A 60,948-nucleotide genomic window follows, 5' to 3' on the forward strand; every position below is an offset into this window, starting at 1 on the left:
AAGCTGGTGCTTAAGAACCCTGACAAAGTGATGTCATCAGTTGGGGACGCCCCTGAGGTTCCCGCTGTAGTATCTTCAAAAGAGGGCCCGGTGGCGCGCGCCCGTGCCTAGGAAGGCCCGGAGTTGGCGTGGGTGGTGGTGGCGTCCCAGCCGCAACAAGGAACCTTGAGGTACGCGGCAGTAGAGGCTAGCCCCCGCCGCGAGCAGGCCCGGAGAGGGGAGCAGAGTAACACAAGATGTGAATAGACGCGGTCGCAGCCGTCTGCGACTGACGGTCATAACAGAAGTAAGCCAGTACATGAACCCAAACGTTTTAAAACCCAGTTACACTTGTTGTGGATTTGTAGATGAGACTGAGCCTCTCCTCTTACTAGGACTGTTTACTCCTTTCCTGAATCCAGCTAGTGCCTCTGAAGAGGGCTACAATAGTTCCCATCATCTACCAGGACAGATGTCAACATTTTCAACTTTCTGCAAACCCCATTTGGACTACACTAGAGGCATTCTGCCCCTGACTCCATCCAAGGTGTGCACGGTGCACGGTGTTTGCTGAAATCCCCCCCCCCCCCCCCCCCCCCCCCCCAGCTGTCCTAAGGGAGCCAGTGGAAGCTAGCACAACTCAGCATATTGAAATCTATTGTGTTCGAATTTACTGCTCAACCCAGAAAATGAGAACTAATACGTCTCTTTGTTTTTGGGATGCAGCAGCCTGTTCCTACTGTAAATAGTGCTAGACCAGTTGGGACCCACATCCTGCTAAGTATGTCTGCACTTACAAGGGATCAAACGATGAGATCTGCACCTGTGCGCACAACAGGACAGGGTCCTTTGCTCAGAGATCATTTCATCCACCGATAGATCACCAAGTAAAGAACCTAAAGTCAATCTGGATGTTCCCCCTGGTGTCCTGCTTACAGTCAGAGAATGCGGACTCCTCTCCCGTAATTGTACAGAAGATACCAATTGGCATCTATTTTTATGAACAAAGAATGTGGTTGATTTGTATGACCACAGCTCTGGGCCTGCTCAGTATTGATGAGCTTTACTCATCTCCAAATTCTGGATGCAGTTCAAAAGAGTGTGCTGGCTAGCCAAGGCTCCACTGAGGGGCACGAGTCTCTCCAATAATGTTATAGGGAAGGAAACCAACAAAACATTTCTGTAGTGCCTCCAAATAAACAGAACCACAATAGAGAGCTTCACTCGACAGAAAAAGGAGAATTAATTTGCCCTTAGTTCTTGAGCAGATGACAAGTGGAAGCTGTTCAAACATTTCTGGCCCTCACACTCTACTGTGGCAGTTCATAGCTATTAACCCCACTCTCAACTGCTCCTCTAGAATGATATTGGCAGCAAGTGAATAATCTTTGACACAGGGACGTGTCAGTGGTTTCACTGCTGGAGCAGGCAACGTAAAGGGCTCGGTGGCATCTCCTCTCACATGGGTGTCTATATGAGTTGCCCACATGGGGCCACCACATGGGACCACCATGAGGTTAAGGACCCCTTGTGGCCCAACCATGGGCTTGACATGCAGCATCAGCTGCACTAGTGATAGGTCTGCCACTGCACTGACTGTGTTTCCTTTTGCTTCTGCTAAGTGAGTTACCACTCTCTCTCTCGTTCTCTGTCTCTCTCTGTGCTTTAGACAACTCACGTCTGGGATAGGTAATGAGAAAGCCGAACAAAGGGTGTCCGAGCATATTTCATCCTTTCCAAGTCCCTGCTACCTTATGGCAGAGATTCTAAGTAATCATAATCATTCTCTTTCAGCATCACACAGTAAAAGTCTTGCAAGATTCTCAAGTTCTTAAAAATTAGCATGGCACATACACAGTTTACCAAATGGTGTGAGACCTTCCTCCATTTTACCTACCTTGCTGCTCCTGAATTGTCTGAATCTGATTGACTGCCAGACATAGGAAAAATGGCTATTCCCTGTTCTAATGTGGAATTAGGGTAAGCTAAAGGCATTCGTAAGGTTACAGGTTCCTGCTGTTACTTCGTACACTTCACAGGAACCAATCAGGTTGAAAGGTTTCCATGATCTAACGCCAGCTCCAGATGTTGGCTAGGCCTGCAACCATACGCGCTCTGTCGGTCCTGGCTCCAGCCCCGCCTTCCCATGCCTGAGAGTGATCCAGCTCCAGGTGTTCCATCGGACAGGAGCTAAGCTGGTTGCAAAGTTATTTGGAGGTTAAGCCTGGGCAACACTTTACCCTGTCTGTGGCCCCTGCTACCATGCTGGTGCACACGGATGCAGAAAAAGCCAGGGCCCTGCAAACTCGCCACGCAGCAGCTCAGCCACAAAGGCAGGGATTTTGCTCCTGGCACAGCTTAGGCTGATCAGAGAGACTTAGCTGCCATGCTTTCTTCTCTCAAGAGAGCCTGGGTGTTATGTTCAGTCTGAAGAGGCCTCAGTGGGCTGCAGCAGACACGAGCCACCCCAGCTGCGGGGAGACGTGTTTCTTTTCTGCCTCTTTCAATGGGACTTTTAGTTTGGCACATTCGCTCCCGTTGGGGGACTTGCACACAAAACTGAAGGGACGTTAGCTGGCGTTATCAGCTGTATGACATTTTCTTTCAGAAGGTCAGGCCAGTTTTGCTTTTCTTTTCTTTTTTTTTTTTGTTCTTGCGAGTGCTGTAGTAGTTTATCATCTCAAGTGGAAAAAAAAAAAAAAAAATGGGACAGGGACAAGAAATAAGGCTTGGAGGAGGCCTTCGAGAAGAGGACAGGAGGATGAAAGTCGTCGCAGTGCCTTTGTGTCCAAAAGCTGAATGACATGACAGCTGATGACCGAGGGGAGCTACTGAAAGTCCCCTCCGTTTCACAGTGCTCTGAGCAGGCCCCTTCCTCACTGTAACCGCCCCCAGTTTCACCACATTGCTGTCTAGCCAGGGTCATCTCTGTGTGATAAGGGCAGGCAGGAAAAGCGCTTAACTATCTTTTCTTTTTTTCTTCATGGTCTTTTTTTTTTTTTTTCATTTTGCAAATATTCCATTCTCCTTTTGTGTCATTTCAGACGTGCGACAGCATAAAAGGAACGACGAGTGCCAGTGCTATTGTCCTACCGTGTTAAAGTCACAGCAGATCCCTAGCGTGAAAGCCAGGGCGCAATGCGTCCGGCTGGCTTGTGAATTGGCTGGGTGGGACAGGGTGCTGAATCTGCAAATTCCCCCCTCTTTAAAGAGACCCATGGCAGTTTGGCATCAGCAGGAACACCAGGCCCCGCAGGGGCGGAGAGACGCACTGTCCCGTGTGGGGTGAGAGGTGGCAAGGTGTCGGGCACCTTGGCAGGGCGGCGTGGGCAGCTTGCGAGGCAGTTACCCTTCCTGCACCAGGACTGATCTAGGCTGTTCCATTTTCACAGTAGGGGTGCAAAGCTTGTGCTTTGTTTTGTTCATTCATTTTCTTAAATGCTTCTTTAGTTTCATTTATTAGAAACAAAATAAGCACTAAAGAAAAAAGGAAACTCCACCCCCCCCCCAAAAAAACAAAAAACCAAGGGCAAGGAAGAACCCTCTCCCCCCCTTCCCCAACCCATGCCTCTGACTTTTAAATAATGAACTCGCCTCCATTGAGTCTTCTCCTATACCCCCCCCACCACTTTGTCCTAATACCTTGGCTGCATTCCTGTAAAATAAAAATATACCTCCGGCCACCGTTCTCAGTATTAAACACTACTTTTTTTTTTTGCAAGAGACCGCTGTCTGAAGGAATAAAATGTAAAAAGCAAAGGAAAACATTGCCTTTAAAGTCCTCAAATTTTAATACGGTCACGTGCAAAAAATGAATCCTAACAATTAGGCCGATGCAATACGGTGTGCTCAGCCCAGTGCACAGCTTGACACACAGTTGGACGCGTGCTTTGGATGTGCAAGAATAACTCCCAATGCAATAATGGGATTAGTGCATCCAAATTGCACGTCCAAACCAGCACATAACTAATAGCGCTCAGCACATGTAAATGCCATGTAGACGAGGCAATTAACTATTACCCCGATGCAAAAAAAAATCACCGTGCGCTCGATGCGAAGGTTTTAATATGCAGAACTTAATACCAACCCTGGAATTGGCATTAAGCCTCAACAAAAAAGAAAAAAATACTGCTTTTATGTGGTTCCTCCGACTTAATATCGATTAGAGATGTGCATTCGTAAGGGCAAGGCTATCGGCGCCATTTGGAGTCATAGCAGGCCCGACAGCACGACAGCATGGCGGCCCGGCGGCATCGCTCGCGGGGACCCCGCTGGATCACCAGGGACTTTTAGTAAGTCTTGGGGAGGGATCGGGATGTGGGGGGGGGGGGTGTTTAAGAAATTAAAATTTAAGCGTTGGGGTGGGTTTTTTTTCCCGATTGGCATTTTTTTTCCTGATTCGTGGGTTTTTTTTTTTAATTCGTTTTTCCGGGTTCGGGTTCCAGTTTCGTTTTTGGCAAAAAATGATCCGTGGGAAAACGGGTTTGCCCACGAAGCGCCCGAATCGAAACCCGACCCGAGCCAGAAGAACGAAGCTCATCTCTAATATCGATACGATACTAAGTAGGAGTGACCACAGAAAGTAGCATCATGAAAAAAAAAAAAAAAAAGTCTTGACGGCAGTCGGGTTAGGGAAAAGGGATGCTCAATTTACCAGCGTCCATTTTCCTAATCCGCAAAGCCATGTTTCCTAGGCACCCAATGCCAAGGACGTGCTAGGGTTGCACGATGTATCCCTAGTGCTTCCTTTTTAGCGCAGCACCTCATTAACATATTGCATCGCATGCCCAGGAGAGGTGGATGGGTGCTCAATACGAGTGCCCGTTTTCTATGTGCGCCCTGGCCCCTATATGTGTGCAATGCTGGGTTCCACATCTGGAATTGCTGTTCAGGAACAGACCCTTGGGAACAATACCTTGAAATCCTCAGCTCAGTGAGCAGCAGCAGTCAGAAAAAAAAAAAAAGCAAATAGAACGTTGGGAATTATTCAAAAAGGAATGGAGAATAAGGCAGAGAATATAACCCTGCTTCTGTTCTGCAACCACACCTCAAGCATACTGTGCAGTTCTGGTCAGCCCATCTCCAAAAAGATACAGCAGAATTAGAAAAGATACAAAGGAAGGCAACAGAAAATGATAAAGGGGATGGAGCAGCTCCCTTGGGAAGAAAGGCTAAAGAGGTTAGGGCTCTTCAGCTTGGAGAAGAGACGACTGATGGGATATGATAGAGATTTATAAAATCATGAGTAGGGTGAAACTAGTCACTGAGGAAGTTGCTCACTCTTCTGAATGGTATTAGGACTAGAGACACCCAAAAAACTAACAGGTAGCAGGCTGAAAACAAATTTAAGAAAGCTTTCTTCCAACAACACACAATTAAGCTGTGAAATGTATCGCAGATGATGTGGTGAAGGCTAATAGTGCAGCCTGGCCTACAAAAGGTTTAGACTAGTTTCTGGAAGGGAGGTTCATTAACAGCAATTTGCCAGGTGGGGTTTGTCACCTCTTACTTCTCCCCCTTTAGGATATTCCGGGTAATTGCAAGGGGCAGATACACAATGCAGAGCTCGAAGGCCCCATGGTTTGATATTACGGTAACCTGTGTTCAGTGTTTCTGCTACTTGCCTCTTTGCTTTAACAATGCAGTTTTCCAGCCTCGGAAGCAGGAAGGAGAGGTAATTAAAATTGGTTCTATGAAACCCGTAAAGATCGAAGTCACTGTGTTGATTTCATCCACAAGGTTGGCATATTGACAATTTTTGCCGACCCAGCTTCAGTCAAGAGCCCGCGACTCTGTAAGGGAGAAGGGCACAATGGGGCATGGAAGGCAAGGTAGGCAGTCCTAGGGGAGGGGCCTGGGGGGGGGGGTGGGGGGCGGTGTATGGTAGAAAAGGAGAAACCAGCGCGGCTTCATCCCCTCCCACCCTCTCATTCAGGATGGGGTAGCTAGAGTTGAGGGCCAGAACGTTTGGTCCTGTCGCAGCCCTTGGCGTTGCGTGGTGACTGGCGGAAGCGAACACCCCCCCCCCCCCCCCCCCCCCGCATTTAGGAGGATCGACCAGGCGGATCGGACTGGGCAAGCGGCCTAGCAGATCCGGCGCAGTCCCTCGACGCTTCAACGGCCAAGAGGGAGGAAGAGGGGAATGCTGAGGCGCTTAGACCAAACGACCCGCCTTCCACGGTCGGGTCGCCAGCAATGATGCCATGGCTTTAACGGCCAGGTATTATGTGACATCAAAATGGCACCTTCTCACTCAGAGCTGGCCAGCACCATTGGATGGCTGTAGAAGAAAATGGTGCTGGCTGACCCTGAGAAAGCAACATTTTGTCATCACACAAAGGCTCTGATCCCGGAGCTTTCTTCATAGAGATAACCTCGGGGCAGGAAGCAAGTGGGCATGCCTCCTGCCCCTCTGGAATGCCACTGATGGGGTAAGCGGGGCCAGGTGGTTCCCAGCCCCAGGACTTTTTTGGGGAGGGTGAGGGGGCATTGAGGGGCATGGGGAGGCCCCATTTCATGTTTTATTTTTTTTGTTTTAACATTTATCTTATTTTTTGCAGAGGAACAGAAATGAAATAAACATTAAATAAAATGACACCCAGGAACCATGCTCCCCCCCCCCCCCAAAAAAAATGAAAAAAAAAATCCCAAAACAAAACTTTTGAGGCTGTGCACTCCTAGTATAACTGGCCTTAAGAAGGAATGAATTACTAGCCAGGCAATCATGGGGAAAACAACCACTTATCCCTGAGAGTAAAGAACAAGGAATAGATTTTGCAGGTAGTTCCTGGTATTCTGGATTGGTCACTGACAGAGTCAGGATGCTGGGCTCAGTGGACCCTTGGTTGTACCCAGCATGGCCAGTCTCACGTTCTTATGTTCAAGCAATGATCCTTACTGGGGTTTAACACCGTGGGAAGAGACAGCAAAGGTACATTAAGCCCAGTGGAAAGGTTTGGAAAGAGTTTCTATTTTTTTTCTAGCCTCTATCCTCTTCCTCTTTCTCCTAACTCTCTCATTCCTGGGGTGACTCTATAAGGTCAGGCCAAAAGGGACAGGCGGATCCAGCCATGGTTTATTACCAGTTCCATCCATGGAGATGTTGTAATGGGTTCAGGAATGAGGTATTTGCCTTGCAGTCTGGCTCACACAAACAAAACTAAGAAAAATAACGACACTTTACCACAGTATATGTGAAAGCATGAAAAATACAGATGCAGTTCTGATTTCCCTACAAAGAAAGCAGGACTGGCTTAGCCTCTCTCCTCTTTGCCTCTGAAAAGGCAAAATGGTTCTTGTTTTTCACTGCTTGGCGCACAGTAGATCTAACCACTTTGAATTAAAGGGTTTGACCTACGCATGTTGTGTAGAGGCAGTTGCAAGGAGAAAGGGAGGAAGGGGCAGTGTAGGGGAACAGGTTCACTTCTCGCCCTGTGTCTTTCTTTAAATCCCTCTAACAAGAGGAGTTGATTTGTGCACTGCAGTCTCTGCTAGTTGCATTGTACAAATCAACTCCTTTTCATCACTTATAAAGTAAAAGATTCTTTACCGATGTCAATTTTACAATGGATACCACTGAATGTGTCTGTAACCTCAACCCCCCCTCCTGAAAAGTCCCTTTTCGCGTGCGATACCTTGATACGGGCGGTGACAGGGCAGAGTCGGGACCAGAAGAGGAGGAGTCGGGGCGGTCGCGGCGGTAACTTTGCTGGCGACGAAAAGGTAAGACCCCTTATCGCCGCCAGTAGCGCGCCCAACAGCGCCATCTTTCACGGTGGCGCTATTGGGCGCGAAAGCCGGCAGCGAAAGCACGGCGGTGGTGCGATGGCTGCCGGCTTTTGCAAGCCCGCCCCCGTTACCGCGGGATTCAGAAATTTGCGCGACATTGGAAAATCCAGGCCTAAGAGGCCGATGCAATACAGCGCGCTCAGGCGCTAATTAATCCCCTTCTGCAATAAGGGGATTAATTAGCGCCACTGCAACACACCTCCAACACAGAGTGAGTCTAATAGCGCTCATCACATGCAAATACGTGGGATTGAAGCTATTAGCATTCACTCCAGTTGCAAAAAAAAACAAAACGTGCGTCTAGGAGCAGGCGTTAATTGCTGAGCGCTCCTTAAACCAGTACAGAAAAAGCAGAAAAAAACTGTTTTTCTGTACTGCCTCCTACTTAATATCATTGCGTCCGTTTCCTGAACCTCCTGGCTGTGCGGCGTTTAGAAAAACCGATGCCGATAAACTCGGCGTTGGTTTTCCTAACGCCTCCTTACTAACGCGACCTCCTAATTTAAATATTGCATGGCGCCCCCTTTGGGGGCACCTGGGGAGCTTTAAGAAAGGGGGCGCTGACTGTTCGGCGCCCCCTTTCTGCGCATATTTATTGCATCGGCCCCTGAGAGCTGTTTCACATAGCTCTCGTGTGGCCCACTCATGTGCAAACCTGGCTGTTTTTTGCACACACGAGGGTAATGTGTTAGGCAGGCAGCTGCTTGAATTTCTTGAGACCCACAGTCAACAGTGATAAACCTTGCCCAATATCTTACTGGGAGGTTAGAGTATCAAGATCCCAGACCGGATTAGGTAGGAAAATCTATAAAAAAAAAAAAAAAAAAAATGTCTGACATGAGTAACTATTGATTGTATTGGGATTTAAGATATTTATATCCCCATTTTTGTGTGAGTGGGGTGGAGGGGGGAGGGAATATTGCTCTAATCTGCTGCAGGATTACAGTTTACGTGCTAGAAGACACCTGGATTTTCAACCCCTCTCAGTTTGCCCAAAAGCCCACACAACTTTATGCATCAGGAAAAGTTGCTCAGTGGGAGCCTCAAACCTCTTGTATTTCAGAGTTAAAAGTATTCTTTTTTTTCCAAAGCAATCTATGCGATCCTTCACTTTAAAAATGTTGTATGATTTTAACCCATATTCTATCTTTAACATTTCAGTTGGATAAATAATCCAACACTGGTATTTTGTTTTATTACCATAAGCATCCAGTTTTTAAATTACAGTAAGAATGTCTAAGAATCTACTTAATTATAAGTTGACAGAATCGTTTTAGCCAATCAGCTTGCTCTCTGGTTTAAAATCCCAAGCTTGCTTTTATTTTTATTTTTTTCACAGATGGCGGCTCGTGAATTCAGTATTTTTGATGTAATATTACTTCACTTAAAATGTTAAAAAAAACCCCCAAAAAACACGGAATACTTACAATAAAGAATTCTGCAATCCCATGTCTGTCTATCTATCATCCCTCCTAAAATGAAACTTTAAACTCTTTCTGGTTTGCACATTCCCTTCTGACCTGTAGCTGCATGAAACCAGATTTCAAGGAACAGACTGGTGTATAAAACAGGATGATAAGTATCCTAACTACAATCCATTAAAGGAGCACAAGCTGTTAGCCTTGCACAGATGAAAGCGCATCTGTAAATCCATATGATCATCTAATTTGCTGGCTTCATCAGATAATTACTCAATGAGAAGCTGAATGACAGCATGAACCGCACTCTGCCACTCTCCCACTGCACACAGTTGCTGGTCCTTTGCAGTTCTCCTTTGCGATCAAGGCACAGAATAGTCTCGTACACAGTGACTGCTGGACATACAACCAGCCTAAACTTCGTTTAGGTTGTACCAATGTTTCTTGACCCAGATAACAACCATTTTTTCTCTTCTGAATTCTTGGGAGACAAACAAACAGTGACGCCTGTTTCAACAGTTAAGAATCAGGACTACAGAAAGCCTGCATATGTGACTTCTGTTCCCCATGGAACTGCCTCATTATGCTATGCACGTGAATCGGGCTCCTTCCATAAGCAAGTCGCACCTCGAGTGAAAGCGACTACTTGTTTTAGTGGGTTTTACTTCACTCTCAGGCCCATGCAGTATTGGCATGCATTGAACAGGTGCTCATGATTAAGTGCCTACTCCCTTAACGCGCCTCCATTCCCTTGATCCACCCCTCCTGGGCACCTGATTTAATTTAATTTAATTTAATTTTAAAGCATCCCTTTTTCTAACCTGACTGCCGGCACTCTTTTTTGTTTTTTACATTTTTTTTAGGGGACATTTCTAATAGTCTGCTTTTCTGTACACTTTTTGGGCTCCTCCAAAATTAACGCCTAATTTTGGCAAGTATAAATGTGCGCCTTGGACGCACATTTGTTTTTGCATTAGGGGGAATAGATAATAGCTTCATCAACATGCATTTACATGTGATGAGAGCTAGTACCTATGCATGTGATTGGACACGCCCTTTGGACGCGCATCCATTATGGGCACGCATCCAAAACACACGTCCAATCGTGTGTTGAGCTATGCGCTGCAACCAGCACACAGTATTGTATCGGCCTGTCTGTCTGTCAGGACCTTATACGGCTCTCTTTCGTAGGATTTGCAAATAATTTTTGAAAGATAAACGTAAGCAAATTCAGATAATGTATTCAAAATGATTATTTACGTGTTTAAATTTGGCATATATAGAATAGCGAGTACTATACTGCTCCTTGTAACTCCCACTGCTCTTTAAGGAAACTTACACCCTGCTTTTGTCACAATGCTGGCTCCACCCCCTCCATCAGGGACCCCATACACACCATATACTGAAGTATTTCAACTTACATTCTGGTGATGTCACAATGTTAACTCCTCCCATTCAGAGTCCTCACAGCATATTCTGTACTGTCTGAGCTTACATCCTGATGGAGTCACAATGCTAGCTCCTCCCACTCAGTAAGGGTCCTCATCCACATCATATATTGTACTGTCTGAGCTTATTGGAGTATCAATAAAAATACTGAATCGTCCATTGACAGCCTGGCCGAGAAGCCAGGCTTTCATCTGCTTCCTGAACTGGAGGTGGCCCTGATTTTGGCAGAGCTTTTCTGAAAGAGAGTTCTCATGGATGGGTGCAGCCCCCAAGAAGGCCCATTGACTGGTATCAGATCATTTGATTTCTTTTGGAAAGAGTGTGATTAAGAAGGTTCCTTGGAAGAATCTTAAAGGCCTGGCTAGTCTTTATCATCATGGAAGTGAAAACGTCTCCAATTATCTTGTTGTTTTTTTATCCTGAGCAGGTAAACACTCAAGGAAAGAAATAGTTCATCTTGACAGCATATAGATGCAACGTTCATTTATCTAGGTAAACTTTAACTGAGAAGTCGTGCCTGGTCACAGTAGACCATGCCATGATAACCTCACTGCATAATGCACTGACAATGAAAGACCTACACCAGAGGTGGCCAATCCTGGTTCTCGAAAGCAACAAACAGGCCAGGTTTTCAGGATATCCACAACGAATATGCATGAGATAGATTTGCATCCAATGGAGGCAGAGCATGCAAATCTATCTCATGAATTTTCATGAAGGCCAGGCCTGTTTGTGGTTCTCAAGGACCGGCGATGGCAACCCCCTGGTCTACACCAGCTAATTCAGAAAGCCATAATATAAATCTTAGAGGGTCACAAGCGAAGGGATTACATTATCACACCCAGTCTTGAAAAACTTTGCTGCCTGCTGGTACTTCACAGGGATAAATTTGCAACCCTGACACTGAGCTTCAAAGTCGTAAGATGAACCAGACCTAGCTACCCTAAAGACAACTTATTTTTCTATATAGTAGCCACACCTGTAAAGTCCTTCCATGGAGCCTCCTTAATCACACTCTTGTCAAAAGAAATCAAAAGATTCAACACCTGCCAACGAGCCTTAGGAGAAGCAACACCTACCCTCCCTCTCAGAATAGCTGCCAAAGCCAGAACTATCTCAAATTCAGAAAGCAGGTGAACGTCTGTTTTTTCTGCCAGGTCTTTAATGGGCAAGGCCTTGAATTGACTAGCTACCTCACAATAGGGCAGATGCAATAAAGCGCGCCTAGCTTACACATGGTTTGACATGTGCTTTGAACATGCTAGACTAGCACTTGATGCACTAAGGAGAGTAGTCCTGGAAGCGGTGTAAAGTCAATCTGCGAGTCAAGAGCTCATGATAAATTAAAAAATACAGTCCTCTGTGGTTCCTCTTACTTAGTATCATTGTGACACTTAAATTTACTGCTTGTGGTGTTGAAAAATAAATGTATATTGGCTTGATTTAAAAAAAAAAAAAAATCTTCTGGATGTAAAATTTAGATGCCCATAGCAAGGGGTGCTTAGCTATGGGCGTCTTCAGCAACCTCAGTAAAATGGCCAGAAGTGAGATAAAAAAGGACACTCGTATTGAGCATCCATTGCAATTGTGAGTGCCCGATGCTTTTGAGTGTTAGGGATGCACAAATCTCCCCTAGTGCATCTTTTTTTACTCAGCCCCCTTCATTTAAATACTGCATCGGGCATCCAGGGGTTGCGGCTGCGTGTGCATTAGGAAACAGGCGCTCAATACGAGCGCCTGCTTTCAACACGCATCTTATTGCATCGGCCCCCGCGCCCCCCACCCCCAGTGTATATTTGTTGGTGTGTATCTATATAACAATGTCCTTGTAAGTTTTTAAAATTTATCTTAGATAACATCTGTAAGATCCGTGTTATGCTCAGGCTTGTGAACCCTTGGGCCGACGGGACGATGGTATACCTTAGGAGGTGGATCCTTAGGGTCTCCCGTTGGGTGGTGAGGCGAGACAGAAGATGTGACCGGCTGACCCTCGGCACTGGAGACTGAGGCAACTGTGGTAGAGGCGAAGAGTCGAGACGTCGGAGAAGTCAACTGGGTCTTCGCCACTGGAAGCCCGCGGTCCCCCCGGGAGGAGCCCATAGGGACCCGGGCCGCTGGGACTTAGGTGCACCCTTGGAGACGGTGGTCCAGAAGAAGTCCAAGGGCTTACCAGTCCGGGGTCACACACCAAGGGATCGCTGCTTGCCAGTCTGAAGTCACACACCAGGAATCACCGTTTGCCAATCCGGAGTCAGGAACCAAGGAATCAAGGAGACAAGACAGGAACCAGGAAGCAAGGATCCGAAGCACAAGAAGACTCACCGAAGCAAGCAGACTTGAACGACGAAGGACGTTGCCAAGTCAAAGAATGTGCAGAGGAAGTCTCCTTATATACTTCCTCTGCTCTGGCTCATAGGGATTAGCTGTGGTCAATTAAAGGGGCGAGGTCCCTTTAAATCTCGGAAGGAGGCGTGGCCTCGTGCCTAAGATGGTGGCGGCCATCTTGGATCTTGGACCGTGGAGGAGAACTGCTTGATGCCGCGAGGGAGGAGCAGGGACGGCTCTCGACCCGGCGGCCAACCTGGAGGCCCATGCCGGCATGCGGGAACAACGGGCACCGGACTGCAGACGTCTCCCCTGATGCTGCCGCGGTGGGTCGCCGTCGCGGTCAGGTAGGGGGGTGTGTGACCGCGGTCGTCCACGGCCGCGGAACACAACAGTCCATGAATCCTTCATGTTTATCTTAGCAATATTTACTAAGGGAGTGCACAAACATTTTGTTTACTTTCTAGTTATTTTCATTTCATTAAAATGAAAAAAAAACCCCAACAAAAAAATTAACTTAAAAAAACAAAACAAAACAAAAGGGGAAAATAAAACAAAATATGGACCCATCCTGGGTCAACCCACTAATTTCCCCTACTCTTCAAACTCTCTTGCCATATTTTTTGTCTTCACTGCAGAACCGTTGGTATGCCTAGAAATGATCCTGGCGGAGCAAAGATGGTGCCTTTCTTAATTTCTTCTGTACAGCTGATGCTGGCTGTTATGCCTGTCGGTCACAGACGGCTGCGACCGTGAGTACTCACTGCTTGTTCCACATTTCTACCCTCTCCGAGTCTCCTCGCTGCACGGGCCTGCCTGCATCGCCGCGTTCCTCGGGCCACCTCGCGGAGGCATGGACGCCATTACTTCCTGCTCCGATGTCGGGTCCTCCTAGGCGCGCGCGTCACAAGCCCCGCCTTTGAAGCTGCTTCGGCGGGAACCTCGGGGGTGTCCCCGTTTGATGATGTATTTAAGCTCCTGCTACGTCCCCAGCAAGCTGACTTGGCAACAGGTTCCATACGAGTCCTTGCCTGCCTCTTGTTCCTGAGACGCCGTTCCTGCTCGCAACGTGGACCTTGTCTGACACCTGCTCCTCAGGGGTCAGATAAGGTCCCTACTGGCTACCTGCTCTATCTCTCGGCTCTCCCTGGGAACTACTGCAGTGTCTTGTGAGTCCTCAGTTGGCCTTCCCCGCTTCTCGGGGTTGCGCCATATTGTTTTAAAGACTGTTCACACTCCCCACGCCTCGCTCACCAATCCTGAGATCACCCTGAGCTTCCCCGCTCCTCGAGGCTTGCTCCTGGGTACTCTACCATTGAAAGCAGGCGGGTCCTCCTCTCTACGTCTCAGCCAGCCACCTCCGGTCACCAGGTACCTGTCTATATCAGCTACTGCACTTCGGCTTGGGCTTCCCAGCATTGCGGGTTTGCCTCCACTCTCTTGTCTACGCCCACTACGCTGCAGCTCCACCTCTCGGGGCAGTCCTACCGGAGTACCTCCTGCTTGGCTGTCCCGGCGCCGACCATCCCGTGGTCTGCCTGGCGCCCTCTCTCTCCTCAGACTCTCCATGTACTGTTTACAGTCTACTACCCTACGGGGGTCGTCGCCTGGTCCCTGGGGATCCCCCGTGACTGTGCACAGAGCCTTCCTGTACTCCAACACCTCACCTCCTGACGGTGCGGACCTGTGGGGCTCCTCCCCTCAGGCTGTAACAACTCGCACCTCGTGCCAAGGGTCCACACACACACACACACCAATCATAACACTGGCCTGGGTCTGGGCTGGCGGCACCATTTCTAAGCAGACCACTGGACTGCTCCTGCCTCATGAAGAAAGGAAATTGGTGCTAAGAGGGTTTGTAGAGACTTTTTTTTAGTTGGTGGCAGTGGTGAAATAATAAAAAAATAAAAAAAAAAGAAATTTTGTTAGTTTTTTTGCATTTTTTTAAAAAAAGAAATGCAAACAAAATGGGAAATGTCATTAATATTTTCCAGTTTGTTTCAAATGAATGCACACCTCTCATATTTGCTTATTTAAGTTGGCTTTCGCATAATTCATGGTTTTGTACAGGATTCCTTGGACCTTCATGTTTATCATACCAGTATTTGCTTAAGTTATGCTATTACCTCGTCTACTTATCTTCGGGGATTTTTGTTTCAGAAAGGCAGGTAATAAATCCCTGTATGTAAATAAATCTACCTAAACTTAGTGTAGGCAAGGTGTCTCACCGACTGAAGACAAATCCTGTGGCAGTAAACTCAGCACCAGGCGCCTCACTTCAGCATTTTTGGCCAGTGTCCCTATGCTCCCAGGACATGGGTGACTTCGAATTCAAAAAAGCTTTGCTGGCATGACAATTTGCTCGCGTGTTGCCACCCTAATATGCAGAGTAGTTTTCAGCCTTGACTTTTCCTGCTTATCAGAGGTATTTATTTAATCTGAAACCATTTCAGGACAACTTACAGCCTCTGCTCTAGGCAAAGCTTGTAAAGTCAAAGCAAATAACGCCAAGCAGCAGCGTTAACACCCAAGGGCGAAAGTGCTCAGCCTTAACTTTAATTTGATGGTTTTAATCTTAGTGCTGTCAGATTCTGAAGAGGTCTGGGCAGCTTCGGGGTGAGAGGTGCATCTGCTGTACATTTCCAACGTGGTGCTTGATTGAAACACATCACGGACTGCAGCTACAAAAGACATCAAAAACAAAGCCAGGCTTTTCTGAGGTTCTTGTAAAGACGGTCAGATAAACTGCACTTGTGGTTTTTCAGATGACGATCTTAATTTAGGAAACTGAGAATGAGGAGGTTAGGTAGGAGAGGAAAGGAAACAAGATATATATATATTTTTTTTTTGTTTGTTTGTTTTTTTGGTGTAAACGCATTTGGGAACGCATTTATGGAATCCGGAGCTCTGTTAGGTAGCATATATAATGTATCCCATTTAGAATTTAATAATTGGTAATTATTCCTTTCTATGCACTATCCCATAGCTAGGATAATCAACTAGCTTCTAGTGCCATTTGATGGGACAGGGGTTCTCAACCCAGTTCCTCGGCATACACCTAGTCAGCCTAATAAAACTATCTCATGCATACTCGTTATGGATATCCTGAAAACTCTACTGATTAGATGTGTCCAGAGGACTGGGTTGAGAATTTATTTATTTATTTATTTAACCGTTTTATATACCGAATTTCTTGTAACAGGATTACAAATCAAAACGCTTTACATAATAACAATAACAGTGCCTCAAATAGTGCAATTACATAAAACAGAGGAATACAGAACTAGGATCATGCTCCTTGCTAGAGGGAACTGGTAAGTTGGTTCTGAAGTTTTATTTATTTAAAATTGTTTATATACCGCTTTTACAATTTGAGGATTAATCAAAACGGTTAACAATAAACATACATAAGAGTAAAACTAAAATAAGATGAAAAAAATTAATAAAATAAAATAAATACATAAAATACATAAAAATTGGACCAAACACTAAAAAGACATATATGACGCTTCAAAAAAAAAAAAGCATATGGTTCTTGTAAATGAAAAGTAAGGGGTGTAATTATGGGTGATCTGAGTTTAAGGATTAATCAATGTACTATAAGCTTTTTGAAATAGGTAAGTTTTCAATGTTTTCTTAAATTGTTGTGTAGACGGTGTCCCGTCTTACAGCTTTCTGGGACTTGATGAATGTAAAACTCTTTGGAATGGGAAGTGTAAAAAACAGGATGGACTCTGCTGTGCATTATGACCTGGGGGCCAGGTACTTACTCCACCCCTGGATAAACTACCCCCCCGCCTCTATAATGTGGTCTCCTGCCCTGGGGATTTTCCCCTGCCTTTCCTGGCAGTCTGAATGAATTCCCTGCCCCGGGTCCTTATCTGCCCCCAGCTTTGCTTTGAATCTCGCTTCCAGGAAGCAGGCAGTCACGGGGAAGGACGCAACAACCACGTTTGGATTTTTTTTTTTTTTTCTGTCCAGCATAGGCGGGAGGAGAGCATTAATAAAACAATCATGAAGGGCTTTGTGTCGGGCCCCTAGTTTCCACCACCCCCGGAGGGAAACACAGAGCGCAATAATAATAATAATGCCTGATGGTAAAGCTGCAGTAAACTCTGCCTCCGTCTCCCGCCGAAGGAGACTCCCCGCCCCCACGCCCCACGCGACTTGCTAAAGGGCCCCGAAGTGGAAGGCGCGGGCGCGCGGCTCGGGAGCACGAGGCGCCGCCCGCTCTCCTCTTCCCGCCTCGGCCGAGCGGCGCGAGCCTGCGCCTTCCTTTCCGCCCCCTGGCAGCAGAAGGGGGGATGGGCAGGGCCGCCTCCGCGCTGCTCGCGGCAGGTGAGTAGTGAGGGGGGACCGCGGGCGCTCTCTCTCTGCTTAACCTCGGAGGGGCTGGGAGCCCGGTAGGCGATGAAGGGGACGCAGCCTCCGGCCAAGCTGAGGGAGGAGGCAGCGCGGAAAGTTGTTTTTTTTTTTTGTGTGGGGAAGGGGACACCGAGGGGTGGAAGGTCCCGAATCTCGCCTGCCCGCACTTTACCGAGAGGCGAACTGCAGGTACTGAGAAGCACACGACAGCGAGCCTGGAGGAAAAAGTGCTCCGGCGTCTGGGGGTTGAACAGATTGCAAAATAAAAAAAAAAGTAACTGTACCTTGTGTATTCTTCCTTTACTTCATTTATTCTCCGCCTTCCAGACGCTTCAAGGTGCATCACATTCAGGTAGTGCAGGTACTGAATTTCCCCATCCACGGAGTGGGCGATAACATAAAAACCGGTTTGTTAAACATCAATTTATAGACCGTCTTTCCGGGAACGTGATGAAGGCAGGGACCAATACGTAAAATAGGAAACGTCTCCCGGTCCAACAAAGTATAATTATGAAACCAGGAATAAAATAGAATCGGTGCATGCAATAGACTTGTATTGCAGAAAGATGCTGTTTGCTAGTTGGATTTTGGTCCAGGCACTGAAAGCCTCTCTCTCTCTCTCTCTCTCTCTCTCTAGGTAAAGCTGGCACTTAGGATATTTCAAGAGTGAGACTCCCGCGCTCCCGAAGAGCGCCTCCGTCCTCCCCCTGCCCCAGCCATGCCGATCATCTCCGGGGGCAGCGAGCTGAGCTACGCGTCCAGCAGCTCCCTGGACCTGCACCCACCCCCCCCCCGCAGGCCCCCGCCCCGTCCCCGCAGGCCCCCGCCCAGGGGCCGCGCCACCCGCGCGGCCGCAGGGTCCGCGGCCCCGGGGAGGCCCGCCCGGCCCACCCCCGGCGGGAGCTGCTCATCAACGTGGGGGGCATGCGCTACCTGCTGCCCCGCGGCACGCTGGACGACTTCCCCCTGACCAGGCTGGGCAAGCTCCGGCTCTGCAGCAGCCACGAGGAGATCGCCCAGCTCTGCGACGACTACGACGAGGGCACCCGCGAGTTCTTCTTCGACCGCAGCCCCTGCGCCTTCGGCACGATCGTCAGCTTCCTGGCCGCCGGCAAGCTGCGGCTGCTGCGGGAGACCTGCGCCCTGTCCTTCCGGGAGGAGCTGGCCTACTGGGGGGTGGAGGAGTCCCGCCTGGAGCGCTGCTGCCTGCGCAGGCTCTACCAAAAGCTGGGGGAGCTGGCCGGGGTCAGGAAGGAGGAGGAGGGGCTCCTGCGGCGGAGGGACCGCGCCCTGGAGGACGGCGCCAAGGTGGGCCGCTGCATGAGCCGGCTGCGGGACATGGTGGAGAACCCCCAGTCCGGGCTCCCGGGCAAGGTCTTTGCTTGCCTTTCCATCCTCTTCGTGGCCACCACAGCCGTGAGCCTGTGCGTGAGCACCATGCCAGATTTAAGAGCGGAGGAGGACAGGGTAAGTCCAGTCTGCTGAATCCAGACCCCCCCCCCCCCCCCCCCTTCCTCCCCCATACTCTGTAACCCGGACATGAGGGGAGCTGTCATTCCCGTTATACTGTGTCTAATGCCCCCCCCCCTCAAGGAAATGTGCGCCTGTTATCCGATTGTTGGTTAGTGAGGTTTGACTTTCATAGTTCAGGAATGGACAGAGAGGGGGGGGGGGGACATAGGAGGTGGCAGGGGTGGGGAGCTGAAAGCCAGTAGTGCCTAGAGATTTCCTAAATATCTCGTGTGCAACTGTGGGGGGGGCTTAGTACCCCCGGGTGTAACCAAACTGTACTTCTGCTCTAACTTTTCTCCTCATCCGAGGCACTTTATTCCCCTGCCCTGAGAACTGCAATTTCATCTCTCTCTCCACCAGCAGCTGAAGGCTTTCATGTTCGCAGACTTTTCTCCTGCATCCACCAGTCTTCTGGAGTGACCCTAAGCTAAGTGGTAGCGATGAAGCGTTTGCTGAAGAAACACCTGGCAGTAAAAGATCTTCTGGATAAATGTTGCATCAGGATTTCTAATTTTGTGAGGTTTTTTTTTTTTGTCACATCACTGTGTACTTTGAAACTCGTTTTCCCGTGAAAGATATATAAAGAGATATCTTATATCTCATATAACTTAAAAAGGCCAAAGTGGTTCAGTTTAAATGTTTAAGCTCTCTGAGGTTACATGTCCTGAAAGAATCAGTTTTCAGAGACATGAGACCATCCTGAGAACTACAGACCCCCCCCCCCCCCCCCTGTGAATTTTATTTCTCTGTGCAGCAGACTAATCCTGAGCTTAAATAGTTTAATCACGCTGTAGACTTTGAGATATGCTCTGCTGATATGCCTTTCAGTAAAGAGAAGGATTAGGCAGAAATTGATCAGACTTAAGGGGAATTTTTTCCTGGTGTGTGGGACATTTCCCATTGGATTTGCCCGACAATAAAATATTCTTACAGGGTACCTAACGTCCAGTTGTGGAAGACCCACTATAAGTGAATACCTTCCAAAACACAACCTGCTGAATTAATTCCATGGGTTTCTAGGTCCAGTTTTAAAGAGGGAAAACAGGATTCTGTCACCTTTAGATTAATATTTTCTAATGTAAAAAAGATTCTTTACTGCCACCTTTTTTTTTCTTCTAAAGATAGCATGGTAATTTCCCTCTACCTAAGTAATCTAAGGCTGATGCACTTATAAATTTATGCAACTGAAATATTGTTTCTTTAAGTCACTGCTCATACAACTGATCATGCTGTTATTATAGCACTTAGGGTTTTTTTTTTAAATTTATAATTGTGGTGCTGGCAGTCGAGCACTTTATTTTATTAAGACAGGCTACCATAACAGAGAGCAATTGTGTTGGGAGCCAAACCACAGTAGCTTTGTATAAATTGGAGATTAAAGATTGCATTATGCTGAGGATTAAGGATGGATATTTGGCCAGAGTTTGCACTGTTCATAATATAACATCCGCTACCTAAAAAAAAAAAAACCAAACAAACAATAAAAAGGAAGCAACCAAGAACTTCAACATTTTCTTGCAACCTCTACTGAAAAAACTTGGGGCTTGATTCACTAAAGTTTTTTTGTTCCCCTGTAGATGCAGAATAGGAGAAAGATCTTTCTGAAACAAAGCCTATGATAGAGAAATTTCCAAAAAAAAAAAAAACCCATCCCAGCAACACTTCCAGTAAAAGGATGATATTGGTACTAGATAAAAATGATTGGGCCAAGTGTAAGATTTCATCTCTCCCCCTTCCTTTGCTTCCCTCTCTATCCACTACCGCTCTCACCACCCCCTTTTATTCCTCCCCAGAGCACCTTAGGCAAACCTTGCTCTCCCACCTCTATTAACTTTCAAGCCCCTAGGCTAGAAGATGATTCTTTATTGGATGAAAGATGATATGGGGTAGATTTTTATAACATGCACGCGTCCATGTGCGCGCTTTCCGGCGTGCGCGCATGGACGCGCCGAATTTCTAACATGCACGCGCCGGCGTGCGCAAGTTATAAAATCCGTGGGCCGTGCACACATGCGCACCGGATTTTATAATCCGCACGCATATGTGTGTGGGTGGCCGAATTTTCTAAGAGTACACGTGGCGACACAATCGGGCCTCCCCCAGTTCCCTCCCAGTCCGCTCCAGTTAAGGACCCCTAACCCCCTACCTATCTACCCCTAATTTTTTAATTTTTTTTACTTACTGCTCCTTGGGAGCACAAGTTGCCGGCGCGTGCTTCCCCGGGACAGCGTACAATGCCGCTGTCCCGGCCTGCCCCGCCCCTCTCCACCCAGACCCCACAGTCCGCCCCTTTGAAGAGGCCCGGCACTTGTGCACGTACTAGGGTTTATGTGCGTGGCTGGTGTAACAGAAGACTTCCCTAGATTTCCATTTGAAAATCAAGAGATTGAAATCCATTTGGCGGTACGGGATTTAGGTGTTGCAATTGACTCACGCCCGTCTGTGAAACAACAGCTGGTCTGTAATTTGAGGGTCTGGTTATTTTAAATGGAGAATGTTGCAAAGTCTAAAACCAGGCTTATGCTTCGGACGATGATTTTTTGCGGATTTGGACTATTGCAATTTGCTGTTTTTCAGGAGTTCCTCAAAAGCCCATTAGACCTCTTCAGTTGCTGCAAAATTTGGCAGCAAGATTTTTGACTGGGGCACGTTAATATGACCACATAACCCCAGCGTTATTTAGTCTTCACTGGTTACCGATACAGTATAGAGTACTGACACTAATCCTCAGTATTCTCTCTGTCATGTGTCATGGCTTGGTACAAGACTACATGTGCACACTCCTACATGTAATTTGCGATCCACGGATAAAGGCCTTTTAACTCTTTCCTCAGTTCAGCAAGCACACTTGGGTGAGGTAAGGGAGAGAGCTATTTTTGTAGGTGGCCCAATAATGTGGAATACCATGCCAGAAGATTTAAGAATGGTAAGAGATAAAAAAAATTATTTAAAAAAGGGCGGAAAACGTGGTTATTCCAGCAGGCTTTTAATGAATTAATTTTGGGAGCCAGAGTGAGAGCTAATGTCAGAGATATTTCACTGAAGTTTTTAAATTTTATTTTAATTAGACTTTGGTGCATTTTTTGATTGTTTGATGATTATAGCTTTTAGATTGTATGGTACATGTTTTTATTGTTGTTGATGTTTTGTCGTTTTATGAATGTTTTATTGTAAACTGCTTTTGTATCTTTATATGAAATACACAAACTGTAGAGAGCCAAAATCTGTATACAAATCATACAAAGTTTATTGCAAACCCCACCCATATATACCTACATAGACATTAAAACTAAGCTAGCACACTCACACATTCACATCCACAAATTAAAAAATATGTATTTTTTTGAGATACAAAAACAGTACAAATATGCATTGCATTGTTATTACATATAGATTTTACAAATGCCCATAATATATCATATTTAATCAATTGCCTATATTATATATTGCCAACATTAAATAGAGTCATTTGTTCAATATGTCCTGTGTCCGACAAAAGAAGATCCAAGATCTCTTCGTTTCACCCCTGACCTTCGGGGCTTCCTCAGGGACGATTTGTTCAATGCCTTTTAAATATGCTTTCGCACTAAAAAAACACACATACAACCCATTATTACAAACTTACATTGAACCATACTCCCCCATTCCACAATTACTCTAATTCTAACCATATTGCCTTAAACCCCGTTATCACATGGAAAGACATCACCTGTCGATTATACTACTTCATTTTCCCTTTCCTATAAATTTAAATCAAACTACTACTTCATTTTCCCTTTCCTATAAATTTAAATCAAACTAATTAAATCACCACGCCATTTTATCCTTGCCCCATACTGAACTCCTGAGTCAAAACTCAGGTAAAACTAATCAGAGCCATACCCACCTAAACTTATACAATCCTATCATATATATCACCTTCAAGATTCTTTTCAAGCTCATGCCACACAGCATTCATTTCTAGGTACAAAATCCATCTTTCAAGCGTCCATCTTACACGGCGTTCCACTTAATCATTGAAATATATTTCAACTCCCGCTTCTTTACGAATATGTTAAGGAACCCGCCGACATACAATCTCAAAGAAACATATTCTGAAAAGCAAGCAAAGAAGAAACCTCAGGAATCTCATTAAAAAATAGCAGAACATACCGTTAGTCGCCAAGTTCCTCCCTTTACCAACTACAAGAATATCCAATACTCACATCTAACCGGAAGTGACGAACACACGTCACTACCCGCTGGAACGTGGAATGCTGATATATGAATAACTTTATATAGAGAAACCATTGATCATTTAAGCAGTCAATTCAATTAACTTTTAAATTAACTTTTAAAGGAACCCCATCGTATATTCCCAGCATATGCCCAAGGTTAATACTTTTAAAGAAACCTCGTCATATCTTCCCAACATTTAAAACTTTTTATGGAACCCCAACGTATACCCAAAGTAAACAGAGAACCGTTAATTAATAAAAGGCATTCCACTCTATGGGGCCATTTAGACCTGCCGGAGCAATTGTATTCCAACTATAAATGAACCGTTGTTCAATTTTTCTTAATGTTAATGACATGTAATATGCTGGAAACGTTATATCGACGATTTATTCTTTATTTGGAGCGGTGATCAGGTACTGTTGGAGAGTTTTTTACATTTGTTGAATTCTTGGGACCAACATTTAAAGTTTACTTTCACTAAACACGATCGATCTGTGGTCTTTTTAGACATGCAGGTGTATGTCCATGATAATAGACTTGTCACCTCAGTGCATAGGAAAAGTACAGATAGGAATACTCTGTTACACTATCAAAGTTTTCATCCTAAACAACTTAAGGATAACATACCCATAGGTCAATTTTTAAGATATCGCCGGTTATGTACTACTACCGCAGAATTTAAGATTCAGGCGTCTTTGTTGCAGGAAAGATTTATTGCCAGAGGGTATTCGAAATCAGTTATAAAAAAAGCATATAAGCGTGCATTGTACTCCAACAGAGACAATTTGTTGATTCATAATCCGAAAGAAGTTATAGATCGTACTATTTGCACGATTCCGTTTTCTTTGAAAAATAATCAGATTAAAGAAATTATCTTGAATCATTGGCACCTTTTATCTTTCATACCGTGTTTCATTGAAAAGCCCATATTCGCCATAAAAAAGCGACAGTCGTTATATGATAAACTCAAGAGTGGCAAGGGTATATGGGATTCATCTTTACCATATGGACAGGTGTCTTGCGGATCGTGTTCTGTTTGCTCGTTGACGCTTCAATGTCAATCTTTTGGTCATCCTCACTTGCGATATCCTTATCGGATCCCTAAGTTGTTTGATTGTAGCACCAGTGGCGTGGTGTACGCTATTGTTTGTCCCTGTAATTTAATTTATATAGGGCAAACATCCCGTTCTATTCGCTGCCGTATTATCGAGCATCGGAGTCGCATTAAAGCTCTACGTGAGCATGCACCCCTCGTTAATCATTGGGTTGAAAGCAATCATACTGTGGAAGAGATCCGTTTTTTTGTGATCAAGCAAGTCATTTTACAACATGGGGGAGACCTGTCATTAACATTAAGAAAAATTGAACAACGGTTCATTTATAGTTGGAATACAATTGCTCCGGCAGGTCTAAATGGCCCCATAGAGTGGAATGCCTTTTATTAATTAACGGTTCTCTGTTTACTTTGGGTATACGTTGGGGTTCCATAAAAAGTTTTAAATGTTGGGAAGATATGACGAGGTTTCTTTAAAAGTATTAACCTTGGGCATATGCTGGGAATATACGATGGGGTTCCTTTAAAAGTTAATTTAAAAGTTAATTGAATTGACTGCTTAAATGATCAATGGTTTCTCTATATAAAGTTATTCATATATCAGCATTCCACGTTCCAGCGGGTAGTGACGTGTGTTCGTCACTTCCGGTTAGATGTGAGTATTGGATATTCTTGTAGTTGGTAAAGGGAGGAACTTGGCGACTAACGGTATGTTCTGCTATTTTTTAATGAGATTCCTGAGGTTTCTTCTTTGCTTGCTTTTCAGAATATGTTTCTTTGAGATTGTATGTCGGCGGGTTCCTTAACATATTCGTAAAGAAGCGGGAGTTGAAATATATTTCAATGATTAAGTGGAACGCCGTGTAAGATGGACGCTTGAAAGATGGATTTTGTACCTAGAAATGAATGCTGTGTGGCATGAGCTTGAAAAGAATCTTGAAGGTGATATATATGATAGGATTGTATAAGTTTAGGTGGGTATGGCTCTGATTAGTTTTACCTGAGTTTTGACTCAGGAGTTCAGTATGGGGCAAGGATAAAAATGGCGTGGTGATTTAATTAGTTTGATTTAAATTTATAGGAAAGGGAAAATGAAGTAGTAGTTTGATTTAAATTTATAGGAAAGGGAAAATGAAGTAGTATAATCGACAGGTGATGTCTTTCCATGTGATAACGGGTTTAAGGCAATATGGTTAGAATTAGAGTAATTGTGGAATGGGGAGTATGGTTCAATGTAAGTTTGTAATAATGGGTTGTATGTGTGTTTTTTAGTGCGAAAGCATATTTAAAAGGCATTGAACAAAATCGGTCCCTGAGGAAGCCCCGAAGGTCAGGGGTGAAACGAAGAGATCTTGGATCTTCTTTTGTCGGACACAGGACATATTGAACAAATGACTCTATTTAATGTTGGCAATATATAATATAGGCAATTGATTAAATATGATATATTATGGGCATTTGTAAAATCTATATGTAATAACAATGCAATGCATATTTGTACTGTTTTTGTATCTCAAAAAAATACATATTTTTTAATTTGTGGATGTGAATGTGTGAGTGTGCTAGCTTAGTTTTAATGTCTATGTAGGTATATATGGGTGGGGTTTGCAATAAACTTTGTATGATTTGTATACAGATTTTGGCTCTCTACAGTTTGTGTATTTCATGACAAGATTATAGAGAGTTGTATTTATATACCCTTTGTATCTTTATAGGCAGTATATAAGCAATCTAAAATGAATAAATAGGCCACCCTCCTCTCCCCCCAAGATTTTGATAATTAAACTCACCCTTAACAAAGGGCATGGGGGTAACCTGCACAGAGCGGCAGTTTCTACCCTTAAGTGCATGGGGGTAATCTAGATGGAGCGGCAAATTGCTGGGCAGGCGAGATGGACCATTTGGTCTTTTTCTGCTGTCATTGTTATGTTACTATGATTCCCTCACCACCAACCCTTCCGGAACAATTCTTTAAAAAAAAAAAACAACCCCATAATTGGATGTAGGGAGAACAATTTCAAAACCCATTTAAGCCAGAGAATTCCAATTTACCTGGATAAAATTACTTTTTAAAACTTGCCCACACTATGAGAAGAACTTTCAAACAACCGTGTGGCCGTTCATGTGTGCACATGTGCCCGCTCACGTCAGTTTTTCAGCACATGCGCGCATATGTGCGCACGTTATAAAATCAGCTGTACGCACGGGCACGTGCCCGCAATTTTATTTGTTTATTTATTTTTTAAAATTAACGTTTTATTGTGGTTTGACAGAGAACGTTACAACGCTGTGCAACATAATCCAAATGTCCTTAAATATACATAGAGCAAGTATTGGACCATAAAGACCCAAAACAAACATCTCATAAGAATCAAGAGAACAAATAGTGAAAAGAGGAGCATGAAGATCACAAGACCCATCCCAAGCCATGTAGCTGTCCACTTAGGTGGATAACACAAAGCCCCCCCCACCACGTTCTGTAGTTTCCAGGAGCAGCTGTAAACTCTGATACCAACATTGAGTTCATGATTTCACTAACCACTGGGAATAATGCCGCCACGACGTCTCACATTTACCCGCTTGCTTGTTCTTAATAGCAGTTAATTTATTAAGCTAATGTACCTTTGCCAGCCTTTCAATAACCCTTTGTAAGGGAGGAGTATCTTTCCTCTTCCAAAAAGTACGCACGATTTTACAAGGACACGCACGGGTGCGCAAATGCCTGCTCTACCGCGTAAGTGACCCTTAAAACCCTCCTAACTCGCCTAGTTTTTTTTTATTTTAATACTTGCACGCCATCCATAGCAAAAGTAAAGTTTCGCAATAGAGGACCCCGGCTCGAGTTTGTGCGCGTAAATACTTACACGCGCATTCTAAGGTGACTTCCTGGAGCTCCCGTGTCCTGCCCAGACCGCGCCCCAGCCCCACCCATTTTTTTTTTTAACTTCTTGACCTGTGCACGTATTGGGGAAATGCGCGCGCGTGCGTTTAAAATCCGCACGGCACGAGCTGGCCTGAGACAGGTGCGTATCTCCCAGCTTTGGCGCACGTAGGGCTTTTAAAATCGACCTTTAAGAGCTCCTACAAGTATGCATGGGTGAAACGAAACGGAAGCTCATGCTTTCTGTTTGAGGATCGGGGCAAAGCCCGCAGGTAAAAGCGCCGGTGAGGTTTGCACTGAAGCATACGGTTTAGAAAATTCCCCGCCCCCCCGTTTTAAAACATAAAATTATACCATAAATCTTCTTCTATAAAATACAAATGTTTCAGAAATCTTCCCACATTGTCTGATGAATGTATCATCTTAAGAGTAAGCTGCAAAAAAAAAAAAAGAAACATAAAAAAACATAAAAGTTATAAATTAAAATACATCCATACCACACTGATTGGCTGGGCTGAATTGGGATGTTTGCCCTTATTGTTCACATACAAAAAAAAAAAGCTTCAGATTCTTTTGCCACTTCAGTAACAGTGACACAAACTCCCTCTATTACCAGCAACATTGTGAAGTAACATGAAATCCTGCAAAATGTCACTCATATAGTAAACCTGCCATATCAAAAGAGCACTGATGCCCAGAAAGCAAATAGCAACACCCCTACTTATGAAAAGGCAGCCATGCAAATATGACACCATTGCTATTCTTCCCAGCAGGGAAAAAGAGTGGACCTAGTGGTTAGAACAATAGGCTGGCAACCAGGGTTCAAATCCAGATTCCCCCCAATGACATTCCTTGTGACCTTGGGCAACTTGCATTTTCTCCTAGTGCCTCAGGTACCCTCTTAAACTGTAAGTTCTTATCGACAGGAACATATTGTACTTGAATTATAAAAATGCTGCAAACCACCGCAGGCATTGTTTGGAAAAACAGGCTAAAAATCCAAATGTATGATTAGCAATGCACCTGTTGGGAATACAGTAGGGATGAGTAGGTCAATGATTTTTGTTTTGGTAGGGATTTTTGTTAGTTTTTTTGTCTTGTTGGTTTGGTTTTGCTTTTTTCTTGAATTCAGTTCTGTAGTTCAGGGCACATTGGAAGTTTTGTGCACAAATTGGCACCTTCCAATGTGCATGCACAAAGTACGTTTTCTGTGTGCACTTACAAACTTCAAACATGAACCCCTCCCATCAAAAAATGTTGGTTCTTTTTTGGAGACACTGTTTCAGTTTGTTCCATTTGGAACAAACCAAAAATCAGGTTTTTCGTTTCTAAAAATGCATTTATTTCAAATGAATGCACATTCCCAGAAAACAGAACATGCTGAAATATACAGGAGCTACACATTAGCCGAATACCTCGTGTTGATCACACACAGAGAACACAGAAAACTCCTCACCAAATACAGAATAAGTGACCACAAATTATAAATAAAAATATGCAGTCCACAACTGAACTCTTGTGTACTCCAACCTCACAGCACTTCCTCCTATTTATTGCAGGACAGAATAGAAGGATAAACATCAGAAGGGGAGGGGGGGCTGCATTAGGGAGCAGAATGGCTCTTTTTTGCTTTGCTCTGTCCACTCCAGCCTCAATCCCCCCTTCCGGACAGGAAGGAAAAATAGGAGGGGAGGGTCTGTATTAGGGAACAGACTGGTTCTTTTTTGTTTTGCTTTGACTATCCATGCTAGCCTCACACCCGTCCCTTTCTTTTCCCTGCAAATTGCTTGGGTGGGGAGAGATAGGACCAGGCAGAAGAAGGCTGTTCTCTGCTGCTGGAGATTTAGGGCACTGGCCAATAAAATCATGGCAGAGGGCTGTTTGCTAATGCATAGCAAAGCCCCTGGTACTCTTCCCAAAATTGCTGTGCTCTTGGCCATCACCTAGTCTGCCTAATGGAAGAGCTGACTCTGTTCCTCCCTCTCCTCCGCTGTCCTTGGTTTTCCTTCACCCCCCCCTTCCTTGTTCAGCATCCCCTACTTCTACTTTTTTCCCTTTCATTCCCCATTTTTTCCTTTCCCCCCCTCTCTATCTGCCACCTCCTCACTCACGCTCTCCTCTTGCCAGTATCTCTCATCTGAACTTCATCCAGTTTTATGGACTCAATTCTAAAATGTGGTTTGGGATGGAATAGCCTCTCACAAGACGGTCCCTGTCTTCCACCGTTTTTAACCCTCATGAATATAAGCCCAGTATTTCCACAAAACGAATCCACCTCCCTTCTCTTAAGCAGAATCTCTCTTTCTCTGTCTGTGGTTTTCGTAGTGAACAGGGTTATAATCAGGGACTTGTAGGGATACACTTTATAGACTTGCAATTAGAGTCAAGAAAAATTAAAATTAAGCAGAGAGACCAATAACACAATCTACCCTCCTTCTTCCCTGTCACCCCAAAAGTGTCAGGTAAAAGCTTTTAAATGGCTAGGAAAAACACCTATCTCTTTATTTACATGGCATATCTACAATCCATCTATATGTGCAGGGATAGGATCGAGAGATTAAATTCTGAGGTTTGAAGAAGACAAAATCAAAATGCACTTCTTTGAGATGAGGGTCACTGCCCGAGTGACCCAGTGAGTGCCAGAGCACATAAACCTACCTAAACCTTTTCAGCAATCTTCCGTGCAGGCACTGTGCCGTGAAGAAAGGACCATGCTTACAGCATTATCCTTGTGTTACCCAGTCCTTAAAGTGGACCAGGGTGCCGTGATGACAGGTAAATTATACAAGTGAACATAAGAACATGCCATTCTCGGTCAGACCAAGGGTCCATCAAGCCCAGTATCCTGTTTCCAACAGTGGCCAATCCAAGTCACAAGTACCTGGCAAGTACCCAAAAATTAGATAGATCACAAGCCACTATTGCTTATTAATTACAGTCATAGCGGTTTATGGATTTATCCTCTAGGAACTTATCCAAACCTTTCTTAAACCCAGTTACACTAACTGCTGTAACCACATCCTCTGGCAATGAATTACAGAGCTTAACTATGCACTGAGTGAAAAATAATTTTTTTTAATTTGTTTTAAATGTGCTACTTGCTGACTTCATGGAGTAGCCCCTAGTCCGTCTGTTGTTTGAGAGAGTAAATAACCGATTTATATTAACTTGTTCAAGTCATTTCATGATTTTGTAGATGTCTGTCATATCCCCCTCAGTCGTCTCTTCTCCAAACTGAACAGCCCTAACTTCCTTAGCCTTTCCTCATAGGGCAGTTGTTTCATGCCCCTTATCATTTTGGTCGCCCTTCTCTGCACTTCCTTCAGTGCAGCTAGATCCTTTTTGAGAGGTGGTGACCAGAACTGCACACAGTATTCAAGGAGAGGTTTCACCATGGAGCGATACAGAGGCATTATGACATCCTCCGTTTTATTTTCCATTCCCTTCCTAATTATTCCTAACATTCTGCTTGCTTTTTTGATTGCCACAGCACTCTGGGCCGGCGATTTCAATGTAGTATCCACAATGACGCCTAGATCTCTTTCCTGGGTAGTAACTCAGTCTAAAACCAGGTGCGGCCCTGTAAAACCTGGACAATATATCCCTAAATCAATGAAATCAATAAGCAATCATTTGTTATGAAACAGTTCCCTTATGAAGAAAGGCTAAAGAGGTTAGGATTCTTCAACTTGGAGAAGAGACAGCTGAGGGAGAAGACGGTTGAGGGGAGATATGATAGAGGTCTATAAAATAATTAGTGGAATGGAAGGAGTAAACTTTAATCAGTTTACTATTTCAAAAAGTACAAAGACGAGGGGACACACAATGAAGTTACTGGGTAATACATTTAAAACTAATAAGAGAAAATATTTTTTTACTCAGTGCATAATTAAGATCTGGAATTCATTACCAGAAGATGTGGTGAAAACTGTTAGTCTAGCTGTGTTTAAAAAAGGTTTGGCTAAGTTCTTGAAAGAAAAGTTTATTAACAATTATTAAGGGAGATTTGCAGAAATCCACTGCTTATTCCTGGGATAAGCAGCTTGGAATCTATCAACCCCTTGGGATCCTGCCAGGTGCTTGTGACCTGGCGTAGCCACTGTTGGATACAGGATACTGGGCTTGATGAACCCTTGGCCTGACCCAATATGGCAAACCTTATGTTGGATGAAGTTCTGATCAGCAGGGTGAACACAGATTGCTGCTCATAATTAATCATTGTAGGGGTACTGGCATTAACAGTTTCTGAAAGCACATTTTATAGAGATTTGCATTTGTTTGAAACAAATGCAAAAAATGGAACGAATGAGGCCATTTTCGTACATCCCAATGATGCCAGCCACAGTGGAGGAAGGTGCTGAAGTGGCGTCACTTTGGTGCCACCCTCCATGCTGATGGCGCCATTTTTAAAGAAGCAGGACCCATGCGGGAGCGAGTGAGTTTTGCTTCTGGCCTTTTTTCTCTCAGGACTCAGGAAGTGCGTAAGCGGGGGCTGGGGTGGGAGCTCCCTGGCCCCCACAAAATTAAACAGGGTGGGGGCAGGGGGGGGAGGCCTTAGACAGGCTCTGGTATTTTTTTTGTATTTGTGGCATTTAAGCCCTGGAAACCCCCTCCTGCCCTGCAAAATGTGAACCTGGGTCCCAGCTTGGGTATCCCTGGGCCCTTCTCTCAGCCTATAAAACTAACCCGCCTGGACCCGGCCTGTTCCAGCCTGGACCTTCTTGGATCCCTATCCTCCCCAATTTAAATCTGCCGGGGCCAGAGAGCTTATACCCTGGGCCCCCACACCCCCGTCCTGGGTCCTGAGTGCTAAAGGGCAGGAGTGATGCCCGCTAGCTCCTTGCTGCCTGCACTGGAGGAAGGTGCCAATGTGACATCACTTTGCTGCCGTCCTCCAGGTGGATGACACTATTTTTAAAGCTCCTGGACCCCGGGCGGGAGTAGATGAGCTTCACCTCTGCCCTTTAGCACTCAGGATCCAGGAAGGGGGTAAGTAGGGGCCAGGGTGGGAGCCCTCTGGACCCAGCCAGGCCATTCCACATCCGAACAAGATTAGTTTTGTGTGCCTGGGGGTGGAGGTCAGATAATCCCAGGAGGTCCAGCTGGGCAAGCTCAGGCCCCCAGGTTCACTTTTCTCAGGGCAGGAGGGGGTTTCCAGGGCTGCAAGAGATGTTTTGGTTTTTTTTTTTTGTTTTTTTAATTGGTTTGTTCTTTTCTATTTAAGATATATATATATATTTTTTTTCAGTTTGGCGAACAAAGCAAACAGAAAACAAACCAAAATGAGAAAGTTAGGGCTGCACGTCCTTACACTGCGCCGAGGGTTAGAGCTCATGGAAGAAAACGATTATCTGATCTTTCGGGGGAAAAAATGTGATCCTTTTCCAGCTGGCGTTTGGGTCTCTTGACAAATGGGGGCATTTTATATTTTCGAATTTCTCCATCTCTGGCCTGACATGAGCCTTCAGGGGTTTTAGACTTCTGCTTTCTGGTTGTCATTGGATGTCTGTTTATATCTTTTATGCTTTTCTGCCGCCACCAGTGGAATAGATAAATAATTGAGGTGGCTCTTGGGAAGGACCTGGGTGCAAACCTTGGGCCAGCCAAGGCCGCTCTGCTGCTGAGGCAGGGAGTACGGGGCACCTTGCAGCGGTGACACCTGGTGGCCATTCTTTGAGCCCATGGTTGCAGGGTTCCGGAAGGTCCATGGCCAAGGACCTGTCACTGCATTCACTGCAGGGGGATATTTTATTTTATTTATTTATTTATTTAGATTTATATTCTGCTTTTCTGCACTTTCTTCATTGCTTCAAAGTGAATATAAAGCAAGGAGGAAGGGAGTATCCTCAGACAGCTGTGATTGAAGGCTCAGGGCAGTGTAGCCCAATCGAGGCCCATGCTGACTGAGCCAGAGCATGCAGTGGAAAAAAAAAAAAAAAAAAAGAGAGGCTGAAAGATGCATCCAGTTCATCCCCCTATTGATCTAGAAGGTACAACCAGGATGGTTGCTATTCCTCCAAATATTTGACCGCCCGCGTATATGACATGCACATATGACTTGGCTTTGGCGCGCAGATTTCGGGAGGTTGTTCCCAAGTGCCATCAAAACTTAGTTGTGATAAGTAAATCAGAGTGCCCTCTGGCGATCTTTCCTTTCACAAGAAGGATCTGTCTTTTCAATAAAGCTGTGACATTCTCGTTAGCAAGCTTAAGTAGATCTTTCAGGAAACTGTAATATTGAGCCATAATTGGGCTACAGCAGCGCTCATCTTAAATTCATTTTAATATGACTGAAAAATAATATGACTCACGATAAGGCCTGGAACAGTTCAGTCCTTTTTCGAAAGGGGCCCGCACAATCTGGAGAGAAACAACTGGTGGTGCATGGGAACGAAGGCAGTGAAATTAAAACAACCAAATATTAAAACAAATGGGTTTAAAAGAAAGCTTAGGATGGCTCAAGGCCTGGCAGAGTGAAGAGAATCGTTGTTATCCCCCCCCCCCCCCCCCCCCCCCCCACAACCCTCCGCTCACAAGGGTTTGCATCCAAACGTTGCTGGCACGGTCTTGGCCTGCCGTCCAGTGCAAGGGTCCCCAAACTCGCAACTCAGCTACGTTTTCAGGATTGCCATAATCAATGTGCTTGAGATTTATTTGCACGCACTGCCTGCCTTATTGTATGCAAATGGAGCTGATGTATATTTATGGTGTGAACCATGAAAACCTGACTGGGTCGCGGCCCTTGAAGACCAAGTTTGGGGGAACCTCCCCACCCCCGGTCTACTGGATGAGTATGTCACAAACAATCCGCTGTGAATGCTGGTTCTAGTGCAGAGCTTCCCAAAGTTGTTCTCGTGAAATCCCTCGTCTTCCCCCCCCCCCCCCCCACACACACACACATAGGGGTTCAGGATGTCTGCAGTGAATATGCATGAGATCAGTTTGCAATATGCTGGGTTTCTTATGCATGCAGATTGATCCTATACATCTTCATCATGAAGTTCCTGAATGTCCGAGATGCTGTGGGGAGATCAGGATAGGTTGCCGATGATGATTGCCCCTTTCAGCCCGCAGTGTGGCTCCTCCAGGACATTGGTGAAAGAAACTGCAGCTAGCAGGGCAGTCACCTCACCACTGCACTGTGGATTGGTTTTCAAGGCTCTCAACCAGTCCGCCTTTTAACAACAGAAGGACCTGATGTAATAAAGGGCTGTTATGGTTTTTTTTTTTTTTTTACCCCCATTTTGGTCCTGATTCTCTGAGCTTTCTTTCCATAGGCACGGAACGGGACTGCTAGTGCCATTGCGTTTGCGTTATCTACACTCCTGGAAGAGCAGCGATAGGCAGAACCCTCATTCCTGAAGTATTCTGCGAAAACTTTTCCTATCGATTTTCCTCTTGGAAAAAAAGGAAAGAAAAAAGTAAATCATTGCAGGTATCAGAACGTGCTCCCATGGGCCCTCTTGCTCGTTCTTTGGCAGGCGGTGTGTGTCTGCGTGTGTTGGAGGGGAGGGGAGGTCGGATGGAGCAGGGTCGGATGGGGGAAAGAGGGACACAGAGTACAAGAACATTACATAGAAGCAAATGTTTCTTATAATAGAGCAAAATCCTCCTATAATAACATTCCTCTAGTGAACTCTGATCCACCGAATCCCTTGATGTAGTGAACGTGCCCTTGAATTCAATTCTTTTCAGTGCATGACAGTGAGGAAGAAGCCTTGCCGGAGGGAGCAGTAACGGGGTAGCACAAGTTATTTCAATTAAAACATTCACTTGACAACAAAATGCCTGCGCTGTGTTCCCAGGCATGCCTTATCTGTGGAATGTTCGGGTCGTATCATTCAAAGCCGTATTCCGCAAAAAAATTATCAAATGCACCTTCCTCCCTCCCATTGAGGTCACGGATCTGATATATTATTCTCAGATCCGAGGCGCAGACTGGAGGGAAAAAAATGTCTCTCTCTCTCTCTCCCTCCGAGACAGTAAATCCCTGCATACAGGGCACATTCCTTGCCCAACAATGTGAAAGCGTTTCACTGATTGAGAAAGGCGACGTGGGGTGGATGGAAGGCCTCTGATGCAGATGGCAGAAATTACTTGTTCTTATCTAGTGCACGAAGAGTCCTGCCTTCGTTTACCGCGTGGCATATCCCGCGGTTTAGTATTCTGAACAGGTGCGATTCGAGGTACATTTTCTGGATATAAGCCTGTACTTTATTTTCGGGATGCTAGCAGGTGGTCACAAAGCAGCAGGTCTCAGATCTAATACCGTACAGTAGGGGCATGTGCAAATGCTTTGATACATATCAAATAAGTACATTAACATGAAAAGTGGGCATTAGCTCTAAGCAAAGAACAATATTATTAAGGACGTCTGGTTTATGATTATTTGGATTTCAGGACTGGTTAAAAAAAACTTGGAACTGGGCTGCAGTGCAGGGATCCTGGGTTCAGTTTTTCTGATCTGGCTTTTGCACATCAAGGTAGCAGAGGCAGGGTGGAGGGAGAAGCCACGATGTCAGAGGTTACAGCCTCTAAGGGATGAGAGAGGGAGTCCTTAAGATTGTGCCTCAGCGATAATGCCAGGTGAGATTCTGGATGCATGCATGACCGTGAAGGGAGTTGCAGTCAGGGCTCTTGGCAGGGGTGGGCAAAGCAGGTGTTCACCTGAGGTCATGACTTCGGTGGAAGTACTCTAAGTTCCCGCAGCTGCATCTTCGCAGAGGAACCAGCTGGCTAGTTCTGTTATTGGAGCGGGACCTCTCGTCCCACTCTGCCACGGCTGCTCAGGGGTCTGTTCAACCCAGCAGTGGTCCTTGTTGTATTCTGCGGCCCCTGAGGACTGGCACTGCAATGGTTCAGTTACGCAGGGAGCAGAGTGGAATTATTAATGGTGGAAAATGACAAATGTTCATTTTAATAATGCATTTTAATAATTTCTCCAAGAGATCTGAACTAATATGATATTCTTTGCTTAGTTGAGCAGCCAAAGACAATAGTTCTCAAAACTATTTCCCTGTGAGATCCTAGAAGTCATTGTGTGGGTAATAGATAAGCTCATCAGACCAAATTCCTGGCATTCAGATTATCAGAGCATTTTTAAAAGGCAGTAAACCTTTTTCATTTTTGCTACGTCAGCTCTCACAGCCAGAGATCCAAGATCCCAAGTGACCCAACTATCAGATAGTTTTCAACTTCTCCGTATGTGTCCCTTCATTTACGAGGAGAACAAGAGATTTTGTCACTGGCTGCAGCGCCGTACCACTGCTCTGAAAAGTCACAATGGGGGAATCAGCAGCACCAGAAGCTCCAGCCAAAAGGCTGAATATGTTGAATGAGACCAGTGGAGAACTTTGCCATGGATAGCAACAGGGCAGATTTAGACATTGGCAACACAGACATGTTCTGAAGGCATCCAAAAACCAGGTCCCCCCCCCTCCTCCCCACTGCTTTCCAGTTGTTGCTGGTTCGGAGCTGGGGAAGGGTGGCGGATACCACCTCCAGGGTGGCACAGAACAGCATGATGAACTAGAGCTAGATTTGGGCAGTCCAGTGAGACTTGAGCAAGGAATGGAGTGCAGGCTGGGCTGGAGCTCAAGAAGGGACTGGAGATAAGAGTGAACGAACAGTTTAGGTAGGTGGGGAACTGAGGAGCACTGGAACAGAGACTAGGCCATGGACGGACTAAGACAGGACAGGACTAGACAGGCCAAGGACAACACAACACGGAACTGTTGCGCCCGTCGGTCACAGACGGCTGCGACCTTTGCTGCTCACCTCTCTTTTCCCTGCTACAGCAATTCTCAAGTCCTTGGCGGCCTCAGCCTGCAAACGCCGCCTTCCTCGACGTCCCCGGGATGGCGTGGACGATCCCATCCGCCATCTTGAGTCAGGGATTACTTAGGGCACGCGCATGCGCGCCAGGCCCTCTCTTATCCACGTCATGGCAGGAACCTCGGGGGTGTCCCCTCCGCATGGATGTCACCCGCCAGAAGTATTTAACCCATCCAGCCTATGCTTCCTACGAGTTAGTAAGGACTTCCTTCCTGCTTATTCCACTCCATTCGGAGACGCTACGCTTCGCTACTTGAACTGCTTCCTGAACTTAGAACGCCTTAGGTACCCACACCTCGGGGGCCTTCTTACGTTCTGGCTATCCGCTCCTTGGAGGGCCTTCCTGCCTGGAGATTCCTGTCATCCTTATTCAGGACACCACCAGTTCAGCTTTGTGAGTACTATCATCGCTTCCATCTTCTTGCTGACGGAACCGCCGGTGTACCCCATGCCTCAGGCCACTACAGTGCTCATCCCAGCTACCTTTCTACGTTCCGGAGTAAGTACCATCATCTATTTCACTCTGCTGACCTTCTGCACCTCTCTGAACTACTACTCGCTGATCCTCGGCATACCCCGCGCTGCGGGCCACTACCAGATCCACCCTAAGGATATCATCTTGAGAGGAGTTCCCTGGCGTACCCTGCTCTGCGGGCCACTACCAGGGATATCAACATTGAGCAGCCTTACTACTTTGGATTGTGTTTTCTTTTCATACTGTGGGTATCACCCACGATTCCAGTACAATAAAGTCTCTCCTATCTGTATCCGTCTCTGCTGAGGCCACGCCCATCGTAGTGAGTTCCCACAGGGCTCCTCCCTGTGGGTGGAGTCAGCTCTCACTACAATCCAGGGTCCACAACTACACCAGATTATAACAGATTGCTAACTCCATGGACCCAGCTCAGGTCTCAGCCCTGCAGGCCATTCCTGGCCTGGCCCAACACATTGCTAAACAACAGAGGACCTTAGAGACATTGACCACTGCTTTTAATCAGTTGAGTTCTCAACTGAATACTTCTACCATGTCTGATAAAGATGCCTCGTCGCAAGTGGTTTCCGTTCGAACTGCTGTACCTCTACCAGCCCCCACTTGCTTCTCAGGAGATTCCCTGTTGTGTAGAGGCTTTCTTAACCAGTGCCGTATGCACTTCTCTCTACAACCATCTTACTTCTCTACTGAATTAGCCAAGACTACATATATCCTTTAGATGGGAGAGCCCTGGCCTGGGCTTCGGCTCTATGGGAATGCAGTGATCCAATCCTCAGTGACTTGCCAGGTTTTCTTGCTCTCTTCAAGTCAGTATTTGATGATCCAGCTCGTAAGACTGTTACTGGGTCTGTCCTTTTACACCTCCAACAAGGGGCTAAGCCACTTCCGGACTATGTTATTGAATTTAAGACCCTGTCTTCAGAGCTTCATTGGGACCTGGGGTGCTTACGTGCAATTGTCCTAGAGGGTCTTCACACCCGTATCAAGGATGAATTGGCCGCATGTGATTTGCCTGATACCTTGGACTCACTCATTGACCTTGCTGGCAGAATTGATCATCGCCTGTGTGAGCGTTCATCCGAGGTAAAGAGTCCTAAGAAACATTCATCAGGGAGTATAAGCTCATGACCTACACTTGCTCTGCAGACTCCGCCTTCCCCTATCACTGAAGAAGATGAACCCATGCAACTAGGTCGCAGCCATCTGACTGCCAAAGAGAGAAGCTACTGTAAGCGATTAGGTCTCTGTATGTACTGCGGATAACCTGGCCATGCGGTTCAATCATGCCCCATCTGTCTGGGAGGAACAACAAAGGAATAGATGCCCGAATAGTCTTTTCCAAATTCACGGCTTTTTTAGATTGCCTACCTTGTTGTTTTCTGGGCCCATCTGTCTGGGAAACATGCAGACCTAGGATAAGCGGGAGGACTCTTCCTAGGGCTTACTACACCATCTCCTCCACTGACTTGTTGACTCCGGTGCAGGTGCCAATTTTATTCTGAAAAGGCTGGTGGAACATCTTTGGATTCCTCTCGTTCCAAAACCAACTCCGCTGCTCTTTTCTTCTATACACGGTGAGCCTCTCCCAAGAGAAGTCTCTTATACCACGCAACCAATATGCCTGCGCACAGGTTCTCTTCATACTGAGACCATCTCATTTCTGTTCCTTGACAAAGCCATTCATCCAGTAGTACTTGGAGTACCGTGGTTGCAAGACCATACACTCCAGTATGACTTGGGCACCCTGGAACTATCACAGTGGGCAGCGGCTTGTCACAACCGATGCCTGAAGAGAGTAACACCTATGCCCTGCATGTCAACCTCTACTTCTCTCCCTGGTTTGTCATCACAGTACTCATCATTTCAAGATGTGTTCTTGAAACAAGCAGTAGATGTATTGCCACCGCACAGGTCCTTCTATTGTGCTATTAACTTAAAACCTAGTTCGGAGCCCCATAAGAGGAAGGGTTTACCTACTTTTCCTTTCAGAGACTGAGGCCATGTTGGCCTATATTCAAGAAAATTTGCAGAAAGGTTTTATCCGGCCTTCCAAGTCTCCTGCCAGAGCCGGATTCTTTTTTGTTGGCAAAAAGGATGGATTGCCCCTAGAGTGAGCAGCCTTACTACTCTGGACTGTGTCTTCTCTCCATACTGTGGGTATCACTCACGATTTCAGTACAATAAAGTCTCTCCTGTGTCCATCTCTGCTGAGGCCACGCCCATCGTAGTGAGTCCCCACAGTGCTCCTCCCTGTGGGTGGAGTCAGCTCTCATTACGATCCAGGGTCCACAACTACACCAGATTATTACAGGAACAAGAAAGCCCTGAGGTGCAATACAGAAAGAGGTCTAGAGTGTAGAAGAGGCTAAGGAAGGCCTCAGGGCTAGGCCAGGCCCAGAAGTCAGGGAAATAGAGAGAGGCCTAGAGTCAGGAAGAGACTTGGGGAGGCCTTGGGGCTAGACCAGACAGAGCTAAAGGTTGAGAGGCCACAAGTCAAGGCTAAGCAAGGCAGTGATCAGAAGGCCCGAAGGCCAAGGGACAAGACAAAGCAAAACAGAAGTCCACAAGGTGAAACAAAGAAAGGCCTGGAAAGGCCGCAAGACAGGAGTGACTAGAGCAAGGAGCTGAATAGAACTCAATGTCAAAGCATTGAGGCAGAGGCTAGACAAGGGTTTGTTTGTTTTTTAAGATATGCCATACTGAGTCAAACCAAGGGTCCATCAAGCCCAGCATCCTGTTTCCAGCAGTGGCCAATCCAAATCACAACTACCTGGCAAGTACCCAAACATTAAATAGAGCTCAAGCTACTATTGCTTATTAATTAATAGCAGTTTATGGATTTTTCCTCTAGGAACTTATCCAAATCTTTTTTAAACCCAGTTACACTATCCTCTAGCAATGAATTCCAGAGCTGAGTGAAAAATAATTTTCTTCGATTTGTTTTAAATGAGCTACTTACTGGGGTCTGGGCATGGTGCAGGCAGGAAAGAGGGACTTGGCCAGCCAGGGGTGTGAGCTCATGGAAGTCCCCCTGATGGTGCAGAGGCTGTAGGGCTGGTAGAGATGTGCTGGAGAGAACAATTCAGAGCCGGGCTCACCGGAGATATCTGGTGGAGGGGAGGCCACACAACAGCTGGAAGCATAATATCAGTGTCCTCGGACTTTTCCTGTCGGGGGTGAACTGCGCAGGAGTAAACCTGGTCTTCTGCCTATGGGTGCTTCACTCTTATTTGACTCTGGCTCGCAGTGATTTGGACATTAATCCTTTCCTCTCATCTAATCTCACTCCCTCATACCCTCATATACAGCTCTAGTTTTCCTGTCTGAGATGGCCCCTTGGAGGCGAGGCAGAGGTGAAAGAAGAGGCTCACATATCTATAGGATAGGAAAATGTATCAAACACTGGCTTGGCCAGCAGCATGAGTGGGAATCTGCTAGGAAACTGTATAGGACGTCGCAATTATTATAAATTTTTTATGTACAAGCGATCGTTAAAAGGAGTGCTAGTCATTCAGAATTTTAGATGACTTCCTTGTCTTTGAGGGCCAGGGGATTTTCCAGCACTCTACTCATTGATTCTCTTTGTCCTGGCAAAATAATTCAGATAAAAAGAAAAAAGAACCCAGTCTGGCTTTGGAAAATCCAGATTCTGTTGACCACCGCTGGCCTATGCGTATATTTATTTTTTTTTTAAATAATTTACCACAGGACCGCATAGAGAAGGGTGGCAGAAACATTTCTTAAAATATGTTATTTAGAAAAGCAAATAGATTATACAAGTGTGATTTAGTGCACGCATTCTCATAACAATTCAAGTTTTTTTCCCCCCCACATCATAAGAACATAAGAAAATGCCATACTGGGTCAGACCAAGGGTCCATCAAGCCCAGCATCCTGTTTCCAACAGTGGCCAATCCAGGCCATAAGAACCTGGCAAGTACCCAAAAACTAAGTCTATTCCATGTAACCATTGCTAATGGCAGTGGCTATTCTCTAAGTGAACTTAATAGCAGGTAATGGACTTCTCCTCCAAGAACTTATCCAATCCTTTTTTAAACACAGCTATACTAACTGCACGAACCACATTCTCTGGCAACAAATTCCAGAGTTTAATTGTGCGTTGAGTAAAAAAGAACTTTCTCCGATTAGTTTTAAATGTGCCCCATGCTAACTTCATGGAGTGTCCCCTAGTCCTTCTACTATCCGAAAGAGTAAATAACCGATTCACATCTACCCGTTCTAGACCTCTCATGATTTTAAACACCTCTATCATATCCCCCCTCAGTCGTCTCTTCTCCAAGCTGAAAAGTCCTAACCTCTTTAGTCTTTCCTCATAGGGGAGTTGTTCCATTCCCCTTATCATTTTGGTAGCCCTTCTCTGTACCTTCTCCATCGCAATTATATCTTTTTTGAGATGCGGCGACCAGAATTGTACACAGTATTCAAGGTGCGGTCTCACCATGGAGCGATACAGAGGCATTATGACATTTTCCGTTTTATTCATCATTCCTTTTCTAATAATTCCCAACATTATGTTTGCTTTTTTGACTGCCGCAGCACACTGAACCGACGATTTCAATGTGTTATCCACTATGACACCTAGATCTCTTTCTTGGGTTGTAGCACCTAATATGGAACCCAACATCGTGTAATTATAGCATGGGTTATTTTTCCCTATATGCATCACCTTGCACTTATCCACATTAAATTTCATCTGCCATTTGGATGCCCAATTTTCCAGTCTCACAAGGTCTTCCTGCAATTTATCACAATCTGCTTGTGATTTAACTACTCTGCACAATTTTGTGTCATCTGCAAATTTGATTATCTCACTCGTCGTATTTCTTTCCAGATCATTTATAAATATATTGAACAGTAAGGGTCCCAATACAGATCCCTGAGGCACTCCACTGTCCACTCCCTTCCACTGAGAAAATTGCCCATTTAATCCTACTCTCTGTTTCCTGTCTTTTAGCCAGTTTGCAATCCATGAAAGGACATCGCCACCTATCCCATGACTTTTTACTTTTCCTAGAAGCCTCTCATGAGGAACTTTGTCAAACGCCTTCTGAAAATCCAAGTATACTATATCTACCGGTTCACCTTTATCCACATGTTTATTAACTCCTTCAAAAAAGTGAAGCAGATTTGTGAGGCAAGACTTGCCCTGGGTAAGCCATGCTGACTTTGTTCCATTAAACCATGTCTTTCTATATGTTCTGTGATTTTGATGTTTAGAACACTTTCCACTATTTTTCCTGGCACTGAAGTCAGGCTAACCGGTCTGTAGTTTCCCAGATCGCCCCTGGAGCCCTTTTTAAATATTGGGGTTACATTTGCTATCCTCCAGTCTTCAGGTACAATGGATGATTTTAATGATAAGTTACAAATTTTTACTAATAGGTCTGAAATTTCATTTTTTAGTTCCTTCAGAACTCTGGGGTGTATACCATCCGGTCCAGGTGATTTACTACTCTTCAGTTTGTCAATCAGGCCTACCACATCTTCTAGGTTCACCGTGATTTGATTCAGTCCATCTGAATCATTACCCATGAAAACCTTCTCCATTACGGGTACCTCCCCAACATCCTCTTCAGTAAACACCGAAGCAAAGAAATCATTTAATCTTTCCGCGATGGCCTTATCTTCTCTAAGTGCCCCTTTAACCCCTCGATCATCTAACGGTCCAACTGACTCCCTCACAAGCTTTCTGCTTCGGATATATTTTAAAAAGTTTTTACTGTGAGTTTTTGCCTCTACAGCCAACTTCTTTTCAAATTCTCTCTTAGCCTGTCTTATCAATGTCTTACATTTAACTTGCCAATGTTTATGCTTTATCCTATTTTCTTCTGTTGGATCCTTCTTCCAATTTTTGAATGAAGATCTTTTGGCTAAAATAGCTTCTTTCACCTCCCCTTTTAACCATGCCGGTAATCGTTTTGCCTTCTTTCCACCTTTCTTAATGTGTGGAATACATCTGGACTGTGCTTCTAGAATGGTATTTTTTAACAATGACCACGCCTCTTGGACATTTTTTACTTTTGTAGCTGCTCCTTTCAGTTTTTTTCTAACAATTTTTCTCATTTTATCAAAGTTTCCCTTTTGAAAGTTTAGCACGAGAGCCTTGGATTTGCACACTGTTCCTTTTCCAGTCATTAAATCAAATTTGATCATATTATGATCACTATTGCCAAGGGGCCCCACCACCGTTACCTCTCTCACCAAGTCCTGTGCTCCACTGAGAATTAGATCTAAAATTGCTCCCTCTCTCGTCGGTTCCTGAACCAATTGCTCCATAAAGCTATCATTTATTCCATCCAGGAACGTTATCTCTCTAGCGTGACCCGATGATACATTTACCCAGTCTATATTGGGGTAATTGAAGTCTCCCATTATTACTGCACTACCAATTTGGTTAGCTTCCCTAATTTCTCTTAGCATTTCACGGTCCATCTCACCATCTTGACCAGGTGGACGGTAGTATACCCCTATCACTGTAGTCTTCCCTGATACACAAGGGATTTCTACCCATAAAGATTCAATTTTGTATTTAGTCTCATGCAGGATGTTTATCCTGTTGGACTCTATGCCATCCCGGACATAAAGCGCCACACCTCCTCCCGACTGCTCCTCTCTGTCATTGCGATATAATTTGTACCCCGGTATAGCACTGTCCCATTGGTTATCCTCTTTCCACCATGTCTCTGAGATGCCAATTAAGTCTATGTCATAATTTACTGCTATACATTCTAATTCTCCCATCTTACTTCTTAGACTTCTGGCATTAGCATACAAACATTTCAAAGTTTGTTTTTTGATTGTATTTTTATTCTGCTTTTTAAGAGAGAGAAAGAGAGCGATGGGGTCTATATAGAGATGTGGATCTCTGCGGGAGGGCAGCCAGGAGTGGGATGGACCAGAAAACATCCAATGGATCTTTAGATCCCAGACTGGAATCCACAAGTAAGACATAAAACTTAAGGTTTAAAATCGATTCAATCTTCGTATTAAAGAGCAAATCATAAAACTCATTTCCCATAGTCGGAAAAGACTTATTTTATATTCTTGCCACGTTTTGCATTAGTGGCAACAAAACATAACAGAATCCAGAATGTGAAAAATAAACTTTGAAAACTAGTGTCTTTGATTATTTTGTTGTCTAGATAGGCCTGCCTGTTCACTCTAGCACTTTATCCTTGCTTTATTCACCTCTCTCTTCCTCCCTACCCCGTGTGCCCCCCACGACCTGCTCACCTCATCTCCCGCCTGCTCCCTCTCGCTCCAGTCTCATGATAGGATTGCGACTGATGGCAGCAGCATGCCTTTTTGCTTTCTCTCTCACCCCTTTCTCCTTATTTGCCTTCTAACCCTCCCCTCCCCTCCCATTCCTTCTCTTTTAAATCTAGTCTGTGCTCCCCTAGCCTACTTGATTATAAAAATAGTTCATATGTGTGCAGGGCAAAGGGCACAAAAGATCAGCTGGTGCCATCTGGAAAGTCGTGCTCTCTCCCCCCCCCCCCCCCCCAGTCGTCTTGAGGACCTCCCGGGCAGAATGAGGGTTGAGTCCGGCCCGCCAAGGCCCCTTGATGTTGAGTTCGGCGTGAGGGGGAGTCGGGTGATATTTCAGGGTACTAAAGGTCCTTGCTACTTGTGTTGGGCAGGGGTGAGGGTGGGGTACTTCAGGTAATCAAGGCCCCTTGATGTTGAGTTCGGCGTGAGGGGGAGTCGGGTGATATTTCAGGGTACTAAAGGTCCTTGCTACTTGTGTGGGCAGGGGTGAGGGTGGGGTACTTCAGGTAATCAAGGCCCCTTGATGTTGAGTTCGGCGTGAGGGGGAGTCGGGTGATATTTCAGGGTACTAAAGGTCCTTGCTACTTGTGTTGGGAAGGGGTGAGGGTGGGGTACTTCAGGTAATCAAGGCCCCTTGATGTTGAGTTCGGCGTGAGGGGGAGTCGGGTGATATTTCAGGGTACTAAAGGTCCTTGCTACTTGTGTTGGGCAGGGGTGAGGGTGGGGTACTTCAGGTAATCAAGGCCCCTTGATGCTGGTATCCAAGGGCGTGGGGGGGGGGGGGGGGGGGGGAAAGGGAAGTACTTCCAACCATTAAGTTGTCTTGCTGCTTGTTTCAGAGGGGTGGAGTGGAAAGAAATCCCCCACGCTAACCCGACCTTTCACTGTGGACCAGTTAGTATGGAAGATTTCAATGTGCAGATGCACGCTCTACACTTTGAGGGCATGCAAAAAAATTATGCGTATCCCATGTTAAGTGGTCTTTTAGCAGACCTACTAAAGAGTTTAGAAAGTGCATGCTAAAAAAATGTTTCTGCCTGAATTTTAGTGCCCGGGCCCCTAAGTCTTTGAATCTGTACCCCTAAGAATGCTGGGAACCCATTGATATTGCACGAATCCAATCCATTCTGCTGGGCTCATTTGAAAAGAGTTGTGCTTTTTAATTTAGAAATGAGAGTGCGCCAACCTTTTTATCTCTTACCTGGTCATCACGGTGAGCCCGGTGGGCAGCAGAGTTGGCAGCCGGAGAAACTTACCTTATTTTATGTACTGTATAAAAATAATGCAGAATCATTGTAATAGGAGACAAGCAAGCCAGTAAGCACCTTTGGGTTTTTACATTCTGTCTGGGTAGTGGGTAATTATATAAATGTAAAGCTATCAATCCACCAGATTCAGCCTATATAATCCCAGCAATTAATGGCAACAATAGGGGGAGAATGATGCAGCTACACTATGTCACTGTGTCTCACCCGTCACTGCTGTCATACTATAGATACCTGTGTGCACAGAATGGATGCTTCCACAAAATAGTCAGCTACTCCTCCAAAACCCAGTCGTGGCTGAATCTTTAAATCTGAGGATTTCTGCTACCTGTATGCCCTGCAGTTCTTCGGAAAACATTGCTTCTGTAACAACTTTATTAGCCCAAATGCATCGGCTCATGCCTTACAACCTTTCTGGGTAATTCTTATGTTGGATCAATAAAAGCCATCACAGCGTGCAAAGACTCCAGCTTTCTCCAGGACCAGTATGAATACTAGAACCCTACACCCCCTATGAGGAGGTTAAGCAGGGTTGCCACCTGTCAGTAAATTAACTGACAGTCAGTGAAAAAAAGTTATGGATGTGTATGGAAAACAATTTTCTGTCATGCACTTTTTTGTTTCTTTTTCTTTTGTTTTATTTTTCCATCTATTTCATTTGTTTACTTTGTGTCATTGGTCTTGTTTTTAGCAGGCACTGTTTTTTTTAAGCTATCTTGTTATTAAATAAAATGCTTATGACAAATAGTAAAATTGATACAATTGATTCAAAACTCTAAAATATATTTGACCAAAAGAAACTGCAACTGCAAACTGAAGAAGTTGCATCAGTCCTTTTAAATCAGCATGCAATCTATTTTATTTATTTTATTTATTTAAAGCGTTTTCTATACCGAGGTATAGCTATCAGCCTTCACCCTGGTTCACAGTTACAACAACATGTTACAATAAACAGTGAAACAGATGTAAATCCCGTAACTGATGGGTTATGAACTCATAACATAGGAACATAGTAGTGATAACAGAAAAGGACCAAATGGTCCATCCAGTCTGCTCAGCTAGCTTCTTAAGGTAGTAACTGCTGCTCTGTGCAGTCAATCCCAAGCCTTATGATACCCATAAAAATTTCAGCTAGCAACATTTTTTTACTGGGTGAAGAGCTTTCTTGAAAGTTCAGACAGTGCTGCTTGACGTGCTTTGCGTATAGACGTGACTGTAAAAGCAGTCCTGTGCTGTTTCCCTTATGTCTGTGCATCAGTACCCCAGACTGTAGACGTCAGGGCCCTCTTGGTGGTTGTCTTGACTCCAATTCCTCTTTTCCCCCTGCTGTTGAAGTGGGGAGAAATGTTGCAGTTGCATTAAAAGCATCAAGGCTTATTGATTAAGGGTAGTAATCTCCATGCACTCTGCTAAGGGTAGTAACCACCTCACCAGCAAGTTACCCTCTGCATGCATTCCTCGTTTCTGTCCTCAGCCTTTAGAGATCCACAGTGTTTATTCCATGCCCTCTTTGAATTCTTTGTCTGTTTTTGTCTTCATCACCATCTCCAGAAGGGCATTTCTAGGCATCCATCACCCTCTCTGTGAAGAAATACAGGGTGGCCCATGGAAAAGTAGCCCGCCTCCAATACCAGCGCCACGCAGGCAGGCTACTTTTCCATGGGCCACCCTGTATTTCCTGACATTGGTTCTGAGTCGTCCCCTCTGGAGTTTCATTTTGTGACACCTAGCTCTATTTTCTTTCCAACGGAAAAGATTCAAAGTTTGTGCATCATTGAAACTTTTTAGGTAACTGAAGGGTCTGTATCATACTCCCCTGCTCCTCCTCTCTTCCAGGGTGAACACCTCCTCTCTTCCAGGGTATATATATTCAGATCCTTCAGCCTCTCCTCATAAGTCTTCTGAATCAGACCCCACATCATTTGGTTACCTTTCTCTGGACTGCCTCTGTCCTGTCTTTATCCTTTTTCAGATACGGGTACCAGTACTGAATGCAGTACTCCAGGTGAGGCCTCACCAAGAACCTGTACAGAGGGATTATCACCTCCTTTTTCCTTCTGGTTATTCCTCTCTCTATGCAGCCCAGCATTCTTCTGGCTTTAGCTATCGCCTTGTCACATTACTTTGCTGCTTTCAGATCTCCAGACACTATCACTCCATGATCCCTCTCTTGGTCCGTGCACATCAGTCTTTCACCCCCCATCACATAAAGCTCTTTTGGATCGCCGCACCCCACATGCAGGACTCTGCACTTCTTGCCGTTGAATCCCAGCTGCCAAATCTTCGACCACTCTTCAAGCTTTCTTAAATCATTTTTTCAGGTATGTCCACTATGTTGCAGATCTTAGTATCATCTGCAAATAGGCAAACTTTACCTTCTATCCCTTCTGCAATGTCACAAAGATATTGAACAGAACCAATCCCAACACCGATCTCTGTGGCACTCCACTTAACACCGCTCTCTCTTCAGAGCAGGTTCCATTTACCATCACTCGCCATCTCCTGTCACTAAACCAGTTTATAATCCACACCACCACCTTGGCGCCCACTCCCAAGCTTCTCATTTTATTCCCAGCTCCTTTGTAAATTCCTGCCAAGGAAGGCACAACCACCCAGTCAAAGAAGAAGTGGAAGCTGATCGCCAGTGACAGATGACATTTTGTCTGGCTGTAACTAACAGATGATCTGCCAAACTATTTTCCCTCTTCTTAACCAGTGGAAAATCTCCCTGCGGCTCATCCAAGAGTATAACCAAAGGATCTAATGGTAAGTTAATTCTCATGAACTGATATATCCAAGAGAGAATCTCAGACCAATATTAATGTATTTTAGGGCGTGTCCACTAAGTACCTTTACCTCCACACTCATGCCAACACTTATCCTGGCTCATTAGACCCACCTGCCTTAACATATCCGGGGTGTAATGCCACTGAAGCAGGTTTTTATACCAATTTTCCTGAGTAGTGACACATATAGGGAATTTCCTTTTTGAATTCAAAGAAAATGTTCCCCCAACTCGAATCAGCCATTTCTCTTCCCACAACACCCTCCCATCTTTATTTTGTTAATTGCATCCTTTTCCTACGATAAGAGAGAACAAAGAAATTAGGCCTTAGGGCAAACTGTTCTAATTTTGCCAGCTCTCTAGTACAGGATTTTTTTAATGGGCTCTTTTTTTTTCTCTCCAGAAAACCTTGAAGTTGCAAGTAGTCTGTCTGTCTTCCCTAACCTTTGCAGCTGATGAATTCAAAAAATGTCTCCATTGTTATATGTCTGACTATCTCTATCAAACTCCAGCTTTCCCCACGTGCAAAAGATTTGTGAACTAAGCTGCTGTGGAAAATCTGGATTATCCCAGAGTGGAGATAATGGGGGTGGTATTGATGCTAATTCAGAGTTAATAAACATCTTACTCCAGTAAGGTGTTTAAGAAAATGCCATACTGGGTCAGACCAAGGGTCCATCAAGCCCAGCATCCTGTTTCCAACAGTGGCCAATCCAGGCCATAAGAACCTGGCAAGTACCCAAAAACTAAGTCTATTCCATGTTACCATTGCTAATGGCAGTGGCTATTCTCTAAGTGAACTTAATAGCAGGTAATGGACTTCTCCTCCAAGAACTTATCCAATCCTTTTTTAAACACAGCTATACTAACTGCACTAACCACATCCTCTGGCAACAAATTCCAGAGTTTAATTGTGCGTTGAGTGAAAAAGAACTTTCTCTGATTAGTTTTAAATGTGCCCCATGCTAACTTCATGGAGTGCCCCCTAGTCTTTCTACTATCCGAAAGAGTAAATAACCGATTCACATCTACCCGTTCTAGACCTCTCATGATTTTAAACACCTCTATCATAATCCCCCCTCTTAAGTGATACCCGAGGAGATGGCTTCCACCCCAGACTTGCAGCCCAGTCCTTCTCTAATGAAACCCAGTGTTTCTCCTCTAGGCAAGCATTCCATGCTAATATGCGCTTTAAATGTGATCGCTCGCCGATAAGCATAAAGTCTGGAAGACCTAAACCCCCTGAGTCTTTCCTGGATACACTCGGCTTCTTCCCTTGCCATATAAATTTAGATGTGACTGAATTCAATAAAGAAAAGAACAGATCTGGAATGAAAACTGGGAGCATGTTCAAAAGATAAAGCACTCTTGGCAGGACATTCACTGTCATAGATGCTAACGTACCTCGCCAAGAAAGTGGATGAGACCACAATGCTAAGTCCTCCTTTAACTTTTTTCAGGGTACATAAACGTTCCAAACAGCTGGAAACATGAACACCCAAATACTTAATAAAACGAACCGACCATGTAAAGGGGTAGCGTTTGACTATACCATCCTTTACTTCTTTACTAACATTCAGTTTCAAGATTTCATTTTTGAGGCATTGATTTTATAATTTTACCAAAACACTCAAGGAAGAGCAAGGATCGCAAAGATATAATAAAATATCTGCAAATAATGCTGATTTAGTACAAAACCCTGTTATACCCTTATGTGCCCTAATTTTGGTTGCTAAAGGTTCAAGAACCAATGCAAAAAGAAACAGAGAAAATAGGCAACCCTGCCTAGTACCTCTCCCCAATAAAAAGGGTTTGGAAATGTGACCATTAACTTATTCCCATGCCTCTGGGAACGTAACGTCCTTTATTCTGAACATAGCACACGCTAACAGAATTTACGGCATGCTATCTGCAAAAATAACACGTGCAAAAAAAATAAAATAATGCATGTTAAAATGGAATAACAAAACAAAAGAAAAAGTCATTAGGTTTTATGTTGTTTCAGATGGAAAATGACATAAAACAAGCCAGGAATTGTTGTTGATGCTACATGTCATTTTTAAACATCAGCACACCCTGAAGAAAAAAAAAAGGCATGCCCATGAAACTAATTTGATGTCAGTGCAAATGTCATGAGTGGTGGGAGGGCCTGTGTCTTTCTGCTGCTCTGGGCTCTAGAGATGTGCTTTGGCTGAACCTTTCGGTTTGGCCTTTGTTATCGGCCCGCCACAGGAAATTTCGGTTTCCCGCGGTTTGGGCCTTTTTTTTTTCAGCCGCCCCGAATTTCGGGTTAGCGTGCTCTAACCCCGAAAAACGAAATTTCGGGAAGATTTCCTTCGTTTTTCGGGGTGGCTGAAACAGGACGAATTAGGCGATTTCATTGAAATTGTCTACTTTGTCCTAGACGAATGTACATCCCTAGTGGGCTCAGACTCTGTGAGGCTGCAGTACTCAGGAGTCAGGGTCTGTAAGGCCCTATGCACTCAGTTTTTCCCATAGACGCAGAATGGCTAAATTACTTTTTAGAACATCTGGCCCACCTGTTGCTGAGCATGAAGGGGGCAAATTTTGTCCTAGTTAGTCCAGCTGTGCACAAATGGTGAAATGTGTGTCCAGGGGGAAAACAAAGGTTTGGTTGGCAGTAAAAATTTGGAAGACTGTAATAAAACATTTCATGATTTGCCAACCCTGGCAGTCAGGGACTAGGATCCAACTTTATTACCCCCTCATCCCTTTCAAGGAGATTCCTCCCAGAATTGCAGTATCTAATGGCAAATCCTTTCCCAGATAGGAGATATTCTGATCTCGTTTTTATCTTTAATCCTGTAAGAGAAAAATATCTCCAGATAGAAACTTGGGAGTATTTTTGGCACAGGGTAACCAGGCCATATTGTGCCCAATATGTGCTTAATGATATTAGGAAAAGCACATATAAAAGATAAAACAGGTCAGTAATTATACTAACGATAATACCAAAAATTCAACCCTTTATAATTAATTTCAGTTACAGTGAATTACAATTTTGAAAACCAACCAATAGATCTTAAAAAGTTAAACAGGGCTGGTTAGCCTCATCCCAGGGACACAAAATCTTTCAAATCCAGTTTATTTATAATCTGCTAGCCCTTGTGAGCCCAGTTCAGCTCTGAGTTCAAATTGGTATCAAGTTGGTGGTAGCTGTGTTTCCCGATGGCGATTCTGTGCTCTCTACCCTGATTGTAGGCACGTGATTGCATTAATAATCACCCCCCCCCCCTTTTTTACATCTAACATATCTGGCTACAAGGTACAGTCTTTCTTGATTTCCAAGAACAGTTTTACAGACAGAACGGACTGCACAGTTTGTCCTTTTGTGAAGATGAAAGCAAGGCACCATTGCCTCCCTTCTTGGCACTCCATTACAGGTCTAAATCACTTCGTCAGCAGAGCCTGCCAGAGTATTTGGTCACAGATTATAACAGCGGGAAATGCCATAATCATTGCTTAAAAAAGGTGTAAAATCGACAGATTTTATTTTGAACCCCCATTACTCTGAAAAAAAAAAAAGTCTGGCAGAGCACTCTTTATTAAACCTTAATGCTAATTGCAGCTATTTCTGGCTTAATCTCTTGAGGAAAGCTCAGCTGGGTGGGCTCCAATGACATCTTGCTGGAGGTCTCAGCGCACACGCTGGGTAGAATTCTGACCTTGCACGCACAGCATTTCCTTTCGTTTCCTTGCATTAAGAAATGCAGCCAGATAGGCCTGCGGTCTAAGAATAATAATCTAATTTCTTTATAACGACGAGCATCGCAAATTTCCCACCACAGTGTACCGATTACGGCATCGACCAAGTGCATTGTGACATTATTTTACAGATCCACGGAGGCGAGGTGCGTGCAGAACGACCTCGCCCAGCACTGGCTAGGTACACGAGGTCGGTGCTGTGTGTGTGGGAGAGGAATCACCTGCTGCCATACGAGCAGCCGTGGGCATTCCCAATCTGCTTCTGGCTTTCTTTCTCTGTCTCTTGAAACCTGAAGCCTTTCTGCTGCTGCTATTGTACCAGCTATTGTACAGGTTTGCTATGTAGTTATTAATGTCATAGGGCCAATGTCTGCCTGCTTTTGTACCTGCTGGTACTGTAAATCTCTCTCACATCCTCTCAATGTGTCAGAGAGAGAGAGAGAAAGTAAAATAAATGTTTGGTATAATTTGGGACCATTTCCCATGGGCAGTCTACTAGCATTTACCTGTCCACACTGATTACTGTAGCTGCCTTCTTGTCTTGCTGCTGGGCTCTGTGGTACTTATTCCACCATAATGCAAGTGGAAAAAAAAATCACTGCCAGTCGCTCCGGGACCGGGACACTCTATTCTCTCTTGTCACTTTTGGTGCTTCCTGCCTAAATAATTACTTTAATTCTCTGGTTGTGTTTACACAGCCAGCGTCAGTAACATCTCTCTACTAATATTAAATGCAAACGATTCCCTTAAAAAATAGAAATAAAATTCCAGATCCAGTATCTGAGCTGGACAGGGGTGAGCAGCATTGCTTGCATCACGAGGAGAAGGGCAGTGTTGCTATCATCGTAATGGTGACAGGAAGAAGATCTGATCGATGCATTGCAACGGTAATGGTTCATTTTCCACTTCTGCTGTCCCGGTCTTGCTGCTGTACAGCTTCAAATTTAAGCATGCAGATTGCCTATTTTGCCATCTTTGGGCAGCATTGCCACTCATGTAATAGCGTTTCCTATTCCCCCACAGCCTCTCAGCAGGAAGGAGCACTCAGCTGTCCCTTACCCCTGGATAGTTTTGGTGGACCTTGTGATGAGCATGCTCAATATGGCAGGGAGCCTGGAATACCACAAGCATAGGCAGAAAAGGGCACTTCCTACAGTTCTGATCTCATCCATTGAGTTGCACGGATTGCACTTCCAGTCATTTGCTTCTCCCAGATTTTTTTTTTGGCTTGTAACCTTATGAAAAGAGGATTTGGATTTATTTTCAACTCTCACACATAAGTATTATACCCCCACAGAGAAAAATAATTTTGATATCTTAGATTTGCTGGGTGAGGGCTTCACTCTCTTCCCCCGCCACCCCCCCCCCCCTACACACATAGCAATGCACAGCACCTGCTACTGAGTCACCGATATGGCCCCTGAAGCCCATTCTTTATGCTGGAGAGCAGAATATAAACCATGGGTAGCCCTGTTCATTCTTTGCCATGACAGCCATGAAGATGATAATTTTAATAACAATAATAACTTTGATTTCTGTAATGAATTTCATCCCAAGATTGCAGTTTGCATTATAAAGATTCCAAAGCAACAATAGGAGAACTTGGTGGATAATTTGGCTGTAATGCCTAAATGCTTCACATGGGAAGAATGGACAAAGCCATTATTATCCAATACAACAGAAGAGTAAATAGGGAAATTAAGTAACTTGCCCAAGGTCACACAGCGCAAATGGCAAAGGCACTTCAAGGTCATATTCTTAGATTTTTCCTGGTACAGTGCCCTAGACTAGGAGTTCTCCATGGTTTTTGCTTCTAAATATAGGGAGTGAAGTTTGCACAAAACAAGAGCAAGACTCAGATTGATATGAATTGGCAGGAGTAGAGACAGGGCATGAGCTTTCTTGCACCCCTGACTCAGGCAGGTATGGATTAGTGTGGGTGTATGTGTGGAAGGAGGGGGAATCAAACTCTCTCTCTCACATACACACACACACACACACACACTCTCTCTCTCACATACACACACACACACTCTCTCTCTCACACACACACACACTCTCTCTCTCACACACACACACACTCTCTCTCACACACACACACACACTCTCTCTCTCACTCTCTTTCTGCCTCTTCCTGCTTCCAGGTGATGATCATATCTGATAATCTTAAGGTGGCCAAACAGGTAAATAAGTTGACAGCAAAGGTCAGAAAAATGCTTGGGTGCGAATGGAGAGAAATTGTCACCAGGAAAAAGGAAGGGCTAATGCCTCTGTATAGGTCTCTGGTGAGACCTCTTTTGGTGTACTGTATACAGTTCTGGAAATCGCACCTTCAAAAGGTTATCAACCAGATAGAGCTGCTACTAAAATGGTTAATGTTCTTCATATAGGATGGACTTAAAGATCTAAATGTATATATCCTGGAGGAAAGGAAGGGAGATATGACAGAGACATTTGAATACAAGGAATAAATGTGCAGGAGAAGGCAGACCTCTTTCAACTGAAAGGGGGCTCTGGAACCAGGGATGACGGAATGGGGGTGAAAAGGGGATAGACTCAGGAGTAATCTAGAAATACTTCTTTACAGAGAGGGTGGTGGATGCATGGAGCAGCCTTCCCATGGAGGTGATTGAGGCAAGGGAAGTATTATAGATTCCAGGCAAACATGGGACAAGCACATGTTAGATTTAACAGACCTCTTGACACCCCTTAGGAGCCCTGGATGCTCCTGGTGGAGAAGCCCTGCCCTAGATCACAAGCCCTTAGGAACAGAGAATAACTTTATCAAATCTATGAGTGTCTGCAGCTTTAAGCCGCCCTTTTTGTGCGTTTCAGTCACGTCAGGCCTTCATAACGGCTCACTGAGCGCTCTTAAAGAAAATGAGATGGATCCTGCTGTATTCTAATTGTGAACAACAGGGAACATATGATAAACAGATAAGACAGCAGGCTGCAGGAAAAAATAACAGAGAATCGAAACAATGGGAAGGAAATATTAATAAAGCAGTTCAGCAATGTTCAATAAAGCAGGAATAAAAAGGTTATTCCGCAGGAAAGAAAACAGGAGCATGAGGGTCACGTGCAAGGGAGTGAGTGCGTGAGTCTGTGCGTGTGCGCGCTACCTTCCTGCATGGAATTATGTCTCTCACGCACGGTCTGTGACAAAAACATCTTGATCGATGCCTCAGACTAAGCAAGCAGATTTTTTTCAGCTTTAGAAATCTGAACTTTTTTTTTGTTTTTTTTAAATAAAAGTAAGCCAGAGATGGTAAAGAAGGCCATGGTGCTGGCCTCTCAGCTGTGACGCTTATGAATCTGAAGGTCTGGCGGTGCTGAAGAGCATCACGTTCCTTGTGAGCTGCTTGTCATGGCTCAGACGCGACACGCACAATCTGTGTCCTCCATCCTCCTTGTAAGATCCTTCTCAGCTCTCAATGCAATAAGGGAGGTGCTCTAGCCTGGGCTTTATTGCCAGGAAGCAGCACTAGTTCACAGTGAGCCCAGACTTCATGCACGGGGATGGTATGTGCTTACCTGTCTGATGCAGTACAGTGCGCTCAGCCGAGCGCATTGTTTAACCCTCAGTTGGACATGGGTTGTATAGGCACTAACTAATCCCCTTATGCAATAAGGGGATTAGCACCTCCACCATGCGCGTCCAACACGGAGTAAAACTAATAGCGCTCATCACATGCAAATGCATGTGATGAGCGCTATTAGGTATTCACTCCCAATGCAAAAAATAAAAATGTGCGTCTAAGATGCACAGTTTTGCATTCAGAAATTAATGCCTGCCTGGAGCAGGCGTTAAGTGCTGAGCGCCCCCAAAAGTTGTACAGAAAAGCAGAAAAAACTGCTTTTCTCTACATCCTTCTACTTAATATCGTTGTGATATTAAGTAGGAGGAACAAATCTTTAAAAAACTAAAAAATAAAACAAAGTTTTTAAAAAAAAAAAAAGCTCCGGCAGTCGGGTGCTGGAAATGGACGCTGAAGCATCCGTTTCTTGAACCACTGACTGTGCCTTTTAGGAAAAACGGACGCCAATAAATTCAGCGTCTGTTTTCCTAACTGGCAGACGGCCAATGCTCGCGGGCTCCCGTTCTCAAGGAGGCGCTAGGGGCGTGCAAGCGCCCCTAGCGCCTCCTTGCTAAAGCGACCCCTAATTTAAACATTGCATAGCGCCCCCCCCCCCAGGTGGGGAGCCTGTGGGCGCGTCAGGAAAGTGGACGCTGAGTGTTCAGCGCCTGCTTTCAGCGCATGTTTATTGCATCGGCCCCTAAGTGCTTCAGATTACCTACTGTAAGGTGGGAATCGGCTCACAAAATGAATTGTGAAGGTCACAAGAACCCTGAGATGCTCTTACGGACTTATCTTTGAAGACAGCTTACTTTTTCCCCCCTTATGATTGTGCAGTTTAAATATCTAGAAACCCAATAACTGAGAGCAGAGAAGGACCACAAGGCTGGCTTCATAATTCCTTTCTCTTAATCTGAGGTCAAGGACTTTGCTTTCCTGCAGTTCATAAGAGTTAAATCCACTGAACAAAATCTTTTCCCCCCCAGTTCTAGAGCTAATGGGACAAATTAAGTGAAATATCAGTATTATTAAGCCAAGATAAACTCCACAGTGCTGGCCTGGAAGAGCCAGCGTGTCTCAGATGTCAGAAGCTACGCAAGGCCATACCTGACTAATACCTGGCCAGGGGACAACAAGGTAAGCCCAGGTGCTGTGAGGGCTGCAGAAAGCAATGGCAAATATCTGTAATATTCTGCCCAGAGAAGGTCACAAGCGCCAAGGGTGATTGCCTAACTGCTGACATTTAGAAATAGGAAAAGCAAACAGTAACAGAAGGACTGCAAGGGAAATCCTCTCTCAGCAGGCCCTCCATACTTTGAGGGCTCAGTGACCTGAGGGTGAATGCCAGCCACAACCTTGCAATGTCCTTTATCAATCGGCTTCTGGGAACTACATAATCCTGCATCTTACACAGTAATGTGGTAAAGATGGCAGAAAAAGACCAAATGGTCCATCCAGTCCGTCCAGCAAGCTTCCCCAGGTAGCAATTGCCACGCCATGCAGGCTACCCCTACCACTTAAGAGTAGTAAATGCTGCCCCATGCAGTTATCCCAAGCTTTAAGATAACCCATAAAAATTTCAGCTAGCAACATTTTTTTACTGGGTGATGGATTATAAAATGCCATGCAGCAACTTGAAGACTTAAAAATTGAGGTACATATGGTAAAATAGTTAAATTCCAAAATGTATTTTATTTCTGACTTTATTCCATTTTTATATTTTATTTTTTGTAAATCTTTTTATCAGAAGATAACCAGAATGCTGTATTAGATTCTAGTGCCATTTGGTTCCTGGCATAGGTGCTGCATAATATAAACAGGGATACCCACACTGGCTCCATCTCTGCTAGCTGGGCTGATCCAGCCCTGTGCAGGCATGTGCTTGTGACTCTGGTAAGAGAAGCAGGAGCTACTCATTCTTGCATGCAGTGGGTGCTAAAACTAGGGATGGATCAGCTGCAGCTAGGTGGTCACCTTAGTTATAAACAAGGTGAACGCTTAGCTCAACAGGCTGGACCAGGCCTGATTTTGACCCATTGCATGCAGGGAGATGTACTTCTCATTTCCCAATTGATTCCTATAAGAATGGGCATCCCCAAACCTGTCCTGAAGACCCCACAACGGATCAGATTTTCAGGATCTCCATAATAAATATGCATCACATAAATTTACTTATACTAGATTTACAATGAATGCAAATCTATCTTGAGCATTTTCACTGTGGAGATCCTGAAAACCTGACCGGCTGTGGGATCCGGAGGACAGTTTGGGAAGCTCTGCTGTAAGAAAAATAGATTCTACATCTCCTTGCATTCAATGGGGTAAAGCCAGGCCTGGACATGGAACTAATATGGTGACCCTAATTATAAAGCACTGTCAACGTACATGGCCTGCTACAATGGAAGAGAACTTAAAAATGTGGGAAGAAATCAACAAATGTTGGTCTTAAGGTGGATATCTATTGATAGGGTCCTTCATTTTCAGTTTTTATTTTTTTTCTTCCTGGAAATTTATCAGTGTTCATTCCTACAAGAACAAAAATAATATTTACCCATAAAAATGGCAAGTCATTTATTTCCAATGATTTCTCCCATTTTTGTTCTTGTTGTATTAAAGGCTGATAAATTCCTGGGAAAAATAAAACCTGAAAAGGACGGTCCCTATCCATTGATGACAATGTCTATCTTCTCTTTTTTGACAAACAGGGTGAATGCTCTCAGAAGTGCTACAACATTTTCATTATCGAGACAGTCTGCGTCGCCTGGTTCTCCCTGGAGTTCTGCCTCCGCTTCGTTCAGGCCAAGAGCAAATGCCATTTCTTCAAGAGCCCCCTGAACGTCATCGATGCCTTGGCCATTCTACCGTACTACGTTTCGCTCATGGTGGCTGACGAGCAGAACAAAGCTGACAAGCCGGGGAGCAACTCTTATCTGGAGAAAGTCGGCCTGGTCTTGCGGGTTCTGCGTGCCTTGCGAATTCTCTATGTCATGCGCTTGGCCCGGCACTCGCTCGGCCTGCAGACCTTGGGCCTCACCATGCGCAGGTGCACCAGAGAGTTCGGCCTGCTGTTGCTCTTCCTGTGCGTGGCTGTCACTCTCTTCGCCCCCTTGGTCCACCTGGCTGAAAACGAGATGGGCAGGTGTCAGGAGTTCACCAGCGTCCCAGCCTCCTATTGGTGGGCTATCATCTCCATGACCACCGTGGGTTACGGCGACATGGTGCCAAGGAGTATTCCAGGCCAGGTGGTGGCACTCAGCAGTATTCTTAGTGGGATTCTCATAATGGCCTTCCCGGCCACATCTATATTTCACACTTTCTCGCGTTGCTACTCCGAGCTGAAGCGGGAGCAGGACAGGCTACAGACCCGCCTGGCAAGAATAGCCAGTACCGACCAATCTGGAGAAAGTGACTCCCTCAGCGATACAGACAGTTTGGTGTCCGATGAAACATACAATTATATCTATGCAGAAAAATAAAGCTTTTCAAAAAAATGGATTCAAAATATACAGTAAACCACTGATCGAAGCAGAGCACCCTTTGTGACTTTGCCTTTCGCCATGTGTTAACTTTCACTAAAACTGGAATAATAAATTGATCAGACCAAAGAAAGTCCACGGAACTGTGGAATGCTGTGTCTCTGGAGCTGCTTCAAGGATGTCAGAAAGTGAAGAGCGGTGGGGAGGAGTGAGTGCAGCCAGGCAAGGATATCTCTGCTTAAATTTGCCTTTGTAGTTTTTAAACGGCAAGATGACAGGCAAATGAAAGCCCTGATACGTGCGGCTGTATCTGCACTCTCTTAACCACCTGAATCACGCTGTGTCTGACTTTCACACATCTCAAGATGAACTTTCAGAACAACATGAGGCTGGAAGAAATCTATTTTCCTTTAACTTTAGTGTTCTGGGTTTTTTGTTTTTTTGTTTTTCATTATCGCTGATACTTGGAGAAAGGTAGTTAGGAAGGAGCATCGTGGGGGCAATGTTCACAGAGCCTGGGGGAGAATGTGTTGGACACCACCATGGATGGCTTCTGATGAGTGATCTGAATGGTAGCAGGCAAGCTGTAGAGGGAGCACCACCATGGGGGTCTCACCCACAGAAAGTAACTTACGATACCCGGGCTAGGACAGAAAAGGAGGCGGGGAGGAAAGACGTGAGATAAACCCTTTGATAACATCAGGAAGAAAGTACATTGGACAGACACATGGTGGAGGGCAGTGTTCAATTAGAAACCAGCCTGAAGGTACTGGTAGAGATAGCAAAAGACAGAGAGATAATGGGTTGTTTGTGCAGGTCCCTGAACTTCTGCATCTCATGACCTGTTTGTCTTCAAGGGATAAAATAGCCAGGCAAGGCTGAGCCATGTTATCACTTTCTTAGGCAGTGATCCACACCATAGGCTGTGGGGAGCCCTATGAATGCCTTATTCAAAAAGGACTTTTTCCCATGAATCTATGCCGATTCAAAAAAAATAAAATCTTTATTGAGTAAGACCCCCATAAAACTGTAAGAAGTTAATTTTAATTGGACAATCAGATGAAAGCAACAGTTTTCCTACTGACATATGGAATGGAAAGACCCAATTGTTGAGTGCTGATTGCACCTGATGAAGCAGGTCTCATGCATTCATGTGTTAAATGCCGTTAACTCATATTAATCACCCTTAATGTGCAATAAACGTGTTATTTCTCAGTGAAATGTTTATGGACAATATTCAAATGAGTGGATTAAAATGTAAATGAAGTGCCAAAAAGCAGAATATAAAAATTAGATAATAATCAGCACATTATAATTTACTGTCGCTCATATTAATAATGCAAACATATGTGTATTTTCTCAAAACTTAATTACATCTTTATAGGTGTAACATTTTCTGTGATAAAAAAGCGAGTTTCTAATGAGCGTGATTCCAGTGCTTTAATTCACTAAAGCGTTAAGGCTTTAGTGAATTGCACAATTAGCACTTTCCAATTATGTGAGTTTAAAAAA

At 44.9% G+C, this 60,948-nt stretch overlaps 1 protein-coding gene across 3 annotated transcripts; it reads left to right on the forward strand.

The window, feature by feature from the left end:
* The first annotated feature begins 17,146 nt into the window (after nucleotides 1-17,146).
* Nucleotides 17,147-60,651, forward strand: KCNG4 (potassium voltage-gated channel modifier subfamily G member 4). Of its 3 annotated transcripts, none has more exons than XM_029608107.1 (3): nucleotides 17,147-17,297; nucleotides 17,962-18,791; nucleotides 58,666-60,651. In XM_029608107.1, exons 2-3 carry the CDS (start codon nucleotides 18,249-18,251, stop codon nucleotides 59,434-59,436), a joined length of 1,314 nt encoding a protein of 437 aa, XP_029463967.1. In that variant the 5' UTR covers nucleotides 17,147-17,297; nucleotides 17,962-18,248; the 3' UTR covers nucleotides 59,437-60,651. The 3 variants fall into 3 exon arrangements, with proteins under 3 accessions (XP_029463967.1, XP_029463968.1, XP_029463969.1); XM_029608108.1 differs by lacking the exon at nucleotides 17,147-17,297 and adding an exon at nucleotides 17,342-17,513; XM_029608109.1 differs by lacking the exon at nucleotides 17,147-17,297 and adding an exon at nucleotides 17,544-17,731.
* Nucleotides 60,652-60,948: the final 297 nt, after the last annotated feature.

Source organism: Rhinatrema bivittatum, chromosome 7 (assembly GCF_901001135.1).
Source record: "Rhinatrema bivittatum chromosome 7, aRhiBiv1.1, whole genome shotgun sequence".
Classification (NCBI taxonomy): Eukaryota; Metazoa; Chordata; class Amphibia; order Gymnophiona; family Rhinatrematidae; genus Rhinatrema; species Rhinatrema bivittatum.

What these genes read in the sequence shown, in the direction of transcription:
- KCNG4 (XM_029608107.1), top strand. Translation starts at nt 18,249, where the DNA reads ATGCGCTACCTGCTGCCCCGCGGCACGCTGGACGACTTCCCCCTGACC. An exon ending in TAAGAGCGGAGGAGGACAGG is followed by an intron (nt 18,792 to 58,665) that starts GTAAGTCCAGTC and finishes TTTGACAAACAG; the next exon opens with GGTGAATGCTCTCAGAAGTG.